Source organism: Lathyrus oleraceus, chromosome 5 (genome assembly GCF_024323335.1).
Source record: "Lathyrus oleraceus cultivar Zhongwan6 chromosome 5, CAAS_Psat_ZW6_1.0, whole genome shotgun sequence".
Classification (NCBI taxonomy): domain Eukaryota; kingdom Viridiplantae; phylum Streptophyta; class Magnoliopsida; order Fabales; family Fabaceae; genus Lathyrus; species Lathyrus oleraceus.
This window is the reverse complement of record NC_066583.1, coordinates 624176161-624248249: the sequence shown is the minus strand read 5'-3', so window position 1 is coordinate 624248249 and position 72089 is coordinate 624176161. Positions and strand designations below refer to the sequence as shown.

At 35.4% G+C, this 72089-nt stretch overlaps 1 protein-coding gene and 1 pseudogene across 2 annotated transcripts; one reads left to right on the top strand and one right to left on the bottom strand.

Moving 5' to 3' along the window:
• The first annotated feature begins 33487 nt into the window (after positions 1-33487).
• On the top strand, positions 33488-39166 carry LOC127087230 (zinc transporter ZTP29-like; annotated as a pseudogene).
• A 4169-nt stretch (positions 39167-43335) lies between these two features.
• Positions 43336-46174, bottom strand: LOC127087229 (zinc finger protein WIP2). Of its 2 annotated transcripts, XM_051028094.1 has the most exons (3): positions 45550-46174; positions 45284-45453; positions 43336-43954 (listed from the first exon to the last, which is right to left on the bottom strand). In XM_051028094.1, exons 1-3 carry the CDS (start codon positions 45794-45796, stop codon positions 43529-43531), a joined length of 843 nt encoding a protein of 280 aa, XP_050884051.1. In that variant the 5' UTR covers positions 45797-46174; the 3' UTR covers positions 43336-43528. The 2 variants fall into 2 exon arrangements, with proteins under 2 accessions (XP_050884051.1, XP_050884050.1); XM_051028093.1 differs by having other exon boundaries at positions 45284-46169.
• Between the last annotated feature and the right edge of the window lie 25915 nt (positions 46175-72089).

Here is a 72089-nt window from a genome sequence, read left to right as displayed (position 1 = left end):
ATCTTCCTAATCAACATACTTCACCTGTTTTCGTGAATTGAAGCAAAACAAGCACAAATTCCTCAACTGCCATCATCCAAGGTTGGAAATCAAACTCCACCATTGCTTCAATTGAGATAGGGCATTTGTAGATCTTTCATTGTAGAGTATTATGCTGCTTGTAGTTTTGATTCTAGTGAATTATTGAAAGAGAAATCTAGGATTAAAGTTAGGATGTCAAAACTATTTCCGTTTGATTCTTGCTGTACATAAACTTCTGGACGATTTCATGTATATATTCATGATGTACGCACTCATACGGTTCCAACGGTATATCGCTTGTGCATTTTCGTGAAGAATTGTTCGTGACCGCAGCTGGACTTGATGAACGTATGAACGCGAGGAAGAACGTAAGATTCTGGGAAATAATCCGTGTTTGATCCGTTCAGGACCTGGTTCCGTTTGAAAACACGTTTACCGCCTTGGCCGAACCAATCACCACGTGACAGCGCATTAATGTGCTACTGCGCGTTTTGGCCTGGCTAGAGACAATTACCATAATGCCATTAGCACTTAATTAATTCACATTAATCCTTAAATAATTATTTCAATAAATTTACAAATCTTTAAAAATTCATATAAAATCCAATATTAATCCAAATTAGGTGGCAATTTTTTTGTTGGATCCCAATTTTTCTCTATAATTTTTTAGGCATAATAGTTCATGTTGTGCTTGGTAGAATTTTGGAATGGTATATTGATCTTTATCATGTGTGCATAAATTGTATGTTTTACCATTTTGATCACCAAATAATCATGCCTTATCCAAATTAATTGAAATTTCATATGATGATTCTTGACACATTCCTGGAGGTTTTCATGTATCATTTGTGATTTTTGGATCTCTGGTTTGTTAGATATGATTTATTTAATTTGGGTGTGACAATATGTGTCACACTATGATATGCCAACTTCATGATTTATTTTCCATGCTTCCCTTAGGCCTATGGCTCTGATTTTTTGCATGAGATACCTTTTAGATGTTAACTTTCAACATGAGTTTTTTTGGATTTAATTGATCCATTTTCAATTTGATTGACATTTTTTATTGCTGTTTAGCATTTTTAGGGTTTTGCTTGACTAGTTAACTTCCATGTCTCATGAAATGCTCATACCATATCATATGAATGTGAAATTTGATGGAGTGATTCATAACATGTTTGAGGTCATTTTGGCTTTGGTCCCACTCATTTCTTATTTGTTCTCACTGTTTTATGATTGATGAAAGTTGGTGTTTGTTTTGGTGCCTTATGTTAGCTTGTTTGCATTTGCCTTAACTTTCTGATTTTCATTGACCTACTTCCTCTTGTCCAAATGGCATGGAATTTGATATGTAACTCATTAGATATGTTCTGTTTAGACATGAATTTTTGTGAGATTTATTGAGCTGTTTTGGTTTGGATTTAATTGAAATCATTCTGTTTGTGCATATATGGTTCTTACTTGCCTAGTTTGACTTAGATTGTACATGAAATGAACTTAGTGCATTGTTTTGATGTGAGACCAATTGGATGCTCTTTGTATTTGATTTATCTTGACTTTGACCATGTTTCACTTGCTGTTTAGACTTTTTTTCCCTCCTTTGGACCCTAGGCTTGTCCTAGTGGTCTTGTATCTCACATTTGAGTTTGACTTTGACTTTTCAGGTTAAAAAGCTAATGCCTTAAGGAGGTTGATTCATATTTGAGTTGTTTCACTTGACTATTGTGAACTAATGTATTTGTTTTGTAGGATGCCTAACTCCTTTGAGCTTTGTGCCTTGCACATTGCATTGTTTGACTGTACGGCTTAGTTGTTGACTTTTTGCTGTTTACTGTTGTTGTCTGTATACTGATGATGCTTGATTGATTTCAGGTACCATAGTAGCTTACAGTTCCTTGAGAACTTTGCATTGCTTTGCTTGATAGCATTTGCATTGAGGTAGACTCTCTTGTCTCCATGTAGTCTGGAAGACCTGGCTTGTTACTTAGCCAGACACCTGTCTGAAGTCCTCCTTAAGAGGCGATGCTTGTGATTGTTTATATTTGTCCCCAAGCAGGTAAAGACCTTTTGATAAGGCAATTGGCAGAACCCAAGGGATATGCAATCTATCCCCTGCTAATCAGTTGAGTCATCCCTCTGCTCACACGACTGGTGTTGATGCATTAGGATACAAACCCAAGATCTTGTACAGTGTACAGTTGTGTCAGTGTCCTAAGTGTAGAAGGGTTCCCACTTTCTGGACCCACACTTCTTTGTCTATAGCTCTCCCTGGCCAGGGATAAGAGCTGTGAAGTCTTATCTTCACTCACCTTTCATCTGCTTCACCTTAGCCCCTCAATGGCAAGGTTAAGAGCACCATTCACCCATGTACAGTTGGCTTGCCTTTGCAGCCTTACCCCTTGTTTGAGCCTCACTTGTGTGCATATAGTGTGTGCTGTTTGTGATTGATTGTGTGATATTGCTTGTGAATAGGATAGGCTGGCTCCCTGTGCCAGTTAGCTAGAAACCTTGACTTAGGGATGATTTTGCATGATAACATCTAGGCTTGAGTCGTAGTCTCCCTAGTTGTGTCTCCCTCTGTTATCTGGTTAGGCTAGTCCTGTATCCCTGCGTAGGGGAACTACGTCGCCCTGATCCTCATACCAGATGAGGTACGTAGGCAGGAGATTGAGCTGATCTCTCCGGGCAACCTTTGTGTCTTTTGTTTTGTAACCCCTTTGTGTGTGTTGTTGTGTGCTTGGAAGCTGATGTAAGACCATCGAATGGCATTCGGGTTCCAGTGTGGGTTTGTTTTGGTTCGGATGCTGACGTAAGTCCAGTGATTGGCAGTCGGGCTCCATGTTTGCCTCCTTGTGTGTGTTTTGGTTCGGGCGCTGATATAAGTCCATCGAGTGGCATTCGGGTCCCATGTTTGCCCGTGTTTGTGTGAGTTTGTCTGGTGTGTGTTAGCCGAGCTACGAATGCTCTGATTCTTCTTCGTCCAAGAAGATATGTATGCATAGGATGCGATATCCTAGCGAGCATGTGTCGTTTCCCCAGTCCGAACTACTTCGACTCTGATGTCTATGCTTGATAGACTAAGTAGGCCCAGGATGCGATATCCTGCCGAGTCAGTTTCAGTCTGTTTTCTTGTGTCTCTTTCAGCCAGTGTGTGTGTGTGAGCAGTATTCTTAGCAACCATTTTCCTTCCTATTGTGCGTGGATCCCGTCGAGTACGACGGATGCGTAGGGGTGCTAATACCTTCCCTTCGCATAACCGACTCCCGATCCCATTCTCTTTGGTCGCGAGACCATGTCTTTTCCAGGTTTACTCTGAGCGTTTCCTTTCCCTCTTTTGGGATTAATAACGCACGGTGGCGGCTCTGTTGTCTTGTTTTCCCGCCGGTTTTTCGCGTAATGCGACATATGGCATAAAAGATTAGGCCATCCTAGTTTCCCTTATCTTAAGTATTTATTTCCAAAATTTTCCAAAGAAATAAACTCCTCTCAATTTCATTATGAAGCTTGTCACTTAGCTAAAGATCATCGCGTATCTTTTACTTCAAAAGGTTATTCTGCTTTGCAACCCTTTCATTTAATCCATAGTGATGTTTGGGGTCCTTCAAAAATTAAAACTATGTCTCGAAAAAAATGGTTTGTGACATTTATTGATGACCATACACGTGTATGTTGGGTTTATCTCTTAGAAAAAAATCTGAAGTAGAACAAAGGTTTAAAGATTTTTTTCAAATGATTGAAAACCAATTTCAAACTAAGATTGACATTCTAAGGTCTGGCAATGGCACTGAATATTTCAACAAATATCTAAGTACATTCTTAGTAGCTAAGGGGATAATTCATCAATCCACTTGTCGTGATACTCCACAACAAAATGGTATTGCTGAAAGAAAAAAGAGACATCTCCTTGAAGTTACTAGAGATATTATGTTTTCTACGAATGTACCTAAATATCTTTAGGGAAATGCCTTATTAACTGCTTGTTACCTCATCAATAGAATGCCATCTCGTGTTTTAAAATATGAGACTCATGTGCAAGTTTTACAAAATTATTTTCCCACATCTCGCATCATTGTAGATCTTCCTCTTAAAGTTTTTGGTTGTGTTTGTTATGTCTACATCCCAAATATTTTCCGTTCCAAATTGGATCATAAAGCTGAAAAATGTGTTTTTCTTGGCTACGCTTCAAATAAAAAGGGCTACAAATGTTTTAACCCAATAACAAAGAAATTTTTTGACAGTATGGATGTCAATTTTGTTGAAAATCAACCTTTTTTTAATAAAAATTATCTTCAGGGGGAGAATCATTGTGTTGATAATGAAGATAATTTTTGGGAAACTTTACCTGCACTGGATGATATTGTGACTACAAATCATCCAGAACCCATAATGCTTAATCTTGAATTGTCGGATAATATAATGTCTAAAACAGGGGGAGAAAAACTGATTGAGGATCATAATCCTCAACTTCAAGTGTATGTCTGAAAAAGGTTTCACAAAGGTATTACAAATCCAATTGTCTCTCCGGAAAAAATCCAATCTGATTTGCCAAGTGAAGGTCCGACTGAAACTTCTCCTTCTAGTTCTTCATCTGGTAATCCATCTTACTCTTCCAATGATTTACTAATTTGTCTTTTCCTGATATGAATCTTCCTATTTCTTTGAGAAAAAAATTCCTAACCTTAATATCCCAATTTCTGATAGGAAACGTACTCGAACATGCACTAAACACCCCATGTCTAATTACTTGTCATATGACAAGTTATCACACACTCACAAGGCGTATGTGTCTAGGATTTCGAATTTGTTTGTGCCCAGAACTATTCAAGAAGCATTAGGTGATCCGAATTGGAAATTAGCAGTGAAAGAAGAGATGGATGCTCTAAGGAAAAATAATACTTGGAGTATCACTGTTCTACCTCATAACAAAAGGGCAGTTGGATGTAAATGGGTTTTTACAGTGAAATGCAAGGCTGATGGAAATGTAGAAAGGTACAAAGCAAGGCTAGTAGCAAAAGGTTTTACTCAAACTCATGGTATAGACTACCAAGAGACCTTTGCCCCTGTTGCTAAGATTAATTCCATCAGAATTCTTCTCTCTCTTGCAGTAAATTTCAATTGGCCACTACATCAATTTGATGTTAAAAATGCTTTTTTAAATGGAGAAATACATGAAGAAGTATATATGAGTTTACCTCCTGGATTTGAAGAAAATCTTGGACAGGACAAAGTCTGCAAATTGAAAAAGTCCTTATATGGATTAAAACAATCACCAAGGGTCTGGTTTGAAAGATTTGGAAGTGTTGTTAAGAAACATGGTTTCACCCAAAGTCAAGCAGATCACACATTGTTCTTTAAGCATTCAGATGAAGGTAAGATTGCTATTTTAATTGTGTATGTCGATGACATTATCATTACAGGAGATGATGTTAACGAGATAGGTGATCTAAAGAGAAGACTTGAAGCTGAATTTGATATCAAGGACCTTGGAAAATTAAAGTATTTTCTCGGGATGGAGTTCGCAAGGTCTAGGGAGGGAATCTTTCTCAACCAACACAAATATATACTTGATTTACTCACAGAAACAGGGATGACAGGATGTAAAGCAGCAGAAACACCAATGGATCTCAATGTAAAACTGAAGGCAGCATCTAAAGATGAAGTGGTAAATAGGGAACACTACCAACGACTAGCCGGTAGACTAATTTATTTGTCTCATACAAGGCCTGATATAGCCTTTGCAGTAAGTGTGATAAGTCAGTTTATGCATGCACCAGGACCTACTCATTTTGAAGCTATTTTCAGAATATTGAGATATTTAAAAGGAACTCCAGGGAAGGGATTGATGTTCAAAAACAGCGGGCATATACAAGTGGAAGCTTACACAGATGCTGATTGGGCAGGTAATATAAATGACAGGAGGTCTACTTCAGGCTATTGTACTTTTGTAGGTGGAAACTTAGTTACATGGAGAAGTAAAAAACAAAATGTCATAGCTAGGAGCAGTGCAGAGGCTGAATTCCGCTTCGTGGCCCATGGTTTTTGTGAAGTATTATGGATTAAAAGATTCATGGAGGAATTAAAGGTCTCTAGCCCAACACCAAATAAAGTCTAATGTGATAATAAGGCAGCTATTTCCATTGCCCATAATCCTATCCTACACGACAGAGCGAAACATGTTGAGGTGGACAAGCACTTCATTAAAGAAAAAATTGACAGTGGTGAAATTTGTATGGCCTATGTACCTACCACAAGTCAAGTAGCAGATGTTCTCACAAAGAGTCTTCCAAAGAGACAATTTGATGATATGGTGAGCAAGCTTGCAATGAATGATATATTCATGCGAACTTGAGGGGGAGTGTTGGAAGTTATTAGAGAGATAAGTACATAATCAACAAATTCAGTGTTATACAGCTCAACATAATATTCATTGTAAATAATAATTAGTAATTAGCTATTAAGAATTAGTAATTAGTTGTCTTCTACCATATTTAGAATTAGCATTTAAAGGGAGAATAATTGCTTTGATTCTCGGGCCAGAATTAGGATTATTGATCTGTCCTTGTATTCTATAAATACCTTTCATGTATTACTTACTAATATATCAAAGAAATACATATTGTTTGTTTCTTTACTTTCAAACATATGTTTTTCCTTTCTTGTAATGAGCTTAATAATAAACAAAACCATTTCTTCTCGCATCTCATTAATGATAACATTTATACATGCATGTCTTATTAATTTGCACTCAAGAGCACACATCAAATAACAAATCAGATCATAATCTTAATTATATTTACACAAAATTTTGTCATTTTTAAAAAATCAAAAAGGTTTTTTTCCTCAATAATCTACCATTTTTTATAATGATAAACTTCTTGTAGTTAAGATTTTGATTTTTTAGAAATGGAGAAATTTTGGACTCCCCCTCAATTTGTGCATAATATAATGTTTATGTTCCCCCTCAATTTATGCATAAATATTTATGATTTTATTTATTTTATATTCTAATTTCAAAATATTTCTTCCTTAATTATCCTCCCCATTTTGTCACCATACAAAAAATAAATGGGAAATACATACAATACTATGGAAAAAGAGATGAATTTTTTTGAGATAAATGCTCATAAATAAAATTCGATATAAATAACATGTACCTCCTTTAGATATGTTTCTTACGATGAGTCTTAAAGATGAAATCATCTTTAATTTTTAGTTTCTCCCCAAGCTCATCTATTGATTTTGCCTCAATTGGGAGATAATGGTCATGTTGTTTGGATCTTCTTTTAGGGATTATCTTGTTCTGACTCCGCCAGAGCTATTTCTAATTACTTGATTTTAAGGATGATATTTAATTATCTTCCAACTTCTTAGAGGATCTTGAGAGGACAGTGTTTGTGTTTCTCACCATTTTGATTGTTATCAAAAGTGTGGTTTTGTTCATCTTCTTCATCATCACATTCCTTTCTTTTATCATCAAAAACATTAAATTCATAAAAAATAACGTACATATTTTCTTCTACAGTTTGATTTTTGATATTGTATACCCTATATTTTCTTGAGGATGTAGAATATCCTAATATATGCCTTTGATTGATTTTGAGTCAAATTTCTCCAAATTTTCTTTTAAAATATAACAATTACACCTAAAATTACGAAAGAATAATATGTTTGGTTTTTCATTTTTCCAAAGTTCATATGGAGTTTTATTTAAGATATCTCTAATAGAAACATGATTAAAAACATAGCATGCAATATTAATGACTTTGACCCAAAATTGTTTTTCAACATTTGATTCAAATAAAAATTTTCCAGCCATTTCTTTCAAGGTTTTATTTTTTTTCACAATAACTCCATTTTATTTTAAAGTTCTTAGGAATGATAAATTATTAGAAATTCCATTTTCATCAAAGAAAGATTTAAAGGATGAACTTTCAAATTCTTTCCATTGATCACTTCTCACATATATAATATGGAAATGTTTTTCATGTTGAACCCTTTTGCAAAACTTTTGAAATGATTCAAAAGAATCGTATTTTTATTTTAGAAATCAAACCCAAGTAAAGTGAGAGAAATCATCAAATATCACAAAATCATGCATATTTCTTTCCACTAAGGCTTGCAGTTTTGATAGGACCAAAAAGATCCATGTGAAAAAGTTCAATAGGTCTATTTGTATAAATTATGTTTTAAGAATAGAACATACTTCTGACTTGTTTTACTTTGATGCACAATTCACACATTTTATCTTTATCAAAACTAATTTTAGGAAGACCTCTAACTAGATCAAAATTGAATAATTTTGAAATAGTCTTTAAACTTAAATGACCAACTCGTCTATGCCATATTCATTTATCTTTTTCTATAAACATAACTCAACTGGGAGTTCATTTAAGTCTAAGATATACATATTTTTATTTCTTGATCCCGAGAAGATAGTTTTCCGGTGGATAGTTGTTTTATTTCACACATGTTAGGTTTGAAAATAACTTTAAAACCATTATCACATAGTTGACTTATACTTAGTAAGTTATATTTTAAACCTTCCACGTATTGAACATCCTCAATCTTAGTAGAATAATTCTTACCAATGATACTAATACCTTTAATTTTTTATTTGACATTGTTTCCATAAGTTATTGATCCATCATTTTTTTCTTTGAATGATAAGAAATAATTTATATCTCTAGTCATATGTCTTGAGCAAACACTATCCAAGTACCAAAGCTTTTTCTTATTTTTCAGAAGATATTCATGCATCACAAGTTAGTAATGATTTGGATACCCATATGGACTTGGGTCCTTGAGAGTTAGTTTTTATGAGATGTGTAGTCTTGTTAAAACACTTAGATTCATGATGACCGATTTTATTGCAATAAGAATATTTTCTCTTTTTTCTAAAGTAACAGTTTGATTCATGATGGTTAGTTTTTTTTCCAATAACAATATCTTTTTATGAGGCTTTCGTTGTTTGTATTTTTCTTGATACTTTCACCCGCTTTGCATATCAATTTTTCCTTTTTGATTTCTTTATTTTTGCTTTCAGGAACACAAATAATTTTGTAGTTTTTGACATCTTTCTTAAAACTTTCATCTTACTTGTATACATATTTTTCCTTCTTGATTGTTTGATCCTTGATATTAGGGACAAAAATGTTTTTGTAAATCCTTTGATTTTTGAGAGTATTTAATCCAATTCTAGTTTTGTCCAAAACTCCTACTTGAGATCCCATGATTTTTTGAAAAGTTTTAGTAGAATTTATAAATCTAGTAATATCATTTGTTAGTTCTTCAACTTTTACTTTCAAAGCACTGTTCTCATTTTTAGTTTCACAAAGATTTTGAGAATGAACCTCACTCGTTCCTTTATTGAAGTTCTTATATTTCTCAGACATTTTACAATGAGTTAACTTGCATGTTTTGAATGATTTTAAGGTATTCATCATTTTAAATTTACGGTAATTCATTTTCTTTCTTTATCTCATAGAATTGATTTTTTTAGAGACAAACATTTTTAGACAAAAATGTTTGAGTCATTTAAAATATTATCAAACTCTATTTCAATATGTTTACATAAAGGGCAAGGTTGATAAAAATTTACCTCTTCAATATCTGAGTTTGCCATTAGACACGTGTTGACTTACCCCTCTTTTACTTTAGAGGATGACATTTTATGCATTTCTATAACTGATTTAGAATTCACTAATTCATTTTCATCCTCGATTTGTTGAATGTGTTGTTGATGTTTCATCTTTCTCTTTCGTTGAGAGTGTTTTTTATTCCTAATTGTCGTATCTCAAAAAATACGATCTTTCGCAAAGCGCATCGCATGCTTGCAGAAAATGTTGTTCGAACAGAGTCGCCACCAAATTTTGTTTATTTCAATGAAGGAATGAGAAAATATTGACAAAACCTTTGAAAATAACATGGTTGTCGCAACCATATTTGAATTCGGGAGTCAATTACGCAAGGGAAAGGTATTAGCACACCTCATGTCCGTTGTACTCAATATGAACCTTTTAGTTAAATTTGCTATTGAATGTTAGCTTATGTTAATTGTTTTCTTCGAGTGATAAGGGGTTAAAGAGAAAAAAGAAAGGGGCCACAAAAAGGTTTTTATTTATGTGCCTGACAAGATTGCGGGTCTTGCTCATACGTATCTCTGTATGCGATGGAGAACTCAAGGCTACATAGTTCTAGGTAGAAAATATTTTATTTGTTGGTCGATTTTTAGCAAAAGTTATTTTGTCGTAATCCGAAGGTTTTGCTTCAAGTCATGAGTCAACTGACAGAGCAGAAACTTCTAAAAATGAGTTTTGCAATGTATTATACATTTGTTGCACCTTTTTTGTATGTAGTGAATATTTTGTGGATGCAAATTAATGGAATTGGCCAATTGAATGAAAATGAATTGACTTAATACATGCACATGTTACTTGAAATGGATTGAATTTTGGGCTTCTATAATCACGATTTGAGGGTAGGTGTGGATAAACATGACCTGTATGAACTAATTTGAAAGTGGATTGAAATGACTTGCATAAACTCAAACCGAAGATCCACAACTGACACATGAAAGAAAAAAATGTGGACCTTAGCAAGACCAAGAGTTATAATGAGCTAGGTCCTGAACAAAACCTATGGACCAAGCAATATGACATGACGATGATCAGATGAATGATGGAAGTAGATGAAAGTTATGAGACCAAGGACTCGAGTTATGTTTAATAGGCTCAAGCACCTATGATGGAACCACAACCAAGGAGACAAAATGAATGAACCAGGCACAGGAGACTAAGTGCAACATGCATTGAGTGAAAGATCACATGAGATTAGGGTTAGGAGCCACCATTAGGTTTTTCATACCCTGATGAATGCCATAGTGAGGTCTTCATGAATGTATGTCCCACAGATCAAGAGATTGGGATTTCCAACATCACCAGATGAAAAGTAAAGCTATGAGGCCCATTAGGACACATCTTCCTTGATTCGGGTTTTACGAGGCATAGTCTTCAATCCAGGTTTTTGAATCAATCGAGATGCTTCTCAAACAAGGCCAAAGCTCCATGATCCCCATCCTTAGGAGATTAGGATTTTGGATGCCTCTTAACCTTGGTGCAAGTCCGAACCAAGCATTTCCAGTTATTGTATAAACAACCCCCAACTCCACAAGCCAAGCAATTGGAATCCATGGTAATGAATGATGCTTATGCATGAGTTATTAATGTATGCAATTGAACCCTAGTCAAATGGTTAGATGGAGATATGAAGAAAAAGGGAGGCCAAATTTTGGGATACAACAATCTCATCCACATATCCATTATATCATAATACATTCCACTCACATTTGAAAAAAACATAAAATCATGGGTTCAAGGGTATTCATCAGGGAGCATAGTGGAACCCCTAATTTAGGGAAGTTGCATCTAATTCGTTTGGTTCATTATAAATGATTTAGTTGTGTGTTTAAGATTCATGGTTCTGATTCATTGGTTAAGATTCATTCAAGATGTTAGAATTTGTTGCTTGATTAAGTATCATTTGGTATGTTTGGATTGATCAGATTTCGAGTTTCGGAACTTGGCATATTTCATCCGGTTTGAAGGCAATGTGTTGTTCATTCAAGTCCATCTTCTTTCATTCTATCGAGTCATTATTCAAGTCCATTCCATACAAGTCATTATAGATTATTTCATCCAAAAATACACATTTTTACCTAAGTTGACTTTGGGTCAACAATTTACTTTTTGGTCAACCAGTTGATCAAAGTCAACCATCTAACCAAAGTCCATTTCTAATCATCTTCACATTTTAAAACCATTTTTAATCGTTTTCATAAACCACTTTAAACCAATGCCATTCATTATAATCCATACATTGTTTGTTACATGAAGGAAAACTACAAACTTTGAGGTGTTGGCCAAAGTCAACCACCCCTTTTCAAACCTAAATCTCACTTCCTAAACTATGATTCATGTTCATTTTCAAACCTTATTCAACATTCACTTTCCAAATTCAGGAGCCATTTCTCATCCATAACTATTAGCAAACTAAATAACTTTACATACACCTTTTAAACCAATACATTTATAACCATAAACCATGTCATGTCCCTTTGCAAACCATAACATTACATTACACCATCCAAAGCCCCATTTAATGTAATTCCCAATTCCATGGCATTTAACCATAATCTAATGACATTAAATCAAATGGCCATCAATTCAAATTACTACTTTCAATATTCCATACAACCATACATTACATCATTTTCATTTTTCAAACATAAACCCTACAAAATATACCCTACATTTTCAAACCCACACAACACAATAATCCACAAAGAAATTCCAAGCACTCATCTCAAGTTGTTGGAGTTGGTTGTCAGCGGAGAGCGCATCACTGCTCAAGCATCATAACTCTCTCTCATATCAACCATGTTTTTGGCTAAAGCATTTGGACGGGCATTCCTTGTTGTTGCTGCCAGATCAAAACATTGTTCCACTATGGCTGTTGCTGCCAGATCAAAACATTGTTCCACTACGGCTGCTGCTGTCGTGGCAATGTCATATGTAACCCTCTTCCGGACGTCTTTGAGGCAAGCATGAGCCTTAAAAATGTTAAACCATTTGTCTACGGTCGAAGTTGGAAGGCCTCTGAATTGCATCAGAAACAACACTTATAACCAAAATGAAATAAAAAAATGGATCATTTCAAAACAAAAGCATAACAAAAACGGTTGACGGCATAACAATTTATTACGAACTGCTACAAAACCTGCAAAATAACTTCTAATCTCTAATTGATATAACAAACAAAATAACAGATTTAATAAACTCTCAACTTCCAACTCTATAACAGATTTGTTAACCCTGAAACTCCACAGACAAAAACTCATATAACAGAAACAAACCTTCATTCTAACAAATCTGCAACCAACCCTCTTCTTCACCCTCATAAAACCTTCAATACCTATCTCCAAAAACGAACAAAAAAACAACCTTTCAACCAATTGAACCCTCTTCTAACCGTCAACCTCCAACTGATAACCAAATGACCTAACCCCCTTTAGCCATCTTCCACTTAACCTCACCTTCCATAGAAATCTAACCTCAACAATTTCCAGAACCTCTAAATAATCTCCCTGAACCGAAATGTAACGCAACGCTCTACCTCAACGGATAAACAAACAAAAACCTTTTTTTTAGATAAAACTCAGCGTTCGCTCTTCACCATTCAATAACAACGCAAATAAAAGATTGAAGAAGAAGAAAAAAAATCAAGAAGAAGAAGATTGAAGGGAAGAAATCGGAACACAAAAGTTAAACAAAAACTCACGAATCAAATAAGAGCTCTATTCTACATCTTCACCATCTTCTCAATCGACGAAACATACATCGATGAATCAACAACAACATGTATAGTATAAGCAAGGTAGCAAACGCGTGAGGAAAGAGGAAGAAATTACTTAGAGCCTCTGGCGAACCCGATAGGCCATCTCTTCCCTTTTTACTTTGTTCATTTCGTACGCAGGCATTTTGGTTACGGGTTCCATTTTGGGATTTGCTTTCGATTTGATGATGAGTCTGAGCGTGAAGCCGTTTTGCGCAGTTTTTTTTTCGTTTGAGGTTAAACGTGTATCTTCACAAGCGCAACGTAAACTCGTGTATTGGATTTTCAGAAGTGTGGTCATGGCTGAGTACATGTGGGATCCGAGTTATGGGTGTACTAAAATTGGGTCGGTTGTCCAAACAAGGTTGTGAAGGAGAATTGCCATCCAAGGCGCAGCGGAATTTAAAAATTTCTCCATTTAGTGATCCTTACGAATGGGCATGATCAGTGATAGAATCGTTACCTCTTGTGGCGATTCAAACCTTTGGTGCAGATCTCTTGTAACGATCAAAACCTTGGATACAAATCCACGGGGCGATCATGAACGTTGAACGATGACAACGTCTCTACTCAGTCCACACGAACAGATTCCTTCAATCTCAATTCTAGTTGGTACGAATGAAGGCTTTGAGTGAGAGAGAGAGAGGGAAACGAAATTCCAAGTCTTCACTTGAGTTCTCTTCTGTGTCACAATGCTTCTACCCAAGGGTTCTATTTATAGAACCACTTGTGTGGGCTTCAAGCTAAAAAGCCCACTTAAGTGTATTTTGGCCCATATCTTATAATATGCCCAAAATCACTTAAGTATTTGGTACCTTACCATATTTCGTATTCCACTTAAGTGCACCGTACCTTATGATGTTCCTTAGTTACTCTATCTCTCATCAGTTCGTCCTTTGTGTGTGACCCTATATGTTTTCGCGACGTTGGCAATTATATTAAATCACGCATTTAACATAATAAACAGTGAGCGGTATCTAGCAACACATCACTGCTATCCAAGACACGAAAATGTCATGTGATCTGACAAAACCTCCTGTGATAATAATTATGTGTATAATTACCCATTTGCCCTTATGTCTATATTGAACACAAGGTATAGACCGTGTCATCCTTGTCCAGTTCAATATTGGGCCCATAAACATTTATCCTGTTATGCAGGATGGGCAAATTCCATCTAGGACACTCATGTCCCTCAACATGCTTTGTGGAGTACCCATCAACTGTCTTTATGGTTATCCAGTTATGGACAACGTTGGATCAGCAATAAAGCACCCGACTCTACATCTAGGATCCATAGTGGTTTCAGGTCGAAGAGTGGTATACACCATTATCACCATGAGAATAACTTATGACACTTTGCATAACTTTCTATATAGTATTCTCATAGCGGGTCAATCCGATATAAATATTACTCTTAATATTCATACCTATGTTTAAGACTTGATAACTCTTTATCCATGATCCATGAGATGTGATCATCAGTCTACAAACATAATAGTCTTAATGCTTTAATGTTATCCCACTTCACAATAAAGCTCGACTACGGATGCTTTAAGAATAATGTCCTTATGTTTAATGTGATCTCATGATTAAGTCATACTTGATACATTAAACGAACTAGCTATTCTAGGGACTTTATTAATCAAACATAATAAAGAAAAAGCCTTTTATTAATTCGATACAAGTACCAAAAGTATTGGCCTCTAGGGATTACACCAACAATCTCCCACTAGCACTAGAGCCAATCAGGCATACCCCTAATGCCCATTGATCTAGTATGGTCATCATGCTTCTGCTGCGCTAGAGGCTTTGCCAGTGGGTCAACAATATTGTCAAGTGTAGGTACTCTGCATATTTTCACATCTCTTCTTTATATTATCTCTCGAATGAGGTGATAACGCCTAAGTATGTGTTTGGATCGTTGGTGAGATCTAGGTTCCCTAGCTTATGCGATAACACCATTGTTATCATAATAGAGACCAATGAGATCCACTATGCTAGGAACTATGTCAAGTTCACTAATGAACTTTTTGATTCAAACAACTTCCTTTGTTGCATTTGAGGCAGCAATATACTCGGCTTTGGTTGTAGAATCAACAACTGTATCTTACTTTGAACTTTTCAAGCTCACAGTGCCACCATTTAAGCAAAACACATAACCATTAGAATCATTCATATTAAAGTGTCTCAGCACTTTGTCTATGTACTCTGACTTAGGCCAAGCATTTTGTAATCTATCTCTATAGATTCTGATCCCTAATATATAGGCTGCTTCACCTAGGTCCTTCATAGAAAAGCATTTCCCCAACCAAGACTTTACTTGTTGCAGGGTAGGAATATCGTTTCCAATGAGTAATATGTCATCTACATATAATACCAAGAATACGATCATGCTCCCACTAACCTTCTTGTAGACACAAGGCTCATCTTCGTTCTTGATGAATCCATATTGTTTTACTGTTTCATCAAAACGAAGATTCCATGAGTAGGTCACAGGCTCATCTTGATCCATGAGTAATACATCACCTTGATCTGTTATGAGATATCCATATCTCTCAGGTAGGTGACGTATCCTACTTGACCTACACTGGTCTTGTTCTACTTGAGCAGGTTGCTCTTTACACAACTATTTGTGTTTCCTGCTCTAATTCCTCCATAGGTGTGTCAATGCCTTGTGATTCTTGAATTTCTTCAAGCTCTACTTTCCTCCTACTGATTCCTTTGGAAATAAAATCCTTTTCTAGGAAAACTCCAGTTTGAGCGACAAATACTTTGCCCTCTGAAGGATTGTGGAAGTAATACCCTCTTGTTTCTTTAGGATACCCCACAAATAAGCATTTGTCAGATTTGGGCTCAAGCTTAGTTGAAATTTGTCGTTTCACATAAACTTCGCAACCCCAAATCTTCATGTAAGACATATGTGGTTTCTTACCACTCCATATCTCATATGGTGTCTTCTCAACCTTTTGGATGGAACACGGTTAAGTGTGTAAGCTGATATCAATAGTGCATGTCCTCAAAAGGAGTTTGGAAGATCGGTGTGACTCATCATGTATCAGACCATGTCTAACAGGGTTCAATTTCTTCTCTCAGATACACCATTCCTTTGGGGTGTTCCAGGAGGAGTAAGTTGGGATAGGATCCCACACTCTATCAGATGGTCATCAAACTCTAGGCTTAAATACTCACCACCTCGATCTGATCGAAGAGTTTTAATATTCTTACCTAGTTGATTTTGTACTTCATTCTTGAATTCCTTGAACTTTTCAAAGGACTCTGATTTGTGTTTCATTAAATACACATAACCATATCTACTGAAATCATCAATAAATGTGATGAAGTACTGAAAACCTCCTCTGGCTGGTATATTCAGTGGTCCACATATAATCCATTGTTCATCTGTGCAGTAGCATAGAATATATCATTCAAATAAATTGAATAACAATTGTTCTTTATTATGAATGAAAAACCAAACTTGTCCAAACAAGAAACGAAAATAATATTCCTGCTAATTGCAGGTACATAATAACAGTTCTCTAACTGAATTATTAGACCACTAGGTAAAGTTAATACATAAGTTCCTATGGCTAAAGCAACAACCTTTGCTCCATTGCCAACTCGTAGGTTAACTTCACCTTTTGCCAAATCTCTACTTCTTTCAGCCCCTGAAGTTGAAGTCTCTACTCCATTCTTCCTATCTTCCAGGTACTTTGGGCAGTTCCTCTTCCAGTGTCCGGTCTTACCGCAATGGAAGCAGGTGCCTTCTTTTGCTATGCCTCCACTAGGCTTTAAAGCAACAACAGTGGGTTTGGGTTTGGCAACTTCCTTGCCTTTCCCTTTATCACCCTGCTTAGTGGGCCTTTGTTCTATCTATTTCCATTTCCGATCATCAGAATGGACTTCCCTTTTGACTTCAGATTCTGCTCGGCAGTTCTTAACATGGCGAGCAGTTCAGGAAGAGATTTGTCCATATCAATCATATTGAAATTTAGGACAAATTGACTGAATCTATCTGGCAACGATTGCAAGATCAAATCAGTCGCAAGTTCCTTTTCGAGGGGAAAACCCAATCTCTCAAGGTTTTCCACATACCCAATCATTTTGAGCACATGGGGACCTACAGGGGCTCCCTCAGCTAACTTGCTTTGAAAAAGGGCTTTTGAAACTTCAAACCTCTCATATCTTGCTTGCTCTTGATAGAGCATCTTCAGGTGTTCGATCATATCGAACGCTGACATGTTCTCATGTTGCTTTTGCAATTATGAGTTCATGGTAGCTAGCATGAGACAAGCAGTTTCATTGGCATCATCGACATGCTTCTTATAAGCATCTCTTTCTGCCTTAGGTGCAGAACTAGGAGGTTCCTCTTCAGGAACAGGTGTCTCCAAGACATACAGCTTTTTATCATGTTTGAGGACAATCAGGTTTCGGTGCCAATCCAGAAAATTTGTCCCAGACAATTTTTCCTTATCAAGGATTGATCGCAAAATGTTAGAGGTGTTTGCTGTCATGGTAATCTGCATAAGGATTAATGAAAATATAAGTATCATTGACATATTTAATTAGGCCTTTAATTAAATATGATCCCACTATTTTACTCAAAACAAATGACCTTCATCATTTGATTCGGAAAATCCCGTTGGAAGATTTTCTAGTGGGTCGAGATCCATATTTCACTTCGTTCTAAGTCCGCGTAGGCGGATTACACAAAACTAGGTTATTTAGTTAGGAACTTCTTCCAATTGTATCTCATACAACTCTCGAAAATTTCAGTTGGGTGAATAACTCCTTATTCTAATCCATCATATGGATCATTCCCAACTCTTGCTTCTAAACATATATAATATTATTATAATTAAGTTTGACCCATCGTTTTAGCAGTTGGATATTACAATTATCCCATCGCACCTTACCAATATAGAAAATGCACCTCGTGTAGGCGAAACCTACATTGTCCGATACTAGTCTGATGAGTGCTAAAACTTGGAAAGCAAACACATATAATATTATTATAATTTGTTTAGTTAAGTTTGACCCATTGTTTTAACAGTTGGATATTACAATTATCCCATCGCACCTTACTAATATAGAACATGCACCTCGCGTAGGCGAAACCTACATTATCCATTACTAGTCTTGATGAGTGTTAAAACTTGGAAAGCATAAACTTAATATTTAATTTGAGGGAATTGCAATTTTTCTTATCTCACCGGCTTGTTTATCATATAAACCGTCTCTCACATGCATCAGCATACATTCACATGCATCAACATACATACATACATAATGAAACAGTTATGGCCCCTAGCGCAATTGTTCTCCCAAGCCAATGAGAGAACCTAAGCTAACCTAACAACGATCTAAGCTTCTCCAAGCAAGATCTTCGAGGTTGTCCTCCTTTGGCACTGACTTCTTTGCTTTCTTAATATCATTACATTATATAAAGAAACTCGTTTTACATACGAGGGAGTGAGATGAGAAAAGAAGTTACATTTGGGAGATTAAGAGAGAGGCACGACACGCAGGTCGTATTTTAAAACCCAAAACCAAAATAAAGGAAAACTAAGGCCATAACCGATCACCACAAGACAATAATAAACACTTTATTATTATTATTATTATTATTAATTCCTTTAATTAATTAAAATCAAATTAAATTTCGACGACCGATCACACTACGCAGAGTTAGCCGGGGGGCCAACTGAACCAATTGAACCCTCTTCTAACCGTCAACCTCCAACTGATAACCGATTGACCTAACCCCCTTTAGCCATCTTCCACTTAACCTCGCCTTCCATAGAAATCTATCCTCAACAATTTCCAGAACCTCTAAATAATCTCCCTGGACCGAAATGTAACGCAACGCTCTACCTCAACGAATAAACAAACAAAAACCTTTTTTTAGATAAAACTCAGCGTTCGCTCTTCACCATTCAATAACAACGCAAATAAAAGATTGAAGAAGAAGAAAAAAAATCAAGAAGAAGAAGATTGAAGGGAAGGGAAGAAATCGGAACACAAAAGTTAAACAAAAACTCACGAATCAAATAAGAGCTCTATTCTACATCTTCACCATCTTCTCAATCGACGAAACATACATCGATGAATCAACAACAACACATATAGTATAAGCAAGGTAGCAAACGCGTGAGGAAAGAGGAAGAAATTACTTAGAGCCTCCGGCGAACCCGATAGGCCATCTCTTCCCTTTTTACTTTGTTCATTCCGTACGCAGGCGTTTTGGTTACGAGTTCCATTTTGGGATTTGCTTTCGATTTGATGATAAGTCTGAGCGTGAAGCCGTTTTGCGCAGATTTTTTTCCGTTTGAGGTTAAACGTGTATCTTCACAAGCGCAACGTAAACTCGTGTATTGGATTTTCAGAAGTGTGGTCATGGCTGAGTACATGTGGGATTCGAGTTATGGGTGTACTAAAATTGGGTCGGTTGTACAAACAAGGTTGTGAAGGAGAATTCCATCCAAGGCGCAGCGGAATTTAAAAATTTCTCCATTCAGTGATCCTTACGAATGGGCATGATCAGTGATAGAATCGTTACCTCTTGTGGCGATTCAAACCTTTGGTGCAGATCTCTTGTAACGATTAAAACCTTGGATACAGATCCACGGGGCGATCACGAACGTTGAACGATGACAACGTCTCTACTCAGTCCACACAAACGGATTCCTTCAATCTCAGTGCTAGCTGGTACGAATGAAGGCTTTGAGTGAGAGAGAGAGAGAGAGGGAAACGAAATTCCAAGTCTTCACTTGAGTTCTCTTCTGTGTCATAATGCTTCTACCCAAGGGTTCTATTTATAGAACCACTTGTGTGGGCTTCAAGCTAAAAAACCCACTTAAGTGTATTTTGGCCCATATCTTATAATATGCCCAAAATCACTTAAGTATTTGGTACCTTACCATATTTCGTATTCCACTTAAGTGCACCGTACCTTATGATGTTCCTTAGTTACTCTATCTCTCATCAATCCGTCCTTTGTGTGTGACCCTATAGGTTTTCGCGACGTTGACAATTATATTAAATCACACATTTAACATAATAAACAGTGAGCGGTATCTAGCAACACATCACTGCTACCCAAGACACGAAAATGTCATGTGATCTGACAAAACCTCTTGTGATAATAATTATGTGTATAATTACTCATTTACCCTTATGTCTATATTGAACACAAGGTATAGACCGTGTCATCCTTGTCCAGTTCAATATTGGGCCCATAGACATTTATCCTGTTACGCAGGATGGACAAATTCCATCTAGGACACTCATGTCCCTCAGCATGCTTTGTGGAGTACCCATCAACTGTCTTTATGGTTATCCAGTTACGGACAACGTTGAATCATCAATAAAGCACCCGACTCTACATCTAGGATCCATAGTGGTTTCAGGTCGAAGAGTGGTATACACCATTATCACCATGAGAATAACTTATGACACTTTGCATAACTTTCTATGTAGTATTCTCATAGCGGGTCAATCCGGTATAAATATTACTCTTAATATTCATACATATGCTTAAGACTTGATAACTCTTTATCCATGATCCATGAGATGTGATCATCAGTCTACAAACATAATAGTCTTAATGCTCTAATGTTATCCCACTTCACAATAAAGCTCGACTACGGATACTTTAAGAATATTGTCCTTATGTTTAATGTGATATCATGATTAAGTCATACTGGATACATTAAACGGACTAGCTATTCTAGGGACTTTATTAATAAAACATAATAAAGAAAAAGCCTTTTATTAATTCGATACAAGTACCAAAAGTATTGGCCTCTAGGGCTTACACCAACAGGTTGGCCCAAACATGTTTTTGCATACCTTCCTCCAATTGGATCTTACCCCCCAGCCCATGATTATTCCATGCTAACCCCCCTTAATCTTATTAAATTATATTAATCAGTTTTTAATCTTGTTTTCTTTTAATTAGCTCTATTTCCGACTTTGCTTGTAAATCTTGGAATTAGAAAATTTTGATCCTTGATTTTTGCTAACTACGTGCTAGTTTAGTTCATAGGCTTTAGTTAGATTTAGAAATTAGGAATTAAGATAATTTGTTAGTTTGATTCAGGTTTAATCAATTTTTTCACTTTGATCTTGATTTTTTAGATTTAATCTCATTGTAGTCTAACCTTGCTTTTATTGGATTGTAATTTACCATTAGGGTTTTGTTTAATTCATTTTTATGGACTTGGATTTAATATGGTTAATTGTAGATTTTTCACCATGATTCGATTTTTAGGTTAATTTTCATTCAGTTTGTATATCACATTATGGTTCTCACGATCATGTTCATTAAATGAAGTTGTGATTAGGATTGTTAATTTCCCATATAATTTTGATCCTAATTCATGTTTAGGTAGATTTTAATTTTTAGAATTAATATTCATTTTCTTTAATTATCCATTTAATCGATTCATTTGGTTTGTGACCATATTGTAAATTGAAAATCCCATTTCAGTTCGGTAATGAATTTCTTGTATGTCTAATTTCATTTGCCATGATCACATGATAGATCTTTGATTGTTTTTCATTGATTAATCCATTACCTTCCGAATCGATTTTAACCATTGAATGTGCTTAAACATTGTTGCATCATTCTCATTCATTTATGTCCACATGTGACATTGAGATTCAAGATCACTCCTAGCTAACCATGCTCCTAACCATTTCATTCTTATTCAATAGCCTTGTATTGTTTGAAGTACCATGCCACTTGTATGCTTTAGGCATGGTACATGGTTTAATAGTTTGTAACTTGTATTTCCTTTCCATTCCTATGTATGTTTTATTATATGGATCCATCCCCCCATTATGGGCTAAATGTTCCCCCACCCCATGATCATGTAATAGTTTAGGTTATTGCTTTCTAGTTAATTCACCATGCATGCTAGTAACAAAGATAAAATACAAAATGATAAACAAAGCATTTCGAAAGAAACAAAAGGTACTTGATTCAACATCAAGTTATTTTCCAAATAAAACTCACATCATTGCAACGTGAATACTTGATCCAACATCAAGTGTTCCCCATCCATTCCATGAGCCATTCTATAATCTCTTCTCCATTTTATTCTCAATCTCATCTTATCTCTCATCTCAATTCTTCACTCACACTTTTCATAATAAATTCAACCACTTAATCCAACGTCAAGTTCCTTTTTCAAAACCATTTTCATAACAAATTAGAATGGAAAATGGGGTGTACGTGCTTGTACACAACATTCAAGTACTTGGGTTGTTGGCCGTACCTAGCCTGAGGATCCGATACTTGAATTTCCCCCTTAAAACATCTAATGATTCAAACAAGTTAGATCTAGGTGCTATAAGGGAGAAAAAGAGTAGTTAGGACTCCCTGATCCTCTCAATTCCCAATTACTCTGATTGTTGGCCGTACTTAGTCAAGGGTCAGATACTTGTCTCCCTCTAAGTTCCAATGATTAGACTTGCCAAACTATTTTCACAATTAAAATCTCTTTTTAGATGAAAAAGAGTGGTTAGGATAACATTATCCTCTCAACTTTCGAGTTCTTGGACTGTTGATTGTATCTAGCCAAGGGTCTGATGCTTGTCTCCGTACATAAAATTAACCCCAACAAATCAAATCATCTTTGGCCTTAGGGCTTTCTCTTCAAAATCATTCGATAAGGACGTATTACTTCCTTTCTACCGTGAACGACCCTTAAGCCTCCATGTGCGAGCAAGTAATGTTTAACTGCTAGAGTGTGAACCAAGCGTATCCACTTTACCGCAAACAAGCAAATACTTTCCGTTCCCATGACAGACTATACAAGCAAGTGAATAGTAGCGCACAAACGTAAATACTGTTCAGTAAAAAAACCCAAATGAATGTCCCGTTTGTGAGCCGAACTACGGAGCTCTGACTTCCTTATTGTACGTATGAGGATACGTAGGCACAATGGTCCAAATCCTTGGTGAGCACACTAACTTAAAACTCATTTTCTCTCCCATCTTATTCTTTCATCTCATTCCCGATAGCAAGAAACTTACAGATAAACAACATCCATATGCATTTGATACGAGCAAGTGGTTCCCATGGAGTACCATGAATGTGAGGGGTGCTAATACCTTCCCCTTGCATAATCGACTTCCGAAACCGCTCTTGGTTGCGAGAGCATTTCTCTCATTTAGGGTTTTATCGCTATTTTCCCTTTCCTTTGGAATAAATAAAATTCGGTGGCAACTCTGTATTTTTTCGCGACGCTTCAGCTGGCGACTCTACCGGGGATTTAAATGGAGTTCCCATAAGCGAGTCAAGCCTAGCTTGCATGTATCCTTTTCCTTGGATGTTTATCTTTGTTATCGTTTGCTTTATTTATCAATTCCTGTATATATATATATATATATATATATATATATATATATATATATATATATATATATATATATATATATATATATATATATATATATATATATATATATATATATATATATATATATATATATATATATATATATATATATATATATATATATATATATATATATATGTTCCTGTTATATATGTATTATTATTATGTTGTGGGATTGGATCTACTGTTTGAGTGATAAGCCCAATACACAGGCTTAGAGAGTATACATAAGATATGAGGGACTTCATGTTGACCTGTCAGACGTAGTTGTCTTGAGAGGGAGACATGAACATCCCGCTTAGAATAAATTCTTTTTGGAGTTTTGATGGAACGTGAGTCAAGTTCACGCTGGCAGTCATTCTTTCAAGGAGATTCCATGACTCCAAGGACCTTAGACAACCCCTGGCTTTCGAAGTTGATGGAAACCTCACTTAGAGGAGATCATCCTAAAGGTATTGTTAACTCACAAGTTGTCTTGTGGCGTAACGATACTTTCGCCTGATGATCCATGAATTTAAGCATCTTCATAAGTCTTAGTACTCACCTTGTGAGGGGACATGGTTGTTTCTTGCAGGGAAATGAACCATCAACCTACCTTGAGTTTCACAATCAAATTTGTCCAAGATGTTGTGAACCCTTGGATCTATGATGTTGCATGCCATATCATCACATCATTCAACATATGCATTCCTTCGGGAACATAAAAACTTGTTGCATTCATAATTGCATTTCATCAGTCCTATTCAAGAAAACTCATTGTTGCTTGGCCTTTGTCCAGAACCTGCTACGATCAAGTTGACTTCCTGACATTCATACAACATGTGCAATAATCAAAAGCTTCTCATGGATCAGTTGGAGCAGAACCAAGTTGCCATAAGGGAATATATGACCACTGTGAAAGCCCAGATGGGTTAACTTGTTGAAGCCATACAAGCTTTGGCTAGAGGACAAGAGGAAATGTGTCAGGATAATTTGAGAGTTACCGTTGTCAACCCTGTTGTTGTGATAATACCAGTAAATCTACAAGAAGGAACTGGTACACCTGTCGTAACTCAACCACCTCTCGAGAGAGGCTCAGTGTTTTAAAATGCTGCTCAGCCATTCAACATCCCTAACAATGGGAGAGTTCAACATGAGATTCACGATCATCATGATAATTTCTTCACTACAAGGGATGATTCAGTATATGATGCTCTTGGTCCTTCTCCTGCTGACCTCGAACAAAAATTCTGTATGATGAAGGACAAATTAAAGGCAATAGAAGGTCCCGATACCTTTGGGTTAGATGCTGTCGACATGTGCCTAGTGCAAGGTGTGAAAATTCCTCCTAAATTCAAAGTTACAAACTTTGAAAAATATCAAGGGGTCACCTTCCCGAAGACCCATATCCGAGCTTTTTGTAGAAAGATGGCTGCTTATTTTGACGACGAGAAACTCTTAATGCACTTTTTCCAGGACAGTCTTAGTGGGACTTCTCTAGAATGGTATATGCAGCTCGAGAACACACATATACGAACCTGGAGGGAACTTGCTGAAGCCTTCCTAAAGCATTATTAATATAATTCAGACATGGCTCCCAATCAGACTAAACTCCAAAGCCTTGCTCAAAATCCAGAAGAATCATTCAAAGAATACGCCCAATGTTGGAGGGATCTAACCGCCAGGGTTCAACCTCCTCTTCTTGAAAAAAAACTGGTAGGTATGTTCATGGACACCCTTTAAGGGCCATACCTTGATAGGATGATTGGAAGCGCTACCTTAGGATTCACAGACCTGGTCATTGCTGGTGAGCAAATCGAGAACTGCCTGAAGATCGACAAGATACAAGATACAATACCTGTGACTAGTGGAGCAAAGAAATCCCATTCCGGATTCCCAAAGAAGAAGGAAAGGGAGACTAATGTTGCACAATAGACAAAAGAGAAGCTAAAGCCTACGAAATGCCATAGTATCCGGTGGCAGCAGTAACACCTAATCTGTATCAGCAACCAACGTATGTTATTCCTACTGGTCCTCCAACCATGCAATATCAGCAACCTTATGCTCCTAAGCAACCTATTACTTCACAACAGCAGAACTACTATTAGCAAAGTAGACAGGGACCAAGGAGGCCTTCCAGAAGGTTTGAACCAGTTCCTGTACCGTATGGTCATCTGCTAGCTTATCTGCTCAAGAATTCGTTGGTTCAGCTAAGAGAGGCTAAGGCTCTTCTAGTACCTCTCCTGCCCAGGTATGACCTGAATGTTAGCTATGAGTATCACTCTAGGACGCCAAGGAACTCGATCGAGAATTGTAATTTCTTCAAGCATAAAGTACAAGACTTGATTGACTCAAAAGCTATATCGTTCACGCTAGTTGTTCCAAATATCATGAACAACCCCGCGCAGACTAGTACATCTGCAATGCCGTATTCAGAGCAGTGGTAGATTTGAAGAAGTTGTATCCGTGGGACAGTCCCGCCAACTTCTTCCATAACCAAGACCCCAAGCTGTGAGAAGAATAAGGTTGATCACTTCAATAGTCACTAGTTTGTTCAATCATTTTTCATGCGTAATTTTTCTTGTTTGTCATTTGTAACATTCACGTGTAATAAACTCGTTTGTTTTTGAATAATAATGACATTGAAATAAATATGCATGTTTTGAATAAATCCATTCGTGTCCACTCATACTTCTCGTCGATATCAAACTTTTGTTAAGCGAAATCAAAAGTAGAATGACGAAATTGAAAACACAATATCACTACACATACGCTTTTGAATAGAACCTTGTTGATGAGGTAGGGCATTGTTTCAAACCCCAAACATCAGAGATATAAGAAAGATAATCCCTAGTCAACCCCTTCGAGCCAAGGATTAGAAGTTTCTTTCTAAACATAAAACCCTCAATCTCAACCCGGGGTAGGGTAGTCGTCAGTTAGCTTGACCAAACGTTCAAATTTCAAAAGAGGAGTATCCTATATGAGGATCAACCATGTCTTATCCCTCACAAGAGGTCGAAAACAATAAGTCCACATTGGTTGTCCCTCACTCACAGAATCATGAGGCAGTCCCAACCCTTCAAATTAATCGAACAAGTGTCACACGATTTGTTCCCAAAAAATCAAAAAAATCAAAATCAAAAGACAGAAAGCCCGCTAAGTCGAAACTTGAGAACAAGTGACTTAGGCAAAAATTAGGGCATCCTTGTGGATTGCAAATCAGAGTTAATCCAACAAAAGTAGGGAAATGAAAAATGAATCAAAAGAGGAGTCAAAAATAAAATCCCCAATAAGAACAAAATCGTGTGGCTACAAACTAAATAGAAGGTGCATGACTGCCACTCAAAAAACCCTGTGGGTTCATATTTACTCCCAAATCCCTTTTTGAGGACGATCGTTTGTATCGAACTAGCTGAACATAGGACTGAAGAACATCACGAATATTGGGTGGGTTAGAATAGGTTTTGAGCCTTAAATCCTTTCTTTCTGAAACCGTGAACCAGGCCACGTTACAACCCTCAAAAGACCTAATTGAAGCAAAGTTTAGTTCAAAAGTGTATTATAGTCAGTATAATCGTGTTAAATTGACTCTTTAATGATTTGCTTATCATTTGTGTTGGTATCGACATGACATTCTCATTAGTGATCTATTCACTATATGCCATAATTCTAGTGAACATGATGGGATTTCAGAACTAGCATAAACATGACATTCGCATTATAATTTGCAAAATGAAATTGTTTTACTCGTGAGTAAGCATCTGACACCCATAAATCTTCCACAATGAACATGAATTGAGGAACTTAATGATTCAAAAGTGCATAACGCCTGAGACCTCTGTTGAGCAGGGGAAAACCACTTCTCTTGATCATACCAATGCAGAATTCAAAAGACTTTGTGGAGTAAAAAAGACAAAAATGCTTAAAGATTCAGTTAATCAGAGGCAGTCACGTCGAGAAATCTCTACAAGATCCAGTCGATCAGAAGTAATTATGTCGAGATTCGATAAATCTCTCTAAAGACCAGTTAGTCAGGGGCACTCCCTCAAAAGATCATCCAATAGAGGAAAAGTTTCTTCAAGGCTCATATTGGGGCAGGCCACCCCAAGAGAACAAGAAGTTAATCTCCCCGAGATGATTAATCAAAGGAATGTAGTTCCAGAACATTAGGGCATGTTAGATTAAGATAATCTACGATGAAGCTGCTGCAAAACTAATGGCTGGGGCAATCCGTGCAGATACCCAACAGACTAGGGTAAGACTATCCAAAGAGACAAAGGTTCTCTCCTCGCCTATGAAATTCTTTTAGACCCAGCCTGAGGCATCAGAAGGTCCATGTCAGATTCTTCCTCCAGCAATATCAAGAAGTCAGATGTCGGGAAGTCATGCGAGACACAACCCATACCCTATAAATTAGAAGCCTTGCAACCCAAGCTAATTTTTCTCAGCATTCATTACGCCATACCCAAGATTTGGGCATTCGTAGACCCTCATTGCATAAATTTGTCATGCATAATTCATATCATTTTATTCATGCATATCGTCCATCATAGCATGAAGCTCTCTAAAGAAAGAAGCAAGCCCAAAACTCCCTTGGCACTATTCAACAACCCATTTCTGTTGGCATCTCTCTGTAATCTACCTCGTTGGCATTACAAAATAAAAAATAAATGACCTTTTTGACCCTTGTAAATACTCCTAGTTGGAAACCCCGATAGGATTATTCAAGTCATTCCTTTTCGCTTATCCGCCGTAAGCCTTTTTCCTCCTTCATGAAGATGATTCCATTGAGATAACTCTCCTTTCGCGAGTTTATTTCATTGCTTAGTGTGCGAAATCACGTCTCCCCCTTGTTGCCTTTTGTACGAGAAGGGTTGTCTCTGTCAAGACTTTGCCTTTTGATTTGTTTCGAAATACCCAATGTAGGTTTGGTGAGTCCCGGGAAGGGTAGCCATGTTTCAAATACTTCATCCCCGTTGTTGTGCCTGTGGGACCCCCTGAGGTTTTCGTGCCTACAACAAGGTGCCCAATTGACATAGCCTTCCAAAGCCCAAACCTTGTTTGGAAAACCTCTTGCAAAGTCCAATCCCCATTGGCAAAACCCCTTTTTAAACCCAATCCATGTCTATGGTGAGTCCTATCCCTATCCAAAAAAACCAATTGAGCAGCCGTTAGTGTCTATTACTTTTTTTTCAATACCCGCCGGTATTGATATCCCTTCGCTCATCAGTGTCAATCACTTTTTTTCAATACCCGTCAGTGTTGATATCCCTTTTCTCCAACCACAAAGTTATATATAATCACCTTTTTTTCAGTTTCAAATGTTATGATGTTGTTACCTTTGACCCCAGAGTTGAGAGACTATTATATACCCAATCTCAGAGTTAATGCCAGTTCCTTTTCCAACCTCAGAGTTGTTGTTCCTTCCTTATTTCCAACTTCAGAGTTGTTGTCCATTTCTCTTATTTCCAACCTCAAAGTTGTTACCTTTCTCTTATATCTGACCTCAGAGTCGTATGTTTCTCATTCCCAACCCCTGAGTTGATGATAAACTTTCTTATTTGCAGCCTTAGAGTTATTCGTCCTTTTCCAACCTCAGTGTTGTTTCCCCTTTTCCAACCTCAAAGTTGTTTCCCCTTTTCCAACCTCAGAGTTGTTGCCCCTTTTCCAACCTCAGTGATGTTTCCTTTTTTCTAACCTCAGTGTTGTCACCCCTTTTCCAACCTCAGTGTTGTCGCCCCTTTTCCAACCTCAGTGTTGTCGCCCCTTTTTCAAACTTAATGTTGTTGCCCCTTTTCCAACCTCAGAGTTGTTGTTTATCGTTTAACTTCCAACCTCAAAGTTGAGTATCTGTTTGTTTCCAACTTCAGAGATGACGTTTACCATTTTTTGCTCCTAGCCTCAGAGTTGAGCATCTACATTTTTCAACTTCGAAGTTGATGTATCCCTTTTTCTAGTCTCAAAGTTGAATATCTACATTTTTACAACCTCAGAGTTGACGTTTATCCTTTTCTACCCCTAGCCTCAGAGCTGAAGGTCTATCTTTTTTCAGCCTCAGAGTTGAACGTCCACTGTTTTCCAACTATGGAGTTGATGAACCTTTTATCCCCAACCTCAAAGTTGAACGTCTACCTTTTTCCCAACTTTCGAGTTGTTGAATCCTTTCTTATCACTAAGCCTCAGAGTTGATGTTTGTAAATCCAACCCCAGAGTTAACGCCTGCCTTTGTTTCCGACCTTAGAGTCGATGTTCATCCCATTATAAATCGACCCTAGAGTTAACGCTTATCCTGTTTCTAGTCTCAGAGATAACGTTGATCATAATTTGTTTCCAACCATAGAGTTGAGAATATCCAATTTTACCCCAATCGCAGTATTGAGGCCAAAATATTTCAATCCCCAACAATCAGTGTTGGTCATGTTTCTGTCCCTAACCTCAGAGTTGACGACCAACTATTTACTTTCAAATTCCCACACTGTCTTCCCTAGTGAATTCATCTATCACCCCGAAGTCTAGGTTTTTCCTGACGAACCATTTCAAAAAAAATCTCACAATATACCCCCCAGCGGAAAAACTTCTTTCCCAGTGCCTACTAAAACTTGTTAGTAGAGAAAAAAAAAAGAGATCAATCTCATTGAATTAGCATACTGCATACGTCACACATATCTAACTTTCCATAAATATCCATTTCACCAAAATAACTTTTCGATCCCCCAGCAGCTGCCCTGCACAAAAGCTACTTTGTTCATCCTATACCTCAGTGGAGAATTTCTTTATAACCTATCTTCACATTTCATTTGTTCTTGGTGGGCAAATTTTCCGATATTTTAGTATTTAATCCTCTCCTACCTTGAATGTCCGGAAGCTGTTACTATCCGTACATTCAGGTTTGAGAAGATTAAATATGGACAGCTGTCATACCCCAAAATTTACCCACCCTTCACAAGTTCATCTAGGTCACTAACTCTAATCATTTGCATGTCCTGATAAGCATTCATATCATCTACCTATCCATTGTATCATAATACATTTCACTCGCATTTGAAGAAAACATAAAATCATGGGTTCAAGGGTATTCATCAAGGATCATAGTGGAAACCCTAATTCAGGGAGGTTGCATCTGATTCGTTTGGTTCATTATAAATGATTCAGTTGTGTATTTAAGATTCATGGTTCTGATTTATTAGTTAAGATTCATTCAAGATGTTGTAATTTGTTGCTTGATTAAGTATCATTTGGTTGGTTTGGATTGATCGGATTTCGAGTTTTGGAACTTGGTATATTTCGTCCGGTTTGAAGGCACTGTGTTGTTCAGTCAAGTCCATTTTCATTCATTCTATCGAGTCATTATTCAAATCCATTCCATACAAGTCATTACATATTATTTCACCCTAAAATACACATTTTTTACCTAAGTTGACTTTTGGTCAACTGTTGACTTTTTGGTTAACCAATTGACCAAAGTCAACCATCTAGTCAAAGTCCATTTCTAATCATCTTCACATTTTAAAACAATTTTTAATCATTTTCATAAACTACTTTAAACCAATTCCATTCATTACAATCCATACATTGTTCGTTACATGAAGGAAAACTACAAACTTTGAGGTGTTGACCAAAGTCAACCACCCCTTTTCAAACCTAAATCTCACTTCCTAAGCTATGATTCATATTCATTTTCAAACCTTATTCAACATTCAATTTCCAAATTCATGAGCCATTTCTCATCCATAACTATTAGCAAACTAAATAACTTCACATACGCTTTTTAAACCAATACATTTATAACCATAAACCATGTCATGTCCCTTTGCAAACCATAACATTCCATTACACCCTTCAAAACCCCATTTAATGCAATTCCCAATTCCATAGCATTTAGCCATAATTCAATGACATTTAATCAAATGACCATTAAATTGAAATTACAACTTTCAATATTCCATACAACCATACATTACATCATTTCCATTTTTCAAACATAAACCCTACAAAATATACCATATATTTCCAAATTCGGGAAACCATACTGTCCACAATTCACTCAATTACGGAAGCGTCGTTGACGACAACCCCCTAGCTATTGAAGACAAATGTTGACAAATCTATCAATTACCGTTGGACCTTCCACCAGACCTTCATACCGGCCACCATTGTATCATGTCAGCACTCAAAGACCCCAAACACCTCAGAGAAATCGCGAGAGACCTCGAAGACAGACTAACGCACCTAAATGTGGAATAAGGAAGCGTTTTAATTAAGCGAGTCATTGATTTTCTTGTCAATTTTATGTATTTTTTATTTTATAGTATAATATAATTTTTTATTTAACTATTTAATTTAATTAATTATAAATTATAAATTTAAAATTTAAAAATAAAATAAAATTTGGAAGTGCATGCGACACATGTATTGATGCATACATTGATGTAGTGTATGCATGCGCCAATGCATGTGACTTCAAGGTATGCATGCGTCTAGGCCATTGACGTCTCTACTCATTTGCAATGCATGCATGCGCCTAGGCCATTGACACCTATGCTAATTTGCCATGCATGCACCAATGACTTGGGCACTTCATTTAAATGATAATTAGATACGCCAGTTCTTCATTATTAAAAGATGATTATTTTAATAATTAATTTAAAATATATTATTTTAATATTTAATTTTAAAAAAAAATATTTTAAAAAAATCCTAAATTTTTTGTACTCTTTTCTTTTTTATCTTAATTTATTTGAGGGTGTCGCATTTTGTCTTTTTTGCTCTCAAAAAAGATAATTAATTTAGTATATATATATATATATATATATATATATATATATATATATATATATATATATATATATATATATATATATATATATATATATATATAAATAATGTCAGCATATTCATCTCAAATTAAGTTGATGATATAGGTAAATGTTTTTCTTTACTACACTGATATCATAATCCCCCATTCATTGCATCAAAAGATAATCTAAAAAAGCAAAGTTTATATGATAATAAAATCCCTCGCTTTGACTCCACGCTGTTCTTTCTTATAATATATTATTATAAATTAAAAACAATAAAGGTGAAATGCACTATTCATCTTGTCTCAGCAGCACTATCCATGCATTTTTACAATAACATACTAACTAAGATTAACAAGTCTATCTCCTTGTTTTTTATTTGTTGGTATTCATTTTGTCTCATTCGAAATGCATTATCTTGAAATTGGTTTATTGTTTTTTATAGAAGATGTAGGAATATTTTTTGGCCCGATTATTTATTTGTTTTTTTATTGTATAAGAGTGAGCATTTTTAATTCTAAAAAATCTATTGCTTATAAAAAAACAATAACATAGTAATAGTAATAATTGAGTTGTGTAATTCACTTATTTTATTTAAATAATTCACTTTTTAAAATAAACAACAAAAATTAATCAATTTTTCAAACTAATTCATTTTTGAATATAATATTTTTTAACATAAAAAAACGTTAATTTAATTGACGATCGTATACGTTTTATATATTATACACCGTCGTTAATTGGATTGAGACTTCATTATACTTTCTCAATTAAAATGACAGTGTTGAATTTTTTTTATTTAAAAATAAATTATTTTGAGGAATCGATGATTATACAAAAAGAAAAAAATCATACAATAAAAATAATTGGCTATTATTTAGCCAAATTATTGGAAATTGGTGATTATATTTCTACTTGAATGAATATGAGAAAATAAATAAATAAATATAGCTGCGTTTTCTTTGTCGAGTACTCCTACTAGTTAGTAGGTGTTGCTATACTATTAATCGTCTCTCTCTGGTTGTGGAGATTAAAATTACTAGCAAGAATAACAATTTTCTCTAATTTAATTCATTTCCGTCTAGGTTTTTTTTATCCCAATTCTGAACCCAATCCTTCAGAATTGACGCCATGGATTCTCAAGTCTTGGTAGCTCTTGTTCTTTCACTTGTTGGCGGTCTCAGCACTTCCATAGGTATATACTACTTCATTTCACTTCCATCATATCGCGCATATGCATTTTACTACTTCCATTTTCTGTTTGGTTGACTTATTTCAGCTTATCGATTATTTAAACACTTGTAGAGGTGTTTGATTGAGTTTATCAAAACAACTTATGACTTATTTTCATTAGCTTTTTAGGAAAACAACTTATAGCTTATGTATTTGAACATTTTAATTTTATTTTATCTTTTGTTATAGAAATAGCTTATACATTTATATGAAAAATGAGTTTAATTAAATTGTTTATCCAAATAGAGCCTGTGTGCTATTTGCATCATCAATCCCTGTAGTGTCCCCAAACAATGAGTTTTAAGTTGTAACAAGTGACGACGAGCCAAGAGGATCCGAATTTCTTTATAATAGATTCTATCTACTAAAAATAATGGTGGATGTAAGAATCACAGGGTTTATTTAAAAAGATAATAAAACAAGACAGAGTAAAAATGTGGAACATTTCTTTTACACTCATCATGGAGTGGAACCAGAGTGAATTTAATCGAAGGATATGCCGGTACTCAATCCTGGATAGCGGTGCAGAGCGGCTGATCCTAAATATGGGATAGCGGGATGGCCACTATTTGATCATTTTTTGGACAAATTACACGAGTAATAATTATAAACATGTGAGTTGCAGAGAGAGAGGTGAGGGAAGAACTTGTGATTTTTCTTTGCAACGGCTGAAGTGCTGAAACGTTGATGAAGGAAAATTAGGGTGGAGTCTCATATCAAATTTGATTGAAAAAACCATAGTTACCCTTAAAAGGTTTTAAATTTAAGGGGTAATATCAGTTTTTCATAAGGAAAAAGATAGCGGGATAGAAACCACTCCGGGCCAGGAATCACTCCGTCCCCGCTACCAGCTATTTACCCTATAGCGTCTGCTAGTGTTTTGCACCGCCACAGCAGCTGGCCTCTGCTCTGCTACACTATTGCGGCATATCATTGCTATTGGCCGCTATTGACTACTGTCACCTTAGCCTATTGTTGTTTTAATTGTTTGTTCACTTGTACCCGTTCTTGCTCGTGGTAAGACATCAATATCTTTGCTTGCTTGCCAACATCTTAAGATTTAAGAGCTTATCATTATTTTCTTATTTGATTTGTTTTCATTGGGTTTTTGTGTTTGTAATTGGAATATATGTTGTCGGTGTGAAACAGGTGCGCTTTTTGTAATTATCAATCCAGCTCCAAATTTGAAGATGCTTGGGCTATTACAGGTGGTTTTTCTTTTTTAATGATAAAAAATCAGTGTGTGTTGGTTCATTTAGAATCTGTGTCCCTCTTTTTTGTCAAATGTGATTAAGTGGTATTCGATTTGGTTACTCTCTTGTCTATAGTCTGTTTTCTAAAACTATTTCTTTCCATGAAGGGTTTTGCTGCTGGTTTGATGCTGAGCATATCATTCTTTGATCTGGCTCATAATGCTATAAACTCACTCGGCTTCTTGAAAGGCAACCTTTGGGTAAGCTGTGTACTTGAGCAATCATAAAGTTATGTAACAACAACATAGGTTTTAAAACATGTTCTCCCATGTTAGTTCTGACCAAAATCTTCTATCTTTTCATTTGTGTAGTTTTTTGCTGGTGTTATATTCTTTGCCATTATAGCCAATTTTATCCCGGAGCCGACACTTGTCCCCCTTCAGATGTGAAGACTAAAAAGGTTTTAATGAATTCTTTTTTACCAATAACTGTTACCAATGTGTAATTGCATTTGCAATGTGGCATTTTAGCAGCTATGTTATAAACTACATTAAATACTACATAAATATAAATTTTTGATAGATATGATGACATTCTTGAAATTAGAAAAAAGGGGATGAAGGAGGCAAGGATATTTTGAAAAAGCATCGCCAGCAAGTTTTATTCAGTGGAATTGTTACAGCTGTAGGTAGGACTGTCTGGGTACTTTTAAACCTGACATTTTCCTTTCAAATTAGTTCTTGTTGGAAAATATATTATAAGATTATTAGGGGAATATGGAAATCAATTTTCTTTTGGCTGTTCAAGCAATATTGAAGGGCTAAAGTTTCCACGCCAATTAAAGACTCGAGCATAATTAAGAACTTAAATTATTATTTTCTATATTTCCTTTTGTTCACTTGTCTTTTAGTTTTATTTATATAGTTTTCGTTTTGTTCATTTCACAGGCATAAGTTTACATAATTTTCCAGAAGGAATGGCAGTCTTCCTTGGATCCATGAAGGTATCCAAGAACCTATCGATGTCATATGGATGTTCGAATTTTATCATTAAAGGATTGCTTAGCTTACATACTGATATCTCTTTTAATGCAACTTCAATTTGATGTTTCTGACATGCTTTTGTCAATAGGGCCTTCGTGTTGGAGTCAACTTAGCATTGGCCATTGCTCTTCATAATATCCCGGAGGTATAAATTATCTCGTTGTAAAACCTGTTTTACTCTAGATACAATGGTTATGTTTTAGTCCTATTAATAATAGAGGAAAACCACTAGTCCTTGACTGTTTCTTTCTCCTACATTTTATCGTTCCATATTCTGGGTTTCACATAAAAACACATTTTTTTCTCTACCCACATTATTCTTGGAAAAACACATCCTTTTAAGAGGCTATATTGGTCGCATTGTAATTTCAATATTCTTCTGCTTTCTAGGGTGTTGCTGTTGCACTTCCTGTTTATTTTGCGACACAAAGGTAATAACTTTTAAAATCTCGTGTCGGGTCAAGATTTTGTAACACTACAATTGAAAAGCGACTTATACAGCTATTGAAGTGTTATGTTTAATTGCTGCGCTGGCTGAAATATGCACATGAAAACATAAATAGTTAGCTTAACAATGATGTATGTGAGATGAACAGGCTGATTGTGGAAAACATATTTTCAGTTGCTCTTAGAAGGTGAAACTGGAGTTGTCATCTAAATAGATTGTGTTGTGAAGGCTGGCAATGTATATGATTGATTGCCATTTTTTTAAAAAAATTATTTATTCGTAGTGCCGTTGCCATGGGGATGCTGGCTTGGTTGGTCTGTGTTGGTTGGTGGCTGTTATGTGTAACAAAACCTTTTCATCTATGGCCATAATGCTACTGTTTCACTGTGAAGGCCATTTTTGTTTTGTTTTACTTCAACGCGAAAGTAATATTAGCATAAAACAGAAAAGAAACTTGAGCTTGTATTTAAATTTGAATGCTGGTACACTTACAAATAAAATACTTGCTTAAGAAAATTTTCCTAATAGGATGCAATGATGGGTGTATTTGCAAACAATGACATACTTGATGTCATTGTTTTGTAAAATTATAACTCTTGAACTTATTATTTATTTTAAATCTTTGGTTTTGTTGCTATGTTAAATGAAGTTATGTTAATTAATATGGATTTGAATTATATATGTTTTAATTTCTTTGGTTGTGGATGGGTCTTAGTAAATGGCAGGCATTCAAATTGGCTACACTTTCTGGTTTTGCCGAGCCCTTGGGTGTTATAATTGTAGGTATGTCATCTGCTTTATGTTGCTTTGCACCACATCCATATTTCCTTAACGTCAGTGGAGGTATTTGTGCCTATTTCACAATTCTTCCCATTGAATCTCCCTTCATCTACTTCATTGTAGGATTTTATGCTTCAAGTTTGATGGTTCATCATTTTTATGACACTTGGGGCTTATTAGATATGTGTGAGTTACTAAGTTAAACTTAATTTGATGATTTATTTTCCCCTGTAGCCTATCTATTCCCTAGCAGCTTAAATCCTGAGATTCTTGAAGGTCTACTAGGTTCAGGTTTGTAATGATACAACTTCTTGACATCACAATGGAGTTTTCAGCATTTATATTTGTATGAATATCGTTTCTATGTTGATTACAGTTGGTGGAGTTATGGCTTTTCTGACCCTTCATGAAATGCTGCCATTGGCTTTTGATTATGCTGGACAGAAGCAATCTGTCAAGGCTGTATTTTTTGGGATGGCTTTCATGTCTGCAAGGTAGTAATCTCATCTCTAATAAAAATTTATTTCACTATATAATGATATTGTTTGCTTCTTTTAGGGAGAAAATATTCAATGCGTCTTAGTGTATTAAACTGAGTAAATTATCGTGTATGTCAGCACTATTAAGAGTCCCACATCGGATAATATATGACTTGAGGAAACATAAGTTTTATTAATAATGAATATTGCATGCCACAAAGTGAGGAAACATAAGTTTTACTATGGAGATAGAAAGTGTTGTTGAGAATCCCATATTAGATGAGATATGATAAAAAAATAGTAGTTTATAAGTGAGAGTCTTTCCTCACCATATAAACCCATTTTTGTTGAGGTTGAGTTAAATCCAATCCAAATTCTAAGATGATATTATAGTTTATCCGTGATCCACGGGTCACCCACTATAGGGTCATTCGGGTCACACACTAGATGTCCAATCCTATATGTGTGGATGGTGTGTTGAAAGTCCTACTTTGGATGAGAAATGACATGAAAACTAGTAGTAGTTTATAAGTGAGGGGCATTTCTCACTGTACAAACCGGTCATGTAGATATTGAGTTAGGGTCCATTCAAAATCTAATACCCAGATTTATTTGTTTCTTGAGCCTGAAAACCAGCAGAATTCTTCAAGATTTTGCCAAAATTCAAAGGTAGGGTCTACTAAATTATCCAAGAGTTTATAATAATGTGATCTTATTATTTCAAAAGAATTGCGACTCTAATATTTCCCTTTCAAAAAATGCCTGTATTCCCAGTTTGGGTACATACAAAGTCAACATTATTTGTGAGAATGCAAAATAGGCAACCTTATGACTAGGAGTCTAGCCCTTAGTTGCGACCTCCTTGTTGTCAATTGGATTTCCTAAAAAACGGAGATGAAATTTCGCATTAGAATTTCAGCTGTAAAAGGTGTGGAATTTTTTAGGAAAATGGATGATATCTTTCTGTTACTTTTTTTTTGTTTGCAAGTTCTTCCCTAATTAATGTTGCTGGATGTGCAGCCTGTATTTTCTAAGTATCAGCTTACCAGAGGAGATAAGCTTGTAGATGGAACAGCCTGTTTTCTTTTCTTAGTTCATGAGCTTTGCAGTATCATCATGTCTTCCGATTCTATCGTCAATTGCTGCAAAATTCATTCTGCAGGAGTCTCACAAATTATTCGATGACAATAACTTACCGCCATCCGTAAAATGGATGATAGCAGGTGATGTATCAATAGAGGGATATACTCCACCTATGGTAGTGGTTACCCCTAAAAATGTACAAAGAGAATTACAGAATATGAATGTGCTGTGCTATCTTCAGTTTTTTAGCCCACCACCAATCTTGTATCATGTACTATCATCAAATCAAGGTCAAACCTTGAATTGCACAGTTAGTGATATCTGTTATGTTTATTTATTTCTATCAAAGGGTATAAGAAACAGTCATAAGCATTAAATGTAGGTAACTACATCCGGCGGTGGAGAGGTCAAACCTTGAAAATATCAGTGTGCTTCAAGCATTCTTCCTTTACTACTGGTATTCAATTGGTAGTCCCCAACTTTATTCGATTTGATTGCGTTCTCGGGCGGGTTCTGTGCTTATATGACTGCTTTGGTAAAATAAGTTAGGTCCTTAGTTCTGCATATGGTTTGAATTGGAGTAAACGCCCAACATGATCCCTCATTTTTATAGGGTGTATCAATTTGGTACTCCAATTTTATACTCCTCCTATGGACCTTATTATAAGCGAAAATTTATTTTTTAGATTCATTCAATAATTACATCAATCATTTTATGAATCTAGAAAATGAAATTCCTCGAATAATAAGGACCAGAAGGAGTAACATGTTAGTCCCTCACTTAACACATGTAAGAGGAGAATATGAACCCCCAGCATGTTATGCTTTTCTGTGCCAGTAGTGTTATGCTAAAGGGAGCTAGGCATCAAACCTTATTCCTTCTTATCACTTTGCTTATCAACTCTTCACCCGATCAAACCTTATTACTTTACTTCTCCACAATTCTCTTTTTTTTAAGTGTTTGAACGAGATGAGATGATATAATACAAAGTGGAAACAATGTTAAAACTGAAAACATAATTTTCTTGTCCATGTGATCCTATCTGATCCAAGTTTCTCAAATTGCGTTTGAGTTTGTTTATTAAATAAAAAGTTTGCTCTTTTTGTTTATATTAAAAGCATAATAAATAAATAAATAAAAGCCAAAAATGCCAGATAGATGAAGGGAAGATCAGGTTCAAATGGAAGATATAATGTGGAATAAAAGATTCACATGTGAACAGAAACAAAATCTATACCTCTACGTTATGTCTCTAAGTATTAATCATAAACAACAACCAACTTTTAAGAATTTTGTCCGAACCCATATAAAGTACAAACCGCCAAACAAGGTCCGTTTGTGCCTCTTGACAAAAATTGTACCTATGTGGTAGTACCCTTTTATGTTTTGCAAAAGATTTTTTAGTCTAAAAGTTTGATTTATCTAAATATATAGTCTTTTTAAAAATCTAAACCTAATATTTTTATTAAACCAGTTAAGCTGAACCAAATTTTTAGTAAATTCGTAGTCTGATTTATTTCCACCCTACTTGAGACTTATATAACCAAGTATATACGAGTTTGATAGTTTGTTTATTCATGCTAATTATTTGGTGTGATTTAAGGTCTGAAAATGACATAAATTTTTGAGAAAGAATTTTGCTATTCGTGTATTTGTCCTGTTAGTATTTAATCTAATTTACAAGGATCCTGAATATGTGGCAGATTTTTGCACAATGGTTGAGTATCCCTATATAGTCCCATAGTCAATTTTACCCTTATATAATTTGCATTGAATATACATGCATGTGGCTTCATGATCAGAGTTGATAAAGGGACAAAATAGTCCCACATGGACAGAAAATGGAAGCATAACGCATATTTCTCTAGGTTTTAATTTCATGTTTCCCTTTATTTATCTCTTTCTAATAATGGTACCAATTACTTAATAGTTATCTTTCATTTAATAAAATAAATTAGAAATAGGAGATGCACAGTGTTAAATAATTTTATGGTATCAACCAATGATTATCCTCTATTCTAGTAAATCTCACTGATATTTTTAAGTTAGTGGTATAATAATTAAATGATGAATTTGTATTCAATAATAGTGTAAAATTATTTTTTACCCCATCACTGCTCTATCTTTAATCTCTAAATAAAAATACGAATATTTTTCAATATTGGGGTTTAGGTTCATTGAACTGATGTATATAAAATGACAAAACAAGTCTAGTTCGTCGGATATGTCTATTTTATCCTCACTTTTTATGGGATGAGTCAAGATTTTAGACCCATAATTTTTAATGCGTGTGTTCCATCCCATTTTTTTAATAATTTTTCTGGGCATAGATTATCATAAATTTTAGCAATTTTTAAAGTTTTAGAGCCCGCAGTGCCTACAAGTCTATCCCGATCCATCATCATTTTTTTGTCGGAGTCAAGGTTTTAGATCAGTACTCTCAATTATGTATGTCCCGTCCTATCTTATTTTTTTTCTTCAAACTTTTATAGAAAAGATCTAAACCGGACGGATATGCTTGTTTACCAACCCTAATCTGATTATATATAAAATTTAATTAAATTAATAAATCTAAATAAAAAGATTTACTTATATTATCTTGGATATTATTTATAAGAAAAATTTATATTTTAAATTTATTAAATAATTAGTATATCTAAAGAACAAATACATCGATTATTTAATAAATTTAAAAAATAATTTCCTTTTATAAATAGAATTAGAATGAGTAATAGTTAGGGAGTTAATTTATTGTTGGTAGCATATTTTGAAATGGAAAAGAAAAAGAGAAAGAAAAAAGTGGTTAAGAAGTAGAGTAGGAACAAGGTTGAATCACATCCAGTGTTAAAAGTGAAGGTGACAGATATATGGTGGTGTGAATGAGGGAGGATATTATGACAGATTGACGTTACACTGTAATCCATATGATAACAAGAAAAGAATATGTCATTATTATTAGTTATCGTTTTCAACAACACTGTGTAATGTTAAATCTGAAAATAAATACACTAGAGTACATAGATAGAAACCCTGGTAACAGTAATAGAAGAAGGTGACAGAAAAAGATGAAAAATGGAGTATAGGAGACACAGAACGTGGAGTCCCGTTTCTTTTGCTTGGGATTGATGACACAACACAAGAGTGAGTGACTCCATTCAACAATTCATATAATAATAATAATAATAATAATAATAATAATAATCTCTGATATGACATTTCAAACAAGTTTTCATTTTATTTCTATACATCTTATAAACTTGCCATTAATATCCAATGGGTACCTTTTAATAATTATTTTGATAGTATTTGATATGTCCATCATGGTGGACATAACAAAAGAGAAAGATCATCATCATAAAGCTGATCATGAATCATCATGACAGGGTTTCAAAAGCCTTTTATCCAACAAAACTTCATTTTATTTTTATACTACGAGTACTATTCATTTTTCACTTGTTATTGTAATTGTAACTTTGGTAACTTTTGAAACTTGTTAGTACTAGTACCAAATTATTACAAGAGATATTAATTTAAATGCACGTGAGTTTTATGGAATTGGAATTAAGTATAAGTACAATTTTACTACCACTACTGTGTACCTTAATTAATAGAAACATCATTTTTTTTATAGTCTTTTTTGTTACTTCATATCATTGCACCCTACCTAGCTAGAAGGGTAAGAAAATTTTTGTCTTTCCATTTTTAACCATGAAAGTGAATGAGATAGGTTGAGGCTAGAACTACCATTGCATGAATATCATAACCTTCTTTAAGAAAAATGACACATTAGATTCTCTCATTACTACTTATTTCTCTCTTTCTCTCTTTACTCTTTCTTGATTGTATATATATTTTTAAAATAGAGATGATAAAATACTAGAAAAAAAAAAGTAATGATCAACACTAACAAAATGAGATGTTAATTCATTCATAAAGGAAATACTAACTATTTATTTAGCAAGCATCTTAATAAAATATTTATAACATAAATATTTATTTATAAATTACTTATTTATAAAGTATTTATTTATTTTAATCATATTATTAAGGAAAAGACTCAAACTTGAGATCTTAATTGAAGTAGTAGAATTTATTAACTCCTTGAACCCAATATATATAAACAACTTAATGAAATTAACTAAAAATAATTTAATTATGAATATACGGTATAAAAAATTAAAATTATTTATATTAATATATAAATATAAATAAATGATATTATCAGGAATTTCAAAAATACCATGCATCAGCTGTTTGCACTCATCTATAATAAAAAAAATTGTGATTAATTGATATAGTAATTATACATTCTAATTTATAGTTACTCTCACACATGTGTTATTTGATGAGCTCAAATAAATTGTAAATTCACTATTTCATGCTTAGTAGAGTACAATCAAGTTAATTAGAGGTTTATATTTATATTTTATTTTTTTACAAAAGTTTGCATTTATGCCATCTAAGAATACTTAAGAGTTGAGAGAGAAAAAGACCAAATATAAAACTTGGCACAACATTATAAATGCAAATTCAAAGACAAAAGGAAATTAATAAAAAGAAGACAAAAACAAATTATAGTCCTATAGTAGTCATAGTCAACAATATAATTAGTGCAAAAGATATGAATCCTCTCCATCCACACCTGTCTTGTCTTTATACCAAAAAACATCAAAAACTATGACTGAAAAGATTCATTTTCTTGCTCAATTTCAGAGCCATCTTGATCATCAATTCCATAAGCTTTATGTCCATTCCCAAATGCCTTTATATGATCTTTAAGTGATCTTTTGTGTTTAAAATCTGACCCACAACAACAATACCAAAGCTTACCACAGTTTTTCTCATGAGTTCTCCAATCACCTCTCACTGCAAATGCTTTGCAGCACTTTCTACACATGAAGGGTTTTATTCCATGCTTTCTCTTGTAATGTGTTTGAAGTGTTCTGAAATCTTTTAGTGGTTTTGCTCTTGGATGATCAATGTTGTTCTTGCACCCTGATGCACAACAATAACATGGGAGTCTTAACATGGCTGTTGGTTGTGTTCCTCTTAGAGATTCTGGTCCTTTTCTATATTGTGATCCATGTCCCCACATATGCATCTGAATTTTTTTGGAAACATCACATATTAGCAGAAAATGTTGAATAACCGACGAAATTAAAGACGAAAAAATAAATTTGGCCTCAAATTTTGATATCAATTAGTGCATGTTTGAATTGACGACGAGATTGAGATTGACATAATCATTGATTCTGTCAATCTCAATCTCACCGCCAATTCAAATATAAATTAAAGTTTTGGTTTACAAAAGCTTCTCAAGAGATGAAGAATCGAATCATAAATTTTCTATATTAAACTATTATGTTTAACTCAGAACTAATTTACCAGTTAGAGATTTATAAAAATTCGTCATCGAACCCTAAATTTCCTATATTAAACTTCTTCTGGATATAACTGAATTAATCTATAGACGAGACGAAAAGACATAAATATACGTAGATTTAATCATTTCAATTTTTCATTATTGATTAGAATTTTTAGTAGTGAAATGAAAAAGGGAAATATGGAAGAAGGAATGAAAGCAACACTCACTAACTTACACAAATAAATTTTTGGTAGTATCTATAAGGTCCAAAAACATGCAATGTATGAAGTGACATTTACCTAGTCTTATATCATATTGCATGTAATTTTCTTATCATGTCTAACATATAATCTTCAAGTCTTGTCCTTTTCAACGTGTTTCAATTATTTCTTAGTCCCTATGGTGTATAGGATTAAAGAAAAAAGTGATAATATATGTAGGACACCCTAATATAAAGAAGTTATTCAAAGAACCCAACAACAGAATATTGTACAGCTATTTATGTTTTTTTTTTATAAATATAAATATGAAAATGAAACATTAAATTCATTCCATGCGTGATGTACTCATGTTTGAAAATTAATTCATCCTGTCTCATTTTATGCCTTCCCGTGATGATGTTAACATTCACACTGTTCTTTAAATTAAAATTAACATTATATATATGTTTATAAACTAATATTAATAAGCCCTAGCTATCAATTTTCTTTCTTATACAAAAAAAATAATACTAATTTTGAATATACTTGAAAAATTAAAGTGATACTATACAAAAAAAAGATTAAGCCACAGAATGTATAAAAATGAACCTTATCTTTTTTCAGAATTTTTTCTCAAAAGTAATTAAGATCTAGGAAAGTAAAGGGGTATGAGAAAAAAGAGAAAAGAAAAAACATCTTTTTTCTGATCATTCATAGTGCCACCATATCTTGAATTCATGTCATAATAATGTTTTCATAAAATAAATAAAATTTTATATTAATTAATTATAATGTTTTCAGTAATATTTTACCTTGATTTTCAAGAGTATATATGAATTAAAAAGATTGAAATTAAATATTATACCTGCATGTTGTTGTATCTGTTGAAGGTTTTGAAACAAAGAGGACATGAAAACTGTGTAGGACCAATAAGAATCTGAGCAGGGGTAGGGATCCAATACTGACCCCTATTAATTTTACTCGGTGGACACTCAGAAGCAACAGTAACAACTTTTTCATCATCATCTTCTTTCTCTGAAACCAAATCAGATGAAGTTATAGTTGGAAGCCCTAGATGTAAAGCAACAGTAACAGCATCATGAACATCGTCTAGAGAATTGGATGATATACTTAGTTGTTCTTTCTCTTTCATGTTCATCATTTCCATGGAACTTAAGGAGGATTCTAGAAGAAGATCTTCATGTTTTGTAGGGTTTAGGTTAAGTAAAGGAAGAGCTTCTCTAGGTGGTGGAGATGGAGATGAAAAAGATATGTTGTTTTGATGGTGGTAACTAGATGGAAAATTATAGAATGGAGGGTTATTTAGGTCAAAATAATAACCATTGAAGTTGTTGGAGAAGTAGGGTTGAGAATTCATGATGATGAGAGGTGAGAAAGGAAAGATATATGATATTATGATATTATGATATGATGATGGAGGAAAAGGGTTAGGTTATTATAGAGTAAGGAAAAAAAAGTGGAGAGAGAAAGAAGAGAGAGAAAGTGTAGAAATCCAATGTTGGTAAAGCTAACTTAATAAAGTAAAAAAAAAAAGGGACAAGAAATCACTTGTGAAGTGTGACTTAACAATGGAGGAAGAAAAACTTGTATGGGGAAAAGTCATTGAATTGATTTGGTCTAATAGAGAAGGAGATAGATGATGAGATGAGATTATATTGGGACTTGAAGGAAGGTTTGTATGAACAGTGTGGAAAAAAGGGAGTAATTAAAAAAATGAATTTGGTCACAATTGTGTGTACCTACCCATTATGGTTGGAAATAAGAGAAAAACACAAAATCTTGTAATTGGAGTTGAAATTTTGAAGACTATTTGTTCCCTTAAAACTATACTATCACATTCCCTTTCACACGAGGGGTTGAATTTCATAAACTAGCTATGCTTCTAGCCCCATCAGTGTGTAGAGACAATGCATTTATAAAATTATTACTATATATTTAACTCTTCTTTAAGGTTTTTTATACACATTAAAAAAATATAATATAGTTATAAAAAATATAATTTTATAGTATTAAATTAATTTTATTGATGCATTTAAAGTAGTGTAAAAATTAGTAATTGTTAAAAAGTGAAAATGATAATTATTTTAAAATAAATTTTATTTTTTAAAACGACAGACATTTTATTTAAAATATAAGGAGTAATATTTTTTTTTTATAAATAAAATTACTTTATGAATAATTGAATTAGGTTTTGTCTAAATCAAGTTTTACATGGTATGCAAAATTATGGCAATAAATATATATAATCACTTCGATCTATGGTCTAATTAAGGGTTACATTTGAGTTACACAACTTATGTGTTAAAGCATTGTTACTATAAACCAAATCAATCACTTGATAAATTTTATGAGGTAATTTAAATCAGTTTAATTGATTTAATTTATTCTGATCAAAACTAAATCAAAATATTTTAATTAAATTAAAATTTATCTTATATTAACAATTTATTTTTTTATTTTATTTTATCCTACATTAATATTTTATTTTATTATATTTTAATAATTTATCTTTAACAAAATATTTGATTCATGTATCTTTTTAGTCATTCTGTACTCTCTTTTTTCATTATAATTATGAACTTATTTTAACCGTATATAAATTTAATAATATTTTAAAAAGTTGTTTATTTTAGATTTTTCAAAATAATTCTTTTTTAAATAACTGTTTTAAATGATTTAAGTAAACTAAATCATCTCTTTTTATATATGTTGTTTTACTTAAAGGAGAGAATGACTCTGTAAAGCTAAAAGGGAAGGAGGTTTAGGTGTGAAGGGTATTAGGCCGGATAATATTGCTTTTCTTAGTAAGTGGAGATGAAGGATTTTTTAAGATTCACCTTTGCATTGGAGAGACATTTGTAAGGAAAAATACAAGTTTTTGGAGTTTGGTTTCCTTTTGGGAGGCATGGAAGGGGAGCTTCGAAAGATGTCTCATAGATTCTGGTATGATATCTCTGTGGGGATTATCCTTTTGTGTGTTTCTTTTGAGAGGTTTTTTCTGCTCTATGAGAATAAGTCTCAGCTGGTGATTTCTTTGGGTGCTTGGGAATGAGATGTTTGAGTTTAAAGCTTTAGGTGGAGACAGTTTTTCCTTGTTTAGAAGGAGGAGCTATTTGAGGTTTTGCTTGTCTTTATCACATGTATAGTTAGAAGTGACCGGGTTAATGCTTGGGTTTGGAATTCAGACCCAACTAGGGGCTTTTCGATTGGTTTGAATTTTGACAACAAGTTGACTCTGACTTGATGTATTCCCTTATATTTTATTTGTCTTGATACTTCATGGAAATCAAGTTCTGAAGAAGAGTACTTATTTCCACCTTATCACTTTTTTGCAAAGCGTTTTTCAATCTCAATAAGGAAATCTTTGCCATTTGTTATCTCTTCTGAGATAGTACCCCTATAGACCTCAAGAATGTGGTGCTTAATGGTCATGAGACTCGTGTGATTAGAACAATCACACTTCTCATAATCTTTCCTCTATTTAGAGGTACTAGATTCCATAGGAGAAGCTGGTTGTTTGATCCTTAATGCAAGGTCAAGATCCATGTTACCAAGAACAATTTCCATGTTCTCCTTTCATTCCTTGAAATTTGGCCCATTAAGGACCGAAACTGAATTCATATTAGCATATCTCAAAGCAATTATATATATAAAAATATAACAAAATAAACATTATAAATATACTCATATAAAAGAAAAAAAATTGAATAATCAATATGTTCAAATAATGGCAGAACTCATCTCAAGATGCCTAACGCACCATCAATATCGAGTCTTTGGACACTAATATTAACTTCAGTGGTACTCTTGTTCTAATGGTTAAACATTTATAATAGAACATATCAAATAGTAAGCCTCTCTTTTGATTGATTTATCATTCACATGTGAAATCTTATAATTATTACATGTTTAAAATCACAAGTATGTATGAAATATGGCAAACATTAACTGTCCTTTGGGACAATTGATACTCACATGGATAAACACACACACAAAAGATTTTTTTAAACATTTCTTATAAGCAATTGTAGCGGGGTATTCGTTACCTTTAGATTTATTGACTAAATCAAAAGTAAATCATACAATTCGAGTCGTCACTGCACTTCTATTTATCCAAAGGAAAGGTTAGAAAGCAAACAAAAACCGAGAAGTTTTATCAAATCAAAAACTAATAAAAATGTCAGAGATCTGGGTAAGGGGGTTGGTTATGCAATGGGAAAGTTTTAAGCACCCAAATCATCCTTAATACTCTAAGGGAGCCCTTTTTACAAATGTTGTATGGTAGGTTGGTATTTGTGAAAATATTTGTGCAAACATGATTGGGGAGATGAGAAAAGAATATACAATACTTACAATTTTGTGTTTGAATGGATAAATCCATTGCCTACGTGCCATCTTAAAAAGGTAGGATCAAAACCTCGTAGTTTGGGGTAAAAATCTCAAAATAAGTTGGTGACTTGATTGGTCAAAAGCCTTAAGGTCTTTTGTTATCAAAGGGAGAAAACTCAACCTAAAACCACAAATCCACCATGTGAGGAGAGCTTCAACATACTAGTGAGGGATCCACCCTATAATAAGTATGGAAGACTTATAGTCCAATCACTAAGGATACAGGTGAGTATTACATCAACCTCTATGATAACTCAAACCTAATAGCTAATGTTTATGAAAAGCTTTGGAAAAAGTGGCCATTGGAACCACAAAAACAATTGAGTGAGTTGTATTTACAAATGAAAAGTATTCACAAAATAAAGTCAAAGTTGACTTATGATTCAATTCAAAATAAGTGTTATGAAAAGAGTTTGAAAAATCAAAGGCATAGTGCCTAAGTTTCTAATTTTGAAAGCAATGTTAATGTTTGCACAAAAGTTTGGCTTGGGTTAGAGTGGAGAGAAGAAGAGAAGGGCTAGATCCTAAACATGCAAAGATGAGGGAAGAGAAATAAAACCACTTGGAGTTCCCTTCTTGAGATCATAAAGATGATCCAAGTTGCTCCTTTCCTTTGGAATTAGCAAGCAATAAGCAATTAACTCAAGCCATCAAGCAAATATTCAATCAAGCTCCTAGAAATCTTCCAATTAGCTTTTGTCTCTCTGGTCTTGGATACTCATGACAATGGTCTTTCTAATAGCTCAAGTTTGTGATCCCTATCACAAGAACACACAAATCAAAAAGTTCCACAATGCAATAGAAAGAATGGACAAAAGTGAGTTTAGAATTAGAGTCATTTCAATCCATCTTTAAAGATTAAGCATTCTAAAGGCATGAGGCCTAGTTGCTCTTCAACATATTTAGCATTCTAAAGGCATGAGGCCTAGTTGCTCTTGAAACTCCATTTAGCATAGGTAAGGTCCTAAATCTAAGTTCTTTCTCCATTTGCATTGGATTCACACAAAAAAAAAAACAAGCACAAGGCAATAGTATATACACAATAATGCGCTCAAGTGAGCAAAAGGGAAATTGCATAAACATAAACATGAGTTCAAGTGAGCAAAGGGCAAAGACAAATGAATTAATGAGCAAGAAATTAAATTGCATTAAAGTAAATTGCAAGAATTAAATGCTTGAATTAAAATTTAGTGATTAGTAGTTAGTGTTAGTGTGCCATAAGGAAATTTAGCGCTATGTTAAGCAATCGTAAGTGGACTAATATAGTAGTCACACCTATCTGAGGCCGGTCAATAAAACTATAGGCAACAAACACAAGTTAGAGATCATGACTAGTAAGCCAAGCTCCTACAACTTGCCATGCCAAAAGAAAAAGAAGAATGACCTTGTATGGATTTAGGTTTTTTGCTTGACCAAGAAGCAACCTATCTCTAATGCAAAGCAATTCACTTGATCCTTTTTTCAAGAGGAATTTGATTTGAATCAAAGAAGGTTAAGCCCCTCATATGTCAAGGCTAACCACCAATCATTAACTCATTGGTCAAAAAGAAAAAAACAAGAAGAAGAAGATGGAAATGGAATGTACATAATTGAAATTCAAATAACATAACCAACACACATTGATCAAACATAAATGGAATTAACATCAATCAATGGTAAACAAAAGTGAGATGAAGCTTAGAAGTCAAGAAACAATAAAAATATTTTTGGTATTTTTGGAATTAAAATAATACTTGAATTAAAATAAACAAATAAATGTCAAACTTCAAATCCAATTTAAATCAACTTGAAAAAGTCCAATTGGATCATCATAAGTCTAACATGGTCAAATAAGGCTTGACAAAAATTTTCATCATTTTTTGAAAACAGAAACTAATTTTAAACAATTAAAAAATGAAGAAAAATAACATAATTGAACTAAAATCTCAAATAAACCTCAAATCAATCAAGAAATTGATGAGAATATTTTTCATAGATCCATCATCATCCAAAGATGTTAAGAAAATATTTTTGGCATTTTTGAATATTGAAAAGTATTTTAAATGAATTAAAAACAATCAGAAATGAAATAATTCACAAAAAATATTAAATGGAATCAAAAAAATAATTAAAAATCATTTTTAGAAACTAGAATTTAAGAGAATTTTTTAGCAATTAGTCCCATATTTTTGTAATTCCAAATAAAGAAGTTATGAATTTTTAAAAATAATTGGAATAAAAGAAAATAAAATAAAAATTCAGAAATTGCAAAAATCCACAGCGCCTGGATCTTGGTTCATTAATTGACGTGGCGCATCTGGTGGCTGAGAAGCGCGCATGCATGGAACACTTGAGTCAACAGCGAAGCACAAAGCATTTAAAATAGTCAATCAAACCAAGAGCCAAGATTAGATCTGAAGCAATGGATCAAAGGGCCAGGAACTCATCCACGTGGAGACGGTGGTGGAAACTACCGTCTTCTCTAGTGAACCTCACTGTTTCCGGCCAGAGTTGCAGGTTTTCAAACCTCAACCATAATACACGATCCATACATCATTCGAAAGCTGGGGTGATGTACATCACCCCTGTGCCCTTAGTTTTTGCTTAAGACTCTCATAGAAGGAGAAATCTGAGATGGAAAAACAAGGTGTTCAATCTGAACTTACTCAATTCACAAAATTAAAAGCATAAACCAATTTCCTCTCACATGAGGACTTCAGAGGTACCAACCAATACAAGAAATGCTCAATACAAGAAAAGCTTTTCGATGCTTGATCCACTCCAATTCTTCAGTGCAGCTTGTTCTAGAAGTAACAAAGAATCTAGGCTAAGAAATTGTAAGTCAAAGATCAACCAATGAAGTTGAAAATTGAACTTGAAAAATTGAGAGAAAAATCAGAATTCCTTTGAGTGGGGGTTAGGGATTCAAATGTGCAGAGCTTCAGGCGCCTTTAGGTTGAAGTTTGAAGTGTGTAAGGCATTCTATTTATAGGCAAGGCTGATGCAAGCAAGGAAATACTCGTGTGTGCATGAGCTTGGGTCCTCCATGCATGGGCCTGTACAGGCGCATGTGAGGCCTAAGAGCAATGGAAATTGAGTGCTAAACATCAACCAAATGAAATTGGACGCGCAGATTGCAATGTGTAAGCTTGTGCATGGAATTTTAACATGGTATGCATAATTGAAACCAAAATTTCATCTCTTCGAAAATGCCATTTGAAAAATTGAAACATAGGCATGTGGGTAATGGTTGGAAAGGTCTTGAGGAACAAATGTTATGTTGAACAAAAATCCATTTGGAGTTGGGAAAATATTGAAAACTGGTCATGAAGTTCAATGTACAAAACATGTATATGGAAATTTTGCCAAAATGGACTAACTTCAAGCCCTTCTGTTTCAATGATGCAAGCCTCAAATGACAAAACCTTCAACATCAAAGTTGTAGATCTTACAAGACAATCAATTTGGAATTAAATTTTGCATCATTTGGATTTTTGATGAGAAAGTTATGGGCACTTGAAGTTGGACTTTTTCACATTTCAATGGCTTTGGTCCAAAGTGACCTATAATGTTTTGTATTATCACATGTGTTTATTTTGGGATTATGAAATTTTGTCCAACATAACATTTGAAGTAGACATATTAAAATTTCCAATTCATTTGGTACCACGTCAAAATCATAAAAAATGAAGGAGTTAGGTCCTTGGGAATTTGACCCAAAATTAGGGTTTCAGTCAAAATGAACTATAATGTTTTGAAATGAATGATGACCTTCCAAGTTTCAAATGGATTTTTGATGAACATGAAAGTTGTTCATATGGTTCTTAAGAACCATTTTTCTCTTGGGGTCATCTTCATTTGACAATCACATAAAAAGTTAGGTCTCAGTGGATTTCAAAATAGTTAGATGAATTGACTGATCAACTTCTCAAGTCCAAACTTCAAATCTAGATGAATGAATGATTGAGGACACTCACATGGGCTCATATATGCATAAAATGATGAATGAAATAACTTCCCTTGATTGTATTTGATCATAGGTTGAGGTTGCTTCATGAGCAAGACACAATCAATGCACAATTGAATTAGGGTTTCCTTGGGAAACAATCCTCAAGCCCTTTGGTTTATCTTGATCAAATTGACAAATTGAGATACTTGAGAGGCATATATGATAATTGAGAGCTTTGTGAACCATTTTCATGCTTGCTTTCAACTTCATCTGGCCAATTCTTTGAACATAGGGGCCTCCTAGGAGCTTTGAATCACATGACTGCTTGAGCTTCAAAACAAACAAAGTTAGTGACATATTTTTGTGCTTTTGGTTAGTAAGCAAAATAAGAAAAGCAATAATATACAATTCAAGCATGCTTGGTGGTCTCAAACCAACTCACACAAGTCCCAACCCAAGGGTAAGGAGCCAAGATGCTACGATCCTTGAGGCAAATGCAATGTGCAATTTTATGATGCCATGAGGAATCTTAGGGTCAAAATTAGGGTCTTACAACAATTTCTAAAAAAGTGGTCACCTTAGTGACATTTTATTTTAGTTGACTAACTCAAAATGTTAAACTTTGTATATAATTATTAATCGTAGTCAAAACCTGAACAAAACTGTACCAAAGTTAATGGATGAAATAACTAAGGGGCACGACCATGAAAATCAATACGACATGTCCATGTTCTAATCAGTGTCTGAGTTTGTTATGCGAAGCAAAAAATACAGTTCTGAATTTTACAAAAAATAAGCCCAGATTTCCCCCCCCAAAAAAGCGACATTGAAACAGTCCGGGTGACGGTCTAGGCATCACATGACGTGACAATCCTCACACGCTAAGGACCGTTTGTCATCCGACAATGACAAACGTCATTTAGAAAGGCGTACTCGTCATACATCGCTGACGGTCGTCGACAGGGACGGGGTTCCCCTCAACCATTGCGGAGGGTTATCGGTAAAGATTGTGTTTGTCACTGGGCTTTGGAGCATGACGGCCGTCATACACTCCCAGACTGCAATTTTCGCAGAAAACAACAACAAATTAAAAAATAAACAAAAATTGTTGAGTTTGATTCAACATCCAATACGAATTTTATGAAGACATCATCAAATAAGACCGAAACATGAATTACAATATATTTACATTAGTTTTTACACAAATTGGAAGACCAAAGTAAATCCCAATTTCAAAACCCTTATTTCAAAATCACAAAAATCAAATTGAAACAGACATGAGTCGCTCTGATACCACTTCTTAGATATTTTCATTGTCGAATGATCTCTACCCATATAGAGATCAAGAACAAAATTCTGATCTAAACATGAGTTCATATCTTATGAACTCATATCTTTAAAACCCATACCTAAATACAATATGGTAATGAAAGTGGAAGCGTACCCGAGTTTGCCATTGAAATCATTGAAGGTTTACGAGTATGGATCTTTCCATTTATAAATTACCTTAGGATTTCTTGATTACTTCTGATGGGGATGAAGAGAGGATACCTGATAAACCATATTGATCGTTCTTCTACAAATTGGGATCATAACCCATATAAATAACTTCCATAGTATTACTACAATTAGTTTTCAATATTCTAATTTATCCCCTCATCAAATTAGAATATTGACTTATGGTATCCATACAGTAACCTTTCGTAACATATATGCCCTTAGCCATATACTTAATATTAATTAGACCACTTTAGTTTTGGATGATTAAATAATGGCCCTAAAACATATAATATTACAGTTGTAACCCAAAATTCTAAAAATTTCCAACTGATCACATATGTAACTTTACACACGTGTTAGACTTTATGAGCTCAAAATTTTCCATTATATACTTCAATCATATCCAAATAATCTCGTCCTTTAGTTATATCAGTATATAGAACCAAAGTGATTTTTGTTATATCAGTCATAACTAAACTCATCAATGATTACTAATAATGACATAACTAAATGAGATAAATTCGTCATTAAATGTGTAGCATGAAAATCATAAGAATGTGACATGTACATGTTGATTTTCAATTGGTCCTACTTTATGTTAGTGAGATCATTCAATAACCTTGTTGTACAAAGTATAAATAGATGGATATCAAACTTTATAAATTAGATAAAATATTCAAAACCAGAGTATGCATACATAATACCAAACATAGAACACAAAATTTGTTAGATCTGGTATGTAGTGATTGGCTTCCTCTTGGAAAAACAAGTATTCAAGTTAGATGTTGGACAAGATGTCCTGACATGCTGGTTCAAATTCGAGTATGCCCTGATTTAGTTTCGTGTAAGATTTGTTTCTATCTATGAGACATCTGAAGATACGCTAAAGATTTATTTCACGAGATATATGAGTCATGTTATCAAAGTAAAGATGTCAAAACATTTTAGGAAACATCTCATTTGATTGAAATTAAATCTGCAGAAGATTGTGCAGAGTCTTTGGATCTGTTGTGAATCAATCCCGAAGCCCATGTCTCTCCAATGCTATTTATAGATCGTTTCTAAACCTAAGAAGGCATCAAAGCAACACTGAATATTGTATGTGTTAGGGTTTAGTTGTCTTTGCTTTGTGTGAGCCATTCGAGTATCTCCTTGATACTTGAATTGGACTTGTTTTATTGAGTTGTAATTGTCAATCCCTTAGAAGCTTTTAAGCAAGAGTGGATTCTGTTTTCTGATATAAATTGTTGTCACTGTTGTGTGATTAAAGGGAAGTGAGAGGGGTCTCATATCTAGGAGAGACTTAGATAGAAACGTCTACAGGTAGAGATTAGGTGAGAAATTTATAAAACCTGAGGTTGTTTAGAACTTCCAACTAATTATGTGATATTGGATTTCATTCCTGGTAGCCCCCAGATGTAGGTGACATTGCACTGAATTGGGTTAACAACTACTTGTGTTATTTACTTACGTGCTCTTATTTAAATCCTGATGTTGTTTGTGGTGTGACAATGTGTTAACCCTGGTGTCGTGATATCGTGTACGACATCTGGGATCTGCATGCCAGAATTTCAATTGGTATCAGAGCAGGCATCCTGCTCTATTTCTGGGTGAGATCTGGGGAAGATACTTTCTGGTACCATGGATAAGGAAGGAGGATTTATTAATAGATCCCCCCATCTTAGATGACTCAAACTATGACTATTGAAAGGCAATGATGGTGGCATTCCTAAAATCTATGGATAACAAGACCTGAAAAGTTGTCATCAAGGGTTGGGAACATCCTGTCGTGAATGACAAATATGGGAAGGCTACTACTAATATGAAGCCTGAAGATGACTGGTCTATGGAAAAAGATAAATTGGCTCTTGGAAACTCCAAAACTTTGAATTCCCAATTCAATGGGGTCGACAAAAACATATTCAAGTTGATAAACATGTGTACTATGGCTACAGATGCATGTGAGATCCTCAGAACTACTCATGAAGGCACATATAAAGTGAAGATGTCTAGACTTCATCTCCTCACTACCAGATTTGAAAATCTAAAGATGAAAGATGGTGAGAATATTCATGAGTTTCACATGAGTATTATTAAAATAACAAATTCATCTAGTGCCTTGGGAGAAAAGATGTCAGAAGAAAAACTGGTTAGAAAAATGCTCAGGTCCCTACCTAAGAAATTTGATATGAAAATCACATCTACTGAAGAAGCTCAAGACATCAACAACATAAAAGTAGATGAACTTGTTGGATCACTCCAAACTTTTGAATTAGGTATTAGTGACAGATCTGAAAAGAAGAACAAGAGTATAACTTTTGTATCCAACACTGAAGATGAAGAGGACCAATGTGACTTGGATACCGATGAAGGAATGACTAATGCTATTGTACTACTTGGAAGGCAATTCAACAAGTTACTAAAGAGAATTGACAGGAAGTCAAGACCAAATGTCAAGAATATTCCATCTGACATCAGGAATAACAATGACTTTCAGAAAAGAACAAGAACAGAAGAGAGATCCAATCAAGGTAAAGGCATTTTGTGTCATGGGTGTGAAGGATTTGGACATATTAGAGCTGAATGTCCTACATATTATTATAACAAGATTTGGTTCTGCATCTAAACCTTGAGTTTTGATGATAACAACATTGTATTTGTGTGAGAACAATTTTGATACCCTAATGTTTGTTATTGTGTAGCTTTAACAAACAATTTTGATTTTGATCATATGATGTGCAACATCATCAGTTTCTGAACCTTACATTCCAAATTCACTTCTACGTTACAATTAGAAGTTTTGAAAGACGTCAATATTGTTGCTGCAATGTTCTTTCTGCTTTTGCGTTATCTCATCCATCGAAAGCTTCTGAGGACAGTCTGTATTGTTGTTGCAATGCTCTTTCAGTTTTTTCTTTTGGATGTGAGTTTGATCAACAAGCTTATGAAGAATGGGAAGCTTCTGAAGTTGTGTTATGTAGATGAAGATTATGAGAATCTCAAGACAAACGATTGAAGTTATCAAGGTTCTAATTGAGGTTTCTGAAGAGTCTAAAGATTCTGAAGACACTGAAGAACTCAAGCCAGACTACTGACGCTGTCAAGGTTCTGACCCAAGGTATTGAAGTTTCTGAATCTAGCTCTCTACTTATTCACTTCATGCTTCAACCATATTTTATAAGAAGCCAGTGAATCTGAAGATAAGATCAAATGGGAACATGATCAAATAGTACATATTACAAATCGAACAACCTTTCAACTACCCGATTCCGTGGGCAAGGACTGTACTATTCATCACACCTGTCACTGATTATATGGGTGAAAGGACGGTACATGGTATCATTGCTTTCTCATCCAACAGTGGACAACCGTTCAAGGAGCTTTCCCCATTTTTCCCTCCAACGGTCACATGCTTACACTATATAAGCATGCATTGGAGACTTGAAGAATTTCGCTGAACAACACAAGTATTTTGACAAGATAATTTTCTTTGTGAAAAGCTATCATCTTTTGTATATAGTGTTCTTTAAGTATTTTTTATTCATTTGTGTAAATCTTCTTTTGAAGAAGCATCTGGTAACACATAAACTTTTATTCAAACTATTTGTTTGAGACCTTAAGGAGGTTATTCTTGAGAAGACAAAGAAAATTGTTCTTTGTGAATCCTTGAGGAGACTAAGGTTTAGTTGGATTCTTGAGAAGACAAAGAATGGTATTCTTAGTATTTATTGTAATCTGTTGATTATAGTGGATTAAGTCCTTGTCTATAAGGAAAATCACCTTGGCGGGTAGACTGGATTAGCTTTAAGTTTCAAGCGAACTAGGATAAAAATCTTTGTGTTTTTATCTCTTCATTATTTAACTTGTTAGTGGTGTTTTTTTTTGTGGAAAAAGCTCTTGCTTTTAAAACCCAATTCAAATCCCCATTTCTTATGTTTTTGACACCTTCAATTGACATAAGTGCTCTGATTCTGATTGTGATAAAAGGTTTTTATCAAGACCTCACAATGTTCAGTATCGATCCAATTGTGTGAGAAACAATGGTTGTTGCTAACGCTGTTAATAATAATGATAGAGATTATTACAGTGCTAACCACCTATTTTCGATGGTGACAAATTTGACTATTGGAAAGACAAGATAGAAAGTTTCTTTCTTGGTTATGATGTTGATCTTTGGGATCTCGTAGTTGATGGCTATGTCCACCCAGTAAATGCTGAAGGAAATGTTTTAGCAAGAAGTGATATGTCTGATCAACAAAATAAAGACTTCAAAAATCATCATAAGGCCAGAACCATTTTACTCAATGTTATCTCTTATACGGAGTATGAGAAGATAACAAATAAAGATTCTGCCAAATCCATTTTGACTATCTGAGAATGACTCATGAGGGAAACACTCAAGTAAAGGAAACAAAAGCCTTGGCCTTAATCTAGAAATATGAGACTTTTAAAATGTAAGATGATGAAAATGTTGAAACCATGTTCTCAAGGTTTCCGATGCTTATTGTAGGACTTAAGGTTCTGGACAAAGGGTATTTTATAGCTGATCATGTTAAGAAAATTATCAGAAGTCTTCCCAAAAAATGGATACCTATGGTAAATGCATTAAAGTTGGCTAAGGATCTCAACAACATCAGTCTTTAAGAACTCGTTAGTTCTTTAAGAAGTCATGAAATTGAGCTAGAAGAAGATGAACCTCATAAGAGAGGTAAATCTGTAGCTCTAAAATCCAAGCCTGAGAAGACTAGAGCATATCAAGCTGAGGAAGAATCAGAAGGATCTTACGAAGACTCAGAAGATGATGATGAGTTGTCTCTAATCTCAAGAAGAGTCAACAGACTCTGGAAACACAGACAAAGTGGTCAAGGTAAATTCAAAAGAGTTAGATGGACTGTTGGTCGCTTCGAATCCTCATCTGGTGAAAAGAAGCAAACTTATGGAAAAGTAGTTATCTATTTCGAATGCAAGGAGCCATGCCATTACAAGAATGACTGTCCCAAGCCAAAAAAGAACTTCTCCAAAGTCAATAAGGGGCTGATGGCTACCTAGGATGACTCAGAATCTGAAGAAGAAGGTTCTGACAAAGAAAAAGCTAATGTTACACTGATGGCAACTACTGAGGACCCCATAAGCTATAAGGAACCAGAAGACAAGGTTTTGTCAGAATCAGAATCCGACTCCGACTCTGAAGAGGTATGCTCCAAACAATCTCGTTCTGATATTGAAATTTGTCTTTCTGAAATGCTGGAAAAGTACCAGAGTCTTCAAAGCAAATACAAGGACCTTAAACAAGTCCAAGTAATTACTTCTGAAACTCAGAGAGAACTTGAGAATGATATATCCTCTCTAAATGAAAAAGTATTTTCTTTAGAAAGTAATAACACTGCTTTGGAAAGCAAAGTTTCAAAACTAGAGGAGGAAATGACTTCATAAGTTTCTGGTATTGATTGCGTCATCAGATATAACAGAGCATTCCAATACTTTCTGGCTAAAAGCATAGATATAATCAAAATGACTTCCTTGATCTATGGAGTTAGCAGAAATGGCAAGAAATTTTTGGGTTGTACAGAAACTACAAAACCTGACTGTCATACGGTGAACTGACTTGGTGTGGTTTGCTTTGGAAAGCAAATGTCGCGGTTAGCAAGAGTCGCCACCGACTTTTCTTTTATCCAATAAGGAAAGGTGGAAAAGAACATGAAAGACCTTAGTTAGATTTTGGGTTCGGGAGGTACATTATACAAAGGGAAGGTGTTAGCACCCTTTGTATCCATGGTTATCCATGGGCTCTTAATTGCTGGATCACTTATGTTATTTTCCTTGTCTGAAAAAGTGTTTGTGAATTGCTTAAAAAAATGTTTTGAAAAGAGAGTTTAACTTTGTAATAATTCTTGAATGAATGTATACAAAGTGGTTATCTCGTTTAGTTTTGAAAATTACTTAGAAAAATATAACTCGGTAATGATTCTAGTATGAATGTATACCAAGTGGTGGTTTTCTCAAGATGTTTTGAAAGGTGTGGGGTGTGAAAAATGTTTTAGGTTGTGAGCCAGCAATTAAGGGTTATACCTACCCAAGGTCTTTATGGGCATTTCCTATCCTTTATGAGGGTAAAACTGTCCTTACTATTGAGAAGTAAGTAGTTTTATCCTTTGGATGTAAAAGGGACATCGATTGGTCATCGAAGGCAACATTTGTAAGGATACCTTAGCATTCGAAGGGACAATCATCATTTAACCGTAGGCTACAACGAAGGGTCATCGAGGGACAAAATCATATATTCGAAGGCAACATCCGAGGGACTATGATTTATTTTATAGGGACATGATGATTTAATCGAAGGGTCTTTGCTAAGTGTATCCCCACATTCACGGGACATGACCATAATACCATAATATCGTGAGGCAACAAAGAGAGGTCCAAGATCACATATTCAAAGGCAATGTTTTACAATCAATTAGGTAGTTGTAATTAGGTAGTTAGGTCCACATTAATTAAGTAATTAGGATGAATCTCCACATTAAAATCAATTAAATAATTACATTAAAATCAATTAAGTAATCAGGATGAATCTCCACAAGGGTATCCCACAAATAAAGTGGGATACCTAGCAAGCTACCCTCTTTGGGAGTATGTGAGTCCTTACAATATTCAGCAAACAGGTCAGAATACCAAATGGGGATGCAATCGAGGATTACACCGCAAAAGAAACACAGCATTATGAATGTCAGGCAAAATAACGCAGGATTAAAATAGAACAGATCAGATAAGCATAGAACAGAACAGCCAAAATATTAGCGACTGTCACGTTCGCCTCTGCCTCACCTAGCGAAGGCTTAGCGAATACTCGCTACATGCTCGCTTAGCGATGTGCTAGCGAGCGGCTGCGGGTTTTGAATTTCAGAACAGTACGATCTCAGCATGCTGCACGTCCTATGGCATTCAATTATAGAAATAACATGGTCAAACATTCAGGATATTCAGGCATATTTGAGCTCACATGCAAAATCTGATTACATATCCAAAAATTCAATCATGATGCATTATGTATTTAGAGATTACAGATTAGAAGCATAAAACAGTAGTGATGCGCAAACCTGTTTGCAATTGAATTGCAACGCTGAATTGGCAGATCACTTTTGGTATCGGATTGAGTTGGACGGAGGTAAACCTTGTGCAGATACGTTGCCTTCAGGGTTTCCTTTAGGGTTGCTCTGAATTCTCTTGGTTAGCCTCCAAGGTTTGATTTCTAGGGTTCCGGTTCGTCCCCTTCTGTCCGTCTTCGTCCTCCCGTTTTCGTCCTCTTTTTCTGACTGAAGTGCTGGTATTTATAATGCTTTTTGTGACCTAATGGGCTCAGAATGAAGCCCAGAATTTTCTGGTATTCGCAAGCTTCGCTGGGCGAGTGGCGTAGCGAAGGGTTCGCTAGGCGAAGGATTTGCTCGCCTAGCGAGCAAGTCAGTTTGGGCCATTTTCTGGATTTGGCCACCTGTATGCTGGGTCTTTGTTCCCTTAAGGTCAATGTCTTGAACAATAAGTTGGAGTGCCTTGAAAAATGCCTTGTAATATTAACGGGCAAATTTTGGGGTATGACAGCTGCCCCTGTTTAATATTCTTGAACCGAGAGAGTTAGAATGGCATGTACGCCATTCGTGGTCTGGAGGTGGAAGAATATTAAACACTAGAATGCCCCAAAAATTTGCACTTGTTAATCAGAAGTTATTCCTGATGGAGATGGGCTTAAAGATGCCATCCAGGAAGTTTGATGATGAGAGCTTCAGAATGCGTCGTACATTAGACGATATCTGAAAACATGGATGTCATACCGGGTCATACGCTAGACCGTATAGTGAGTAATCCATTAGGCTGTCGACTTCGCTGGGGAGTCAGAGTGTGTTATACGCTGCTGGGGATAAAGGATCAGAATGGATTGTATGCTAGCTCGTATCTGAATTGCAGAACGAACCGTCCGTTAGGCTGCATCTGGAGAGGTAAAGATCAGAACGGATCGTACGGTAGATCGTATCTGAGTAGTAGACTGAGTCGTCCATTAGGCGGGTGACTTCACTGGGGATGAAAGATCAGAATGGATCATACACTAGATCGTATCTGAGTAGCAGAATGAGTTGTCCATTAGGCTGTATCTGAGATATAAGGGTCAGAATGGATCGTATCTGAGTAGCAGAATGGACCGTCCATTAGGCTGCATCCGAAGAAGTAAAGGTCAGACCGGATCATACGCTAGATCGTATCTGAGTAGCAGAAAGAGCCGTCCGTTAGGCTGCCTCTGGAGAAGTAAAGGTCAGACCGGATCATACGCTAGATCGTATCTGAGTAGCAGAAAGAGCCGTCCGTTAGGCTGCCTCTGATGATGAAAGGGGTAGTCGTACGCTAGACTACACTTCAGAAATGTACCATACGCTAGGTAGCATCTGAGGGAATGAACATCCAAATGGGTCGTACGCTAGATCGTCTCTGAGCAGAATGAGCCGTCCGTTAGGCTGAATCTGATGATGAAAGGGGTAGTCGTACGCTAGACTACACTTTAGAAATGTACCGTACACTAGGTAGCATCTGAGGGAATGAACATCCAAATGGGTCGTACGCTAGACCGTCTCTGAGCAGAATGAGCCGTCCGTTAGGCTGAATCTGATGATGAAAGGGGTAGTCGTACGCTAGACTACACTTCAGAAATGTACCATACGCTAGGTAGCATCTGAGGAGATGAACATTCGAAGGGGTCGTACGCTAGACCGTCTCTGAGCAGAATGAGCCGTCCGTTAGGCTGAATCTGATGATGAAAGGGGTAGTCGTACTCTAGACTACACTTCAGAAATGTACCGTACGCTAGGTAGCATCTGAGGATTTGAAGATCAGAATGGGTCGTACGCTAGACCATCTTGAAATAGTTGAAGGAATCATATGTTGGGCTGAATCAGAATGAACCGCAAGCTAGGTTATATCCGATGATATTTGTATATGCTGTATCCGCAATAAATGTCTGGGATGGGCTTAGAGGTGCCATCATTAGGAGGATGTCAGGATGAATGTTGACATGGAGTATATCTAAAAGATGTATTTGGATCTTGAATGTAATCGATGAAGATATCCGTCTGAATGGATCTTTGCTTTGACTGTATCAGGAGGATAATTAACCTGAAAAGTAAAGTTAGCTTCATGCCATGTCATGATGCATGAGATGTTTTATGCTTCTGAAAATAAATGTGAACATTGTATGCATGCGTATATTGTGAAATGATGTAATGAATGAATTATGCGTCTGAAAATTTTGCCAGGCGACTCCCTGGGGAAAATAAATCCCCATCTTCTGGTTGGAGATGCTTGTATTGATGACCCTTTTCTTAGCTGGGGTATTTGATTTCTGTCCGATGGTAGAAATGTTCAACAGAAGCCTGGCTGGGGGTGGAACGGATGACCACTTTGTCTAGTAATGCCGACTTCTTCTGGGGAGTAACTGGCTTTGCTGGGGAATAGAATTAGCAACAGATTCATTGGAAAGCATGGTTAGACCTTCTCCTCGATCCTGAAGTCTTTTGTAATTGCTATTTCCGTTTTATGCATGCATTTTTGACAAACATCGATCATATTCAAATGCACATATTAATTCAAATTAAATCAATGGACGTTTACGCAAACAAAACAGAGAAAGTAAAACAAAAGCATCTTTTTGGGAGCAAAGTTGTATTGATTTTGAAAGAGGGCCTATAAACAGGCAATTTCGAATACACGGAGACAGAAATCCTAGTAAGAGGAAATTGTCGAGAACATAAAGAAAAGCTATGAAGGAAAAGCCCGGTTGATTTTAATTCTGCTACTGTCATTATGTCTTCAAGCATCTCATCTCCTGCTGTCGGATAGAAGTGATTGGCTTGTTCGGTCCCTTGAACTTGGATGAAGTTGTCTGAGAACGGGACATAGTCATACGCTTTTAATCCCTAATTTTTGCCTGGACCGCCCTTTTCAGGTTTTCAGTCCACCAGGATACCCTTTTTTGCCCAAGCCGCCTTTTCAGGTTTTCGACTTGCCGGGTGTATATTTTTATATGTTTATCCCTAATTTTTGCCCGAACCCTTTTGGTTCGCCGGGACGCCCTTACTTTTGCCTAGGTACGTCGACCTAGCGGGTCTCTTTTATGCATAGTATTTTTTAACTATGTCTGCGTTCACGGGATGTGGGAAGTCTTCGCCATCCATCGTAGCAAGTATCATGGCTCCACCAGAGAATACCTTCTTAACTACAAATGGCCCTTCGTATGTGGGAGTCCATTTGCCCCTGGGATCACTTTGTGGTATAATGACATGCTTGATCACCAAGTTGCCAATTTGATACACCCGTCTCTTGACCCTTTTGTTAAATGCCTGGGTCATGCGCTTCTGATATATCTGCCCATGACAAATAGCCGCAAGTCTCTTTTCATCAATCAAATTTATCTGATCGAGTCGAGTTTGAATCCATTCATCCTCGTCTAAACCTGTCTCTTTCATGATTCTTAGAGAGGGAGTCTGAACTTCCACTGGTAAGACGGCTTCCATTCCGTAGACTAAAGAGAAAGGAGTTGCCCCTGTCGAAGTGCATACTGGAGTGCGATAACCATGAAGAGCAAAGGGCAACATCTCATGCCAGTCTTTGTATGTTACTGTCATCTTTTGTATGATCTTCTTGATATTCTTATTAGCAGCCTCCACGGCGCCGTTCATCTTTGGCCGGTACAGAGAAGAGTTATGGTGTTTTATTTTGAACTGCGTGCAGATTCAGTAATCATCTTGTTGTTCAAATTGGAGAGAGCAGGTTTTCCAAATGTATATTTGATAAGATCCATCTTAGAAATCAATAAAGTGGTATGATTCAACATATACTGTCTTAGTCGGCGAGCAGCCCACGCCAAAGCACAGCAAGCTTTCTCAAGCTGTGAGTATCTTGTTTCACAGTCGGTACCTTTTTGCTAAGGTAGTATATGGCATGCTCTTTTCGACCAGACTCGTCATGTTGCCCCAGCACACCCTATTGAATTTTCTAACACGGTTAAATACATGATTAGAGGTCTTCCTTCAACAGGTGATAGGAGATACTTCTTGATTTTATCGAAAAGCTTCCTGACATTCATCATCTCTTGACTGTTCTCAGTAATTTGAAGATGGGTTTGCAAGTAGCAGTCAAATGGGAGATAAATCGGGCAATGTAATTCAAGTGTCCCAAGAAGCTTCTGACTTCTTTCTTGTTCACTCTAGTACTCAGATCGACAGTTTCAATTGATTATTCTTGCGGCTGTATGGTCTTTTCTCCTTGTAGTAACAGTCTGGCAAGTTCTCAGGTACTTCACAATCTTCCTCACTTCCATCCTCGGCCTGGTAGATCGGATTTTCAAAGTCATAATGAACAGTAGCAGAATTACTATCAATAGGATCCAGAGTGGATATGGATCGGCAAATTGTTACGTGAGTGTGTGCAAGAAAACATAGCTTATTTGAAAGATGACAGGAAAGATAAATAGCACAATATTTGAATGCAAAAAGGTCCATTGATTTATTGAATGTGAATATGCTTATGAAAATGACAAAACATTTAACCAAATTTGATACATTAGATGAGCAATAACAATTACTCCTGACTAAAGGAAATCGGGATAGTGTCTTCAGCCTTCCAGTTATTGAGTCCGTCACCAGTTGTTGGGAAAATCCAGCTATCCAAGTCATAATCGTTATCAGTATCTTCCACAGCATTGACAGTCTCGTCAAGATTAGGCAGAGGAGTAGGGATGACATTAGGAGTCCCCGGAGGATCAAATTCAAATTCTCCAGCGTCGATCATATCCTGAATCTTATTTTTCAACAACCAACAATCGTTTGTATCATGCCCGGGGCTATCGGAGTGATATGCACACCTGGCATTGGGATTATAACTAGGAGAAGTAGTGTTGGGTTTTGCAGGAGGATCTCTGAGGGTAATTAAATTTGCTTTTAGCATACCCTGCAGTGCTTGTGCTAAAGTCATATTGATCTTCGTAAACTACCTTCTTCTCGGGTTAATGTGACTCACAGGTTTCTTGTCTTTCTTCTCGAGCAATAGAGCCTTCAGTTCCTCCTGCCCCTTGGATAAGTTCAAGATCATCTCCTGGAGTTGAGCATTCTAAGCCTGGAGATCCTTGACAATTTGTTCGAGGGCCATTTTCCTGTTTGCAGGAAAACCATGAGAATATTGATCCCTTTAGAGTACCTGTTATGCGATGTTATGTTATGCTATGCAATGTATGAAATGTTTTCAATGTTAAAAGTCCTTGAAATGGTTAGTATAATGCCATGATGTCATGATGTTATGATGTTATGATGTTATGATGTTATGATGTTATGATGTTATGATGTTGAGTAAGTAACAAGCACAAGCAAGTCACACAACCATCATTCCTAAGTTTTTAAGGCTTGCATGAGTTCCAAAGGTAAGTACCCTTCCCACTGAAGTTTGGTTGGTTCAACCTGTCCTAGAATAGTAACCGGGTTCTAGAAGGATCTCAAATCATTGACCTTCCTTTAAGTCCACTTCAGTGCAACACCAAGTGGTTGACCGAAGCTTCCCTAAAGTCCAATCTCAAAGAGTGTAGTATCGAGTCTCAACCAACCCCAGTCGGAACCGAAGTCAGTTATCTCACTACTTCCTAATGGCTAGGATGAGTCAATTAGGGTTCTAAAGGTCTGGTTAATGCTTTGATGACACCACGCGGAAGCCAAATTTTTCCTCAAGTAAACATGAGGAACATCAAGACATCCAAAGTGTCACATTAACCGTAGCCATCATTTTGACCATTCCAGTATACGCCGGATAGTCGCGATGATCTTTTGCTACTTACCTAAGGTACACTAGATCCGGGTGTAGGATCTTTCACTCAAACATACCCATGCAATCCCTTAAAAGTAAATCAGACAATTTGAATAAGTGATCTTATTTTTAAGGTAACCTCTCTTTAAGGATCCCCAGTGGAGTCGCCAGTTCTGTCATACGGTGAACTGACTTGGTATGGTTTGCTTTGGAAAGCAAATGTCGCGGTTAGCAAGAGTCGCCACCGACTTTTCTTTTATCCAATAAGGAAAGGTGGAAAAGAACAGGAAAGACCTTAGTTAGATTTTGGGTTCGGGAGGTACATTATACAAAGGGAAGGTGTTAGCACCCTTTGTATCCATGGTTATCCATGGGCTCTTAATTGCTGGATCACTTATGTTATTTTCCTTGTCTGAAAAAGTGTTTGTGAATTGCTTAAAAAAATGTTTTGAAAAGAGAGTTTAACTTTGTAATGATTCTTGTATGAATGTATACAAAGTGGTTATCTCGTTTAGTTTTGAAAATTACTTAGAAAAATATAACTCGGTAATGATTCTAGTATGAATGTATACCAAGTGGTGGTTTTCTCAAGATGTTTTGAAAGGTGTGGGGTGTGAAAAATGTTTTAGGTTGTGAGCCAGCAATTAAGGGTTATACCTACCCAAGGTCTTTATGGGCATTTCCTATCCTTTATGAGGGTAAAACTGTCCTTACTATTGAGAAGTAAGTAGTTTTATCCTTTGGATGTAAAAGGGACATCGATTGGTCATCGAAGGCAACATTTGTAAGGATACCTTAGCATTCGAAGGGACAATCATCATTTAACCGTAGGCTACAACGAAGGGTCATCGAGGGACAAAATCATATATTCGAAGGCAACATCCGAGGGACTATGATTTATTTTATAGGGACATGATGATTTAATCGAAGGGTCTTTGCTAAGTGTATCCCCACATTCACGGGACATGACCATAATACCGTAATATCGTGAGGCAACAAAGAGAGGTCCAAGATCACATATTCAAAGGCAATGTTTTACAATCAATTAGGTAGTTGTAATTAGGTAGTTAGGTCCACATTAATTAAGTAATTAGGATGAATCTCCACATTAAAATCAATTAAATAATTACATTAAAATCAATTAAGTAATCAGGATGAATCTCCACAAGGGTATCCCACAAATAAAGTGGGATACCTAGCAAGCTACCCTCTTTGGGAGTATGTGAGTCCTTACAATATTCAGCAAACAGGTCAGAATACCAAATGGGGATGCAATCGAGGATTACACCGCAAAAGAAACACAGCATTATGAATGTCAGGCAAAATAACGCAGGATTAAAATAGAACAGATCAGATAAGCATAGAACAGAACAGCCAAAATATTAGCGACTGTCACGTTCGCCTCTGCCTCACCTAGCGAAGGCTTAGCGAATACTCGCTTAGCGATGTGCTAGCGAGCGGCTGCGGGTTTTGAATTTCAGAACAGTACGATCTCAGCATGCTGCACGTCCTATGGCATTCAATTACAGAAATAACATGGTCAAACATTCAGGATATTCAGGCATATTTGAGCTCACATGCAAAATCTGATTACATATCCAAAAATTCAATCATGATGCATTATGTATTTAGAGATTACAGATTGGAAGCATAAAACAGTAGTGATGCGCAAACCTGTTTGCAATTGAATTGCAACGCTGAATTGGCAGATCACTTTTGGTATCGGATTGAGTTGGACGGAGGTAAACCTTGTGCAGATACGTTGCCTTCAGGGTTTCCTTTAGGGTTGCTCTGAATTCTCTTGGTTAGCCTCCAAGGTTTGATTTCTAGGGTTCCGGTTCGTCCCCTTCTGTCCGTCTTCGTCCTCCCGTTTTCGTCCTCTTTTTCTGACTGAAGTGCTGGTATTTATAATGCTTTTTGTGACCTAATGGGTTCAGAATGAAGCCCAGAATTTTCTGGTATTCGCAAGCTTCGCTGGGCGAGTGGCGTAGCGAAGGGTTCGCTAGGCGAAGGATTTGCTCACCTAGCGAGCAAGTCAGTTTGGGCCATTTTCTGGATTTGGCCACCTGTATGCTGGGTCTTTGTTCCCTTAAGGTCAATGTCTTGAACAATAAGTTGGAGTGCCTTGAAAAATGCCTTGTAATATTAACGGGCAAATTTTGGGGTATGACACTGACGAAAGTCAGAAGGTCAAACCAAAACCTCTCTATGTGAATTTCGTGCCTGCTGGCACTGAGTCTGATATTACTGCACATACATAGAAGTATACTAAGGATAAGAACTCTGTTCTGAAACCTAAGTATCATGCAAAAATATCTCCTGATTATCCTTCTGCTAAAAGACCCAAAGTTGTGAGAAACTCTGGGAAAACTAACAAAAGAGGACCCAGAAAGTGGGTACATAAGGATAAAATCACTTATGTTGTAGACATCCTTAACAGCTCAGCTGAGACACCAATCATGGTATCTGGATAGTAGATGCTCGCGACACATGACATGTAGGAGGTCTATGTTCTAATATTTGGAACTAAAGCTTGGAGGCTTTGTTGGTTTCGGAGGAAACCAGAAAGGAAAGATCATTGGCTCAAGAACCATTGGTAACGGTAAACTTCCTTCTATTATTAATGTTCTTTTAGTTGATGGTCTAATGCATAATCTATTATACATTATCCAACTTAGTGAAAATAGTTATGATATCATATTTAATCAAAAGTCTTGTAAGGTTGTTAGTCAGAAAGATGGCACAATCCTTTTTAATGGAAAGAGGAAAAACAACATTTATAAAATTAGACTTTCTGATCTTGAAGATCAAAATGTAAAATGTGTAATGACTATTAATAAAGAGCAATGGGTCTGACATATACGTATGGGTCATGTTAGCATGAGAAGGATTTCTTAGCTAAATAAGCTTGAATTAGTCGGAGGTCTACCCAAACTGAAGTTCGCTTCAGATGCTCTTTAGGAAGCATGTCAGAAAGGCAAGTTTTCTAAGACATCTTTCAATGCTAAAAATGTTGTTTCTACCTCTAGACCATTAGAACTTTTGCATATTGATTTGTTTGGACCAGTGAAGATTGCTTCTATCAATGGAAAGAAGTATGAATTAGTCATTATTGATGACTACAATTGTTGAACATGGGTAAAGTTCTTGAAACACAAGGATGAGTCTCACTTTGTGTTCTCAACGTTCAGCTCACTAGTGCAAACATAAATGAATTGCAAAATAGTCAAAGTTAGAAGTGATCATGGTGGCGATTTTGAAAATAAATATTTTGAAAATCTTTTTGATTCAAATGGTATTTTCCATGATTTCTCCTGTCCTAAAACTCCATAGAAAAATGGAGTTGTAGAAAGGAAGAATAGGACTTTACAAGAAATGGCCCGCACCATGATCCAAGAAACTAATATGGCTAAACATTTCTGGGCAGAAGCAGTCAACACATTGTGTTATATTCAGAACACGATTTCTATTCGACCTATTATGGGTAAGACTCCTTATGAACTGTGGAAGAACATAAATCCCAACATTTCTTACTTTCATCCTTTTGGATGTGAATGCTTTATGTTAAACACTAAAGAGAATCTTGGCAAGTTTGACTCTAAGGCACAAAAGTGTTTACTGTTAGGATATTCTGAGTGCTCCAAAGGCTACATAATATTTAATACAGAATCACGAATTGTTGAGGAATCAATTCATGTTAGATTCAATGATAAGCTTGACCCTGAAAAGTCAAAGCTAGTTGAGAAATTTGCAGATCTGAAGATCAATATTTTAGAATCCAAAGAAATTGTCTCTGAAGAAAAAAGACTCAGAAGGCAAGGCTAAAGAATATGAAGAAACAACTCAACCAGAAGCAATCGTTGATCCAACTCATCAGAAGAAGAGTAAATCAAGAACTTCTCATTCCGAAGAAATGATTCTAGGAGACAAGAATGCTTCAGTCAGAACTAGATTTTCATTCGAACCCTCTGAAGAAACTCTTCTAGGTTTGGTGTCTTCGATAAAACCCACCTTTATTGATGAAGCTCTTCTGGATAATGAATGGATTATGGCCATGCAAGATGAATTGAATCAATTCACCATAAATGATGTTTTAGATCTTGTTTAGAAGCCAAAAGGCTTCCAGTCAATAAGAAGGTATAGACTATACAAAAACCTTTGCTCCAATTTCCAGGTTAGAGTCTTCGTCTTTTAATTTCTTTTGCAGTCAATCATAACATCATTCTTTATCATATGGATGTTAAGAGTGAATTCCTGAATGGTTATATTTATGAAGAAGTTTATGTGAATCAACCTCATGGTTTGGAAAGTTCTCAAAACCTTGACTTTGTTTTTAAATTGAAAAAGTCTTTGTATGGTCTAAAGTAAGCTCCAAGAGCTTGGTATGATAGACTAAGTAACTTTTTGCTGGAAAAAGATTTTACCAGAGGATAAGTGGACACAACTTTCTTTTGTAAAACCTTCAAGAATGACATTCTGGTTATGCAAATATAGGTTGATGATATTATTGTTGGTTCTCCTAATGCGTCATTGTGTAAGGATTTTGCTAAGTCTATGCAGGCAGAATTTGAAATAAGCCTGATGGGAGAACTGAAGTTCTTTATGGGAATTCAAATTGATTAGAGACTAGAAGGCACGTATTTTCATTAAAGCAAATATACAAAGGAACTTCTGAAGAAATTCAATTTATCATAATGTAGGCTAGCAAAGACTCTAATGCATCCTATATGCATTATGGAGAAAGAAGAGGTAAGAAATAAGGTAAATAAGAAGCTTTTCAGAGGTATGATAGGTTCTCTTATGTATCTAACAACTTCTAGACCTGATATCTTGTTTAGTATATGCTTATGTGCTCGCTTCTAATCAGATCCTAGGGAAACTCAATTAACCGTTGTTAAGAGAATCTTTAGGTATCTGAAAGGTACTACTAATCTTGGTTTATTTTATAGAAAATCAAGTGATTATAAATTAGTAGGATATTGTGATGCTGACTATGCTGGAG

Bases quoted from the DNA above. Each gene is read 5' to 3' on its own strand.
- LOC127087229 (XM_051028093.1), bottom strand. From the start codon at position 45,796: ATGAATTCTCAACCCTACTTCTCCAACAACTTCAATGGTTATTATTTT. The intron at 43,955-45,283 runs GTATAATATTTA...AAAAAAATTCAG, and splicing joins ACAGATACAACAACATGCAG to ATGCATATGTGGGGACATGG.